Raw genomic sequence first — 72,089 nt, 5'->3', positions numbered from 1 at the left:
TGCCTTGTGCCTATTCAATTCCATAGCCAATTGCCCTATTATTTGTGTCAATCTCGTTCTCTTGAAGTTTTAGACCATCTCCAAAGTTTGGTTCACATTGTATATTAATATATGTGTATATATATATATATATAAATAATGTTCACCCGAATTTTAGTTGATGAAAAAAAAAATGAGTGAAAGGACTTGTAAATTGTAAAATGACAAATTTTATAAAAAGAAAAGCCGAACTCAAGATAGAGTAAGTTTCTACGTGGTTTGGACTAAAGAAAATAACCTACATTCATGAGCACTTTCTTTTTTTAATAACTTAAAATTAAGAATTAGAAAAACTGAGTTCGTACGTTGAGGTTTTTGCTAAGTCAAAATTGTAACAAAAATAACTTTATATATATATATATATGTATCTTCCACTAGCTATCGCACTAACGTTATTATTTGTGGACCAAGGAGAAGCATACACATCATCTAATTATTGGTGTACATGTCATCATCATCATCAAAAAATGGTGATAACAAATAATTCAATATATAAAATTTAGTTTTTTTTCTTTTCAAAAAATAAAGTAAGATTTATATTTTAATATATTTAATTACGATCTAACATTTAGTCGTGTGATATTTAAAGTTATGTGTATGGAGATAGAAAAAAAAGCATAGAAATATATAGTGTAAAAATAATAGTACAAAAATATAGTAATATTAGAGACTGTGTAGGAGATGCCGTTAAAGTATATTTATTGAAAAGTTAAAATTCGTGTAATATTGTTGTAATTTCATTTTTAAATTAATAACAAAGTTACTCAACTAATACAATTATTTTGGTCTTTATTGTTTTACCAATATATATAAAATGGCTGAATTCTAATTCTAGTTTTATCTCTTCAGTTATTGTTGACCATTATTTGAATAAATATAAACGATCATCTCTTTTAATGGAGAGAAAACAAAACAAAACAAAAGATCACTTTATTATTAATCTCAGTAAATAAATTTACTTAAAAAACAATAACGGATTATATATAAATCTCAATTTCAAAATTTGTAGGAGGTCTTATGTAACTACATGATACACTATCATATAAAAAAGAACGGATTATTATTCATGTACCAAAAATTCTAATATTACTTACTAGTAGTAATTAAAAATAATCACTATATACCCAATAATTTTTCAATATATTTATATACATGGCCAAACATACAATTTTTGTTACTACTACTACAGACTTTTGTCATCAAAGACCCTAGAAGTTGAACAATAGCTCGACGTCAAAGTCTTTCTCATGTCTTATTTGGGACTAGGACGTCGAGCAATTTAATGATGTGGAGCATTGATGGCAAATAATGCTTGATATCTTCGCTTAGTAAAACAAAACAAAATAAAAAGCCAATTGGAATAATTACACCAAAAAAACAAACAAACAAACACCAAAACAGTCTTTTCACACCCAAATTTATTAATCTCACCATCAACAAAAACAGAAGCTCGAGATGAAAGTTTACAGGTATTTCTTTCTTGAATAAAATCTTATTAACGCATATTAATAATAAATTAAAAAATTGTACTTTAATCTGTTCTAACATTACTAAACTTTTTAGCTTAATCAAATCTAGCATCAATATAATATTTGTAGTTGAAGATCCAAAAGTAAGCAAAATTAAACCAATATATGAAAGCAGCAAAAGAAGGGAGAAGCTAACTATATACTAATCATGAAAAAACTTAGCATCTTTATCATGAATCATATCACTAAGTACTCATTTCCCATGAGTACCAATTTCATCAAACAACTTCTCAAGCAATGAAAATCACAATTCATTGTCGAACAAAACCAAACAAGGACTCAAATGCCTCATTGTACACATCCTCAATGTTGACACCAACAATGGATTTGGGGTTGCCTCGCCATTGTACACATCCAAGTCCAAGACTGCGTTGTACACTCCACCTGTCTAATGTCGCTAATTTTTTTTAGAGAGAGAAAGAGAAAAAGATGGGGATAAGAGTATTGTTTGAGGAAAAGAGAGATTGCGGGGAGAAAGGTTAGGGTTGATTGTTAATGTTTGAAGGAGAAAGGGAGAGAGAGAAATGGGAGATAGGGTTTTGAGGAGTTAGCTAGGATTAGTCGATATATATATATACATAATAAGTTAAGCATAAAAATGTTGAGTATTTATTGTTCGATGCCTCTTGACAAGAAAAAAAATGACACATATTCACACACAATATCTTTATGCATCATTAAAAATACTCAACGTCCAAGTTGGTCGGAAAAAAGATGACATATTTTATGTGTCATTAAAATCAACAATGTAGTAGTGTTTGAAATGTAATTTTTATAGTACTCCTATAGGACTACAAAAACTCTTATTAATTGTTATATTAAAATTAAATAATTGTTAAACAGGCTTTGAAAGTTGAAGCAAGTCAAAATGAAAGAATAATATTCTTTTGACTTAATATATATTTATTTATGTATGAATAAATTTGTGCGGATTCTCTTACTGGAGAGCTTATTTATTCTCTTGTAATGATTTGTTTAGAATGAATGAGAGAATATACCCATTGCATAACTGCTTAGCATTACTATTTTCACCAAAACTCCATTACTACTAAAAAGTGATATATATATAAATAAAAAAGCAGTGCCAATTTTAAATAGTTAAATACTAAAATATAACTTTGTCTATGACCACAAATAATTAACTGAGAATTAAAAACCAAATGATTCGTCTTTAAGAATAATAAAAAAAAAAAGTAATTGTAATATGTAACGTATATTAATATTGATAAAATTATGAAGAAAGAATATTAGCAAGTCATTGAATCTTAAAAGCTAGTGACTGATGGCTTGTTTGAATTCAATTTGGTTTTTTATAACAAAGAACTATAACTATCTTTGTTCGAAAAAAATTCTTGTCAAATTAGCAAAAGTTTATGTGTATTAAAATCTATTAAAGTGTTTTTTATTATACAAAAATAATATGTTATTATCATATATATATATTTTATCTTTTTAAAAGCTGAAAACTAAACTATTTTTTTTTCATTTTAAATTCATCTAAACAACAAATTTGAAGTGAATATGCACAAGTCCTAAAAGTATGTCTAGTAACTTTTGATACATTACATTAATTTGGTCCAAATATGCCTCTTTCTATATAGTTTAATTAATTAAAACAATAAACAATCTATATAATTTTTTTTTAAAAAAACAGTAAAAAATAAATCATGATGGCCACATGAGTTGGATGGAGGTGTTTTTTCAAGAACAATCAAAATTAAATTTAAAGAATTTTTTATACATATATAAAATTAATTAAATCACATTATTTATAATCAAAGCAAAAGTAACTTTTTTAAAATTTAAAAAATGTTAAGAGTGATGATGTGTCCATGAATCTCGACTGTTGATCAGAGTTTTTTATTTTTTTACCTTAGAGCTTACGTGGGGCCAATTTGAAGAATAATCATTCTTAATTATTTTAATTTATATATAAAAAAATTATTAATAGTACATAAAAATATTAATAAATGTAAGGTAATAGTTGGTGGAAATATGAGAGGACCTAACGTGGTAAACGAGGCAAGCATCTGATGATCACGAATTCGTCCACGTAGCAAAAAACGGGCAGGTCTGCCCGGGAACGATGTTGAGATCTAATTCGTGGCTGGGAAGGAGCGGGCAGAGATTACGGTCAGGACATTAATATCTGGCGAAACACGCACCCAACGCTCTTAGATATTTTTCGGGTCTATCGACCAATAGGAGAGCAGCTCCTGATCTAAAACAGTCAAATCTAGCCTGACAGCCACGTGGCCCAATCACATCCCTGGAATATATCTACGAATATCTTCCCCAAGCCCAGATCCACTCTCATCATACCCATACAACCATGGCCCATGCTCTCTCATGTACCATGCATATATCATCATCATCTTCATCGCCATGCGTTTTTCGAAATTAATGTTCGCACGTGTCAGGAGCTCAGGAATGTTATGGTGACCTTCTGTTTTATTCTAAATGACGATTTTACCCTTCTTATAATATTTTTTTCATCCTAGCTTTTTCTTGGGGGAATTAGGAGAATAAAAAGAATAATTTATTTTATATTTTTATAGGCAAGTTTATTAGGTGAATAAATCAATTGATGTTCTCATTATATAATTTTTAAAAAATATGATGAATGCAAAATTCCATGCATGTATAATTTACATCTGGATCCCATGAATTTCAGTGAATAAAATCATGATTTATAGCTTCTTTATAAGTAGTTTTTAATATTCAAATTCTGATATTTTTTTATATTCTATTCACTTTTTTTTTAAGATATACTATTTCTTTTCTTAAAAGTTAATAGTCTTTTTTACAATTACAAAAAAAAAAAATACAATGCTAATTAGTTTATATTTTCAAATCAATCCTTAACAAGTCGAGCATTAATTATCTATTAAGAGTGGGGACTATATTTATTAATTACCAAGTCAATCAAACCAAAAAAAGTAAATTTCTTTATATCGAAGTTTATTAATAATTAAGGTCACAAATTCACCAATATTAATTTTTGAGGGTTTATTATTTGAAGACTATGGATAAACTAGTCTTCCATTTTTTCTTCGATTTGGACTTTCGTGCTGAAAAATGAAAATATCTAGTTGATTAGTCCTACTCCTCTCTTAATAAGTTTGATTTTATTTACGTAAAAAAAATTATATAAATATTCCTTTTAATAATTTAATTCATGCAAAGAAACATAAAGACATATACGTACCTACCTTTATTATGCTTTTTTTTTTTTTTTGCCAAACAATTGTCCGATATTTGCATGCAAGTGGGTATATATAAATATACGTTAGAAAGGATATAAATCACTAGATATTTTTTGTTGATATCAATAAATAAACCATATATTTCTTTTAAATATATACAATTTATACTATTTTGGGTATATTTGTTTTTTTTTCCTATTTTAGTTTTAAATAATTACTCTTAGCTCAAATTTGAATAAAAATAAAATTAAAAATTAATATGAATTTTTGTTGTTATTCTCGTGTATCACGGACTGAATTCTTAAGAAGAAGAAAAGGTCCAAATTAAAAAGTTAAGGTAATTTTATACTAATTTACAAAACAAATAATCTTACTATAGTAAGTTTTCGAAACCAAATGTTTAAAATAATATTATAAAAACAAAATGGAAAATATCACTTTGGCTCTTGTATTTTCTCTTAATACGTGATCGGTCTTTGTGTTTTGTTAAATAACAATTCAGACTTTGTATTTTACGTATACCAAATTTTGGTAAAAAAAATTTAAATATAGTTTTTCATTCTCAGCTTCTCGAACACTTTCTTCACTTTTTTTGAACTCATTGCATCATTAACGATTTGAGAATTAATCTTATAATTGAAAATATTTTGACCAAAATCGGATCTAGGGTACTATTTTGATTTATTTTGTAAAATACAAAGTCTGAATTGTTATTTAATAAAAAACAGACACTAATCGCATATTCGAAAAAAATACTTGAGCCAAAATAGTATTTTCACAAAACAAAATATCCCAAAATTGTATAAACCTAACTACATTCAAAATGTCAAAATATAGCACGACTCTCAATGTTTATAATATATATTTACAAGCCAATCTTATTTTTGAACTTGTAATTAAGAAGATGTTAAGGTGTCAACAAACTTTAGAAAAGGAAAAAGGATACCCTGGTAAATTTAGCCAAGAGAAATTGACTTACTAGAATACATTTATATAATGGAAAAATCTAGAACTCAAAAAACCATGGGCAACATTTTCTTTTTCTTTTCTTTTTTCTACAAAAAACAAAAACCAAATGGAGTGTTGGGAGATGAGTCTAGGAAACGTTATTGTCGGTGCCTACTCATTATTATACAAAAAAAAAAGAAAAAGATAAAATAAAAACAGTTAATTTAATGAAAAGAAAAAGAGAAAATGATAAAAGTCGGTCCATTAATAGTAAAATATCACCAATTATAGACCACAATAATTGTTATTTTACTCTCTCAAAATCACATGGGGCTACTAAATGGCTACGTGGCCGATTCAGGAACGTCCACGTTATTCTGTCCTCTAATTGGTGGGCCACTCATCAGCCAATCAGAAGCGTTTGACAAATTTTGGACGGCTGAAGATAATTATTACGTGGATGCTGACATTCTCTAGCAAGCTCTACTTAACTTCCTTCCATTAACTTATTATATACAATAATTTATTTTTGTCGTATTAAAAAATTATATATCAAAGGAGGAGTCAAACACAAGTAGGAAAATATATGCATATCATATACCAAGTGATGAGTCGAAACTCTTGTCATTGGAATATGAGGAGAATATATAATATAGTTGGAGAACACAATGTGAGTAGTTGTGTTGTGTTGTTTGGTTCTATTAAGGTAAGGTTTTGTGTGAGCTACATTAGTGTATAACATAGTATTGATATTGCTTGATTGAAAATAAGTTTTTATACCAATTCAAAAAATAGTATATTCCACTCCAATATAGGCAATATATTCTTTTAATAACACTAAAATATCTTCTATTTATGCTATTTTAAAAAAAAAAAAAAAAAAGTTCAGCTGAGTCAAATTCACTATTGTCGTCGCTCAATATTGTTTCGCCACAACTATCTATATATACTTTATTGTTGCTCAACTCCATCTCGTTGTCGTCGTTGCTTAGATCTCTCGCCTCTATTTTCTTGTGCCTTTCACTTCATCGTGTCGCCCCCATTTGATCGAAAAGTCTTAGTCTCGAATAAAAGTGATGTATTGTGTTTGTTTTAGTTTTTCAAATCAATTTAATCTCTTTGATAAAATGTTAATGTTGTTTGGTAATTAAATTACTCTTATTGCACGTGTCCAAATCTTCAATGAATTGTTGTATATAAATATATTACTATATATGTGAAGGTACTTTAATATGGCACACCTTACACTTTTTTTTTTCTTTTTCTTTTGAAGTAGGGTTGAAATGAATCTTCTGTTGTTGCTATACTTGCTACTTGGTCAAAGAATTAAAATGAAGAGTACGATGGGACCATTGTTAGAGAAAATAAAATGTAGTCGACCAAGACTAGTTTCAAAAATATTATCGAACATTATTAGCTAATAGAAAAAAGAAAAAATACACATAAAAAAAATTCATATACGAGGCAAAGATGACATTCGACTATATATATATATATTAAAATTTTAATTATACTTTTCTCAAGAAGTATATACGAATAAGTTGCAGCACTTGTAGTAATACTAAAAAAACTAACTCAAAAAAACAAAAAAGAACAACATAATAATTATAAGTGACGATAGTCATATAATAATATATAATTAATAAATAAATAAATATTTTTTAATAGTAGAGAACGTAGATACGTAATAACTTCATTATCAAGTAAACTATAGTTCATTTATAGTAACTATAACAATGGTCAAAATCAAAACTAAATTCATAAATTGATAGTGGATATAACACATTTATTTTATTGTGTAAACACCAAATATTTTCAAATTTAAATTGTTCATTAATTGCATGGGTAAATAGTATTATATATATACATATATATATATATATATATTTGCCTACATGATGAGTTTTATCTTTTTAAATTTGTAAAATAACCAAGGATTGTAGGAATTGAGCAAAATATCAAGGTAAACGAAACGGTAAAACAACAAGAAGAAATGGAGAACTTCAGTTGGGTTCAATTCCCTCTGTGTGTTTCATCCAATTCTCCGAACCCTTTTTCAAGGTGATACACTCTCTTACATATATCCATACAATTTGTTTAGCATATATTTCACAAAAATAAAATCAAATTAGTTAGAGTATATATACATAGAACAATTTTATAGTGCGGTGTCACTTTTGCTCTTACTGGTAGAGATATCTCTGTTTTTGACACTGAGAAATTATAATCCAATTTTTTTTACATGACGTTGTATATTGTAGTTATAACAGATATCTTACTAGTTTTCAAGAAATTTTGAATGATTTATAACGCTGAAAACAAAATTCAAAATAGTCAGTAGCACACATATAAATAAATAAATATGCACACATGCAACTGACTTTTTTAACGTTATTTTTGGCACCGTAAATTAATCAGAATTATTTTAAAATTGGTAGAATGTCTGCTATAACTATATGAACTCATCATGTAAAAACAAATGGATTATAGTTTATCTACTTGTTGAAAACAAAAATGCCCCTACCAATAATTTTAAAATTCAATTTTAATTAATTTTCAGAATAATATCAATTAATGTTCCAGCTTATTTATTCATTCAAAATTTATTTGAATTAGCCCCTAATATATGAAATTTTCTATTTTCTACTACGGATTTCATCCCTACAAAAATGCATCAGCAGATGAAAAAAATAACTGATGAGATCAAAGTGCTATTAAAAAAATTGATAAATGAAAAGGAGGAATAGATCGAAATGAAACCAATCGCAAATTCTTATTAGAGAGGAGGTTTTACAAATCATTGGGATTAACACTGTAATGCCCCACACTACTATGGTTGCTTCTTAGAATGGCAACTGGCCCTGCAAACCAACACGAGTATTTCTAGCGTATTGTGTCCTCACTCGCACGCTTCCTGGGAAAACTTCCCAGGAAGTCACCCATCATGAGACTACTCCAGGTCAAACACGCTTAACTTTGGAGTTCTCAAATGATGGGCTACCGAAAAAAAGATGCATCTTGTTGGTATAGGTAGTACCCATTAATCCATTTAATTCATCTTCAATTATGTAGTCTCATACCTACACAGTCTTAGAATCATCACACTTGACCTGTTTGTCTTGGGTGTTCTAGAGTTTTGAACTTAAGATTGAGATTCTAAATTGTGCTAAGGTTTTAGCTTAGTTTTAATGGTTATATACTGGTTATAATGTACAGTTATAAGTTTGAGATGTGAATCTGAGTTTGGGGCAAGTTTAGGTAGGAATTTGGTGATGTTAGCTTGAGAAAATGCAGGGGATTTCTGAGTTCGTAGGCTCGAGTCGCAGCCCTGTTATCTTCAAGCATCGTGGCTCGTATGAGCAAAAAGGCTTGGGAGCCTCTGATTTTTCCTAGGCGTCGCGGCGCATGCTGAGGTGCGCCACTGTAACGCCCTAAACTCCAGGGACCGTTACGGTGCACATTGCAAACAGTGCTAAACTCGCTAATCGAGCCATTTGGCCATAAATGTGTAACTAAGTATGATTAGCAGTTTAGGGATTAAAAATTTCGGTTAAGATGTAACGTTTCACTAGAACGTTTACTGTATACATTGGGATCCCAAAAATATAATTTAAGGGTCTATTACAAGAAAATATTTACAACCAGCCGATCTAAGCGGCAAAACAGGGTTAAACCCTAGTTCCTCTTCAAACCTCGGCCGTAGTAGTCGAGCAGCTGCATATGTACACATCGTCACCTAAGCTCTCCAACTCAAGGATGGTCCAGCTTTCTTTTGCCTTTACTTGCACCACATAGCACCAATGAGCCGAAGCCGAGCAAGAAAACCCAATATGCTCATGAACAATCATGACATGATATCAAATCATATCTGGCATGCCTAGCAAACATAGCTTAATTCAAGCATGCAAATAAATTCAAACAATGCTGGGGAATCGATGATAAGAAATCCTGCCCTCCTGATTGGATGACTATCAAGTCAATCCTAATCAGATGAGTGATTTAACACTAGAGGTTCTGGTAAACCATACTGAGTGACTGGAAAGCAAGTCACTACGGGACTTAGTACCCAAAGCCATGCAAATGATGATCAGAATGCTCATACAGAGCTTATAGCCCTGAACAGATGAGTGAATATCACTTTGAGGTTCTGTTAACCATACTGAGTGACTGACAAGCAAGTCACTATGGGGCTCGGTGCCCATAGCTGTGTAACAAAACTGTTACCTGGGCTTTCCTGCAATGGCTCTAATCAGATGAGTGACTGATGGGTAGTCACTAGCTTAAACAGATGAGTGACTGCTGGGTAAGTCACTAGCTTAAACAGATGAGTGACTGATGGGTAAGTCACACAAGCGCTTTTAATTTTCATCAAACTTGAGGTCGGTCCGGCATTAATGCTCTTGTTGAGTCCTCTAATGAAGAATATTGATTAGATCTAATCTTTTATCGGCCCTGCGTTCATGACGCTTATGCCGTTATTGGCTCCCAGGTCGGTAACACACGACCAATGCCAAATCTGAGTGATCAGGGCCATGCACAAGTAAGCAATGCTACCAAACATATATCATATGTCTAATATCCAAATACAGGGCATTCAACATGCTTACTTAACAATTACTAGCACAATTAAGATCATGCATACACACAAAGGCTCAAGCTCTGATATTCATGGCATGCCATAATCACATGTTTCTCGTGCACCACATGCATCATATTTAAACATCCAACATGCATCAAGAATAACCATGCATGTCACATATGGGGTGCAATTTTCTTACCTCAGGTTTGAGCAAGAACTAGTAAAAGAACGACCCTTGAGAACGATCAATCCTTTGATCCTTTAGCGGTCACCTAGTCATAAACAAATATGGGATCCCATCAATAAAATAAATCATAAAAAGGTTTATAATCTAAAACCTCACTCCCGGGATCCATCCTGCACTCTCGGGACTCCCAATCTACTCAAAAGGGGTAAAGGAACCAACCCCCGAGCCCTAAAATAGGCTTGCTGGAAAATTCACTAGCGCTGGGGCGCCAGGAATGGCGCTGGGGCGCCATCAGCAGACCAGAGAAAATTCTGGTCTTCTCCCCTGCGATTTCCCTCTGAAACCAAGTCTCAAAACCAATCCCAAACATCATCAAAACATCAAATTCAGCCCCCAAACCTCATCTACATCACACCCTCATCAAAACCCAAGCAACCAAACTCAAGAACTTCCATTAATTCCAAACTATCACTTCAAAATCCTCAACTAAACTTATTAGAAAAATAGAATATAAACCAAAGGTTTTCATGGATGAATTTCTTACCTCAAGCTTGACTGGAATCCCCTTCAATGATTAAACCAAAGTCCTAAGCCCTCAAGCCTTGCTCTCCTAGCTTGGTTCTTCAATTTGAGGTCAAAAATCAGAAAAGGAAAAAAAGAGAAGGAGAGGTACGGGAGAGAAAGAGATGAGGATGATGCTCTGTTTTCTTATAATTCCACAGCCTTCTAAACTCAAAGGGCTTATATATATCTTAGGGGTGAAAAGACCATTTTGCCCCTAGGTCAAATAAAGGCTTCTAAAGACTCCCAAGGGTAAAATCGTCCTTTCCCGCCTATCTCGTTAATTATAATTAACACCCTCCAATTCTCGTTATTCTCAATATTCTCAAGTACCAAAAATTCATATCCCGTTACCCTCTAATTCCCGGGAATTTTCTAATCACCAAATTACCCCGAGACTCACTCCGAGCCCCGAACTTAATCCCTTTATGACTAGACCGAAAACTTGCATTCCATGATCGTCTCATGTCGAATGGCTCGAAACAATCCACACATAATGTGGTAGTATTCATAATCCATCCACATGCATGAAAATACGCAATCACGCCCTCAACGGGCCAAATTACCAAAATGCCCTTATAATTAAATGTGGACCCATATGCATGCATTTATCATCATATAATAATATAATTCACATAAACATACATATAATCATTAAATATTTTAATAAATCAATTATGGCCCTCCCGACTTTCTAATCAAGGTCCTAAACCTTATTAGAAAATTTGGGGCATTACAGCCGCGACTTGTGTCCCCTTGGCGAGAGCCCAAGGCTCTATAACTTGAGCGCCCCACGACCCTTAAGGGCTGGGCCGCAACTAAAATGGGCAATGTTGGCCAAATGAGGGTTTTAAGCTTGGGAACCTAAATGTTAGGGCTCGGGAAGGACTTTACTACCCTGTTTAGTAGAATCCAAGGTCCCGAAAGCTAATATTTTAACTTGAAGTTCTTAATTGGTTAGAAATTGATGGATGTCCATTATTTAATGCGTTGTGACTAGGTTTACCGCTCAGGCTCAGGATTAGGAATCGTGCTCGGGATCGTTTTGGGTTGTCAGCTCGGGATACCAGGTAAGAGAACTGTTTGTGCTCGTAGAGCTATGTGGTGTATAGTTCTATATGTGTTGTTTATAGTTGTTATGTCATACACGTGATTGTGATTGATCGGCAAGAGCCGGAAGCGACAAGAGCTGGGAGCGACAAAGGGCCGTGATCGGCATTAAGCATGCTGAATGCAGGCCACCAGGGCGAGACCCTCTAAGGGTGTTGTACACACCCGTTTGGTTAAGACCGCAGATTTGGTGCCTGGTAACACACCCCGATCGGCGAAGGTCGCTGCTGTGTTACGGTACTGCTATGTTACTGTATTGTTGTGTTACTGTACTATTGTGCCACTGTACTATTAGGTTGTTATGTCATTGTGCTATTGTATTGTTATACTGCTGTGTTGTTGTGCAATCCAATAGCAACTTGTAACTATTTGTTGTTTCGATTAAGTATGTATTTGTTGAAATCAATTATTATATGTTGTGCTTTGAAGTTCTCTTGCTGGGCCTCGGCTCACGGGTGCTTTGTGGTGCAGGTAAGGGCAAGGAAAAATGTCGAACAACCATGAGTTGGAGGGCATGGAGCGGTGTGTACATGTTTGGCTTACCTGGTCGCCACGGCTGGGGTTGTTTTGAGGAACACATGGTAAACATTTGATTTTGTCGCTTAGGTCGACTGTACCATATCTTTGGATTGTAAATATATTTCAAAATAGTATTTTGGGATCCCAATGTAACATTTTTACGAATTTTAATGAATGACCAACTCTTTATACTTAATGTTCATTAAATGAGTCTTTATATTTTGATTTAATCACACTTTTTAACCTAAAACCTCGATTAGGGAGCTAGTGATACATTTATAAATCACATGGTAATGACTCTAAGGTAGTAGGGCGTTACAGACACCAAGAGCTGTAAATATGGGTCGAGCTTTATAACACTGCACGAAGGCACGATCCCGAAAGGCATGAGCACGACACATCGCGACGAAATATGGGCTTGGGCTTAGGACGATGTGAAGTTGTAAATTGGCACAACACGATATGGGCTTAAGCACGATATGACATGACAAACTCGAAGGCACGACACGAAAGCACGAATAGACTAGCCCGAAAGCACGACATGATAAGAGCCCGATATTTTGATGATAATAATGATAATAAATTTTTATTTGTCAATTATATATACATTAAAATGATAATAAAAGTATTTTAATTTTTTGAATGTTTATAATTTTATAATTATAATTAAAATAATTATAAAATATAAAATATAAAATTAAAACTATATTAATTTGTTTTAAGATTTGTGAGTTAAAAATTTGAGCATTTATTAGTAAATATTCAAATTCTAATAATTATCTTTGATATAATTTTGTGTAAAATATTATTGAAAAATATATAAAAAATATCTCAAACTATAATTTAAATAAAGAAATGTATATAGATTGGTGGTTAGCCCATTGATTGTTAAAGAGGAGGTGAGGGGTTTAATTCATCATCCACACATTTTTATATCAATAATAATATGGGCCTAAAAGTGGGCTCGAATAAAGAAAATGGTTTGGCCTGATTTGGGCCCGACACGACACGAGCATGACACGACATGGATCGTGCTGGGCTTACTCCTTCAAATATAGGCCAGCCTGGCACGACACGAATTTGTATACAAGCTCAGCCCGGCACGACCCAAATTATTCGGAGATACGAAAATATGGGCCGTGTTGGGCTGACCCACACTTACAACTCTAGTGACATCCATTCTTTGATGGACTAAACCACCTCAAAGTTGTAAGTATTACAAATATATTTGATTTAAGTATTCTATGTTAGTTTTATATAATATTCATAATTCTTGTGAAACTAAATTATTAATATTTAAATTAATTTATATTAAAATTGTAATATTTATCACTTCCATTACAACACAAAATACAAGATAATATTAAGTTTATCTTATTCTTATTCAATACATTCTAACCCAATGCAATAATTCTATCTAATCATGCATATAAACAAGTCCATAAAAGATAAGGAGGGTTAGGGCTAGTCGTCCTAAGAAAAACTAGGATCATTGTTTTATAAGGCATGGTCGGCCTAATAAGGGTTAGGGCTGGTTATCCTTATAAGGATTAGAATATAGGTTTCATATCTAGATATGCAATTTCCAAAGTAGCATTTGGGAGTAGAGGTGATCAGGATTCAAACTAATTTAATTATCCTGAACCAATATAAACCAATCAAATTACAAAAAATTGGATTGAATTTGATTTGATAAGTTGGATATTAATTGGATTAGATCGGATGGCGGATGAGACTGTGAAAATCTAATTAGGAACCGATCCAATTCAATTACAATTAAAATATATATTATATTATAAATAAATATATTTAATTGGATTGTTGTTGTGTTCATGTTATATTACTATCTAAGTACTCTAGTTATTGATTTTGAGATATTAGTTTTAAACTTGAATAGTTGTGTTGTAAACTTAATATTTTAACTTAATGTGGTAATTGTAAAAACTTAATAGAATATTATTAAATAGTGTTTAGTTTTTTTGTATAATTTATTTTGTATGTTTTTTTTATTTGTTAATATCTTTAATATTAAAATTTAGGTTTAAAGATAAAATAATCGATCAAATCCAATTACAATTGGAATTGATTGGATTTTGATGTCAAAATGGATTGGATTTGATGATGATTTACAACATCCAACATTTAATTAGATTTTATTGGTTTTGGGTAAAAATGTTGGATCGGATCGAATGAGCACTCGTATTTGGGAGAAATCACGACGTTGGAAGAATGATTTTTGAGCTACAAAAGAATGGAGATATAATCAACTGTCTACAAATTATTTATTTATTTACCTCTCAGTCGTAATTTCTATTTTATATTGTTATGAGCACTCACAATCTAAATATAATTAGAATGAAAATTTACATTAACGCTCCAAAATAATATCTATTAATGCTTTATATTATTTATAAATTATTTTATTTTTTTTTGAAAATTTATATGTTAGTTAGCCCTGTAAATGTGTTTATTTTTATTTTGTCTTGTTGATTTGTCCCCGTAAAATTGCATTGGCTGATTGAAAAAACAAATCACAAGCTAAAAGTGCTAATAGAAAAGTTGATAAAATGAGATTGGGTATGCTAAGTGGTCAAAGCATTAAGCAACAATGAGATTGTGGAAGACTGCAAGTTGTTTTTTCAATGTTGGCCAGTAGACAACGTCATCACTACTTGTTTGGGTGATGGTAATCCTTATTAGTGAAAATCCAAAATGGAAAGTTCTTGCTAAGGAGGAGGTTTTGAAATTTTTTGGGACCGATAGTCCATTATTTGATGGATTGAAACAAACTCCAAGGTATGAGTATTTAGTATATTTATTTTTCAATATTTTGACAAATATAATTTTATTCTTTAATTCTTATTGCACAAAACTATAAATTTATTATATATATTACACAAGTGACGATGGTATTATATGAAGTTAGAGCCTAGTTGTCCTAAGAAGGACTAAGATCTAGGTTTTGTAAGGCCAAGTCGGCCTAATAAAGGTTAAGGACTAGTCGTTCAACAAATCATGACGTTGGTGTAAAAAAGATGTATTAAGTATGATGAAAATTGTACTCTATTTAATGTCACATGTTCGATTTGTTGGATAAAATTTACTTCTTATATCAAATATATATAGCTTAATTTTCCTACTATGCAAAAAACTATATAGTTTTTCCAACAACAAAAGAGAAACCTTCATTGTTTTCTTTTTTTGCTCCTCAGTTCTTTGCCTTCAATCAGTCCTGGTGGTTTGGAGATGTATGAATTCTTCATTTTTTTTATCTTCTAATAAACATCTTTCTTGATAGGTCTCTACGATTGAAAAGAATGTATTAATATATAAACATTTATCTTTTTAAAGTGAAATATATACATATTTTACTTAAGGACATGAAGAAAAAAAACTCAAACATACCGAAGATGTATTTATATATAAAAAAATATTTTTTATTGGATTAAGGCTTCAAAATAATAAACATATACATATATCCAACTTTGCATGCATACTAGGAGGATGCAAGTACCTTCAATTTTGCTGGGTTGACGCTACTTCTTTGCATCACCCATTTCTCCCCAGTGTAGCTCATCAGCGCAATAGCTATGTATCGAACTATGACATCAAAGTGTAGCTTCTTGAAGAGTTCATGCTTTGTAAATGATCTCCCTCAGATTTTCTGGCCTGCTGAACACTACTGGTAGAGGACCCATCCACATAAAATAATTCTTACATGCATATTAGAAAACTACTATAATAATGTGGAGTACAATCTTTATAATACACGAAACAAAATATTACCAATATATAATTAAGTTTACTACGACTTTTGACACTTTTGTAGATTAAAGAAAAAAATCTTAAGCGGAACATCTTCAGATACTTGAATCAATATAGAATGTGATTCTTCTCTATTGCATAATAGAGCAAGTATTCACCGTAAAGAGACATATAAAAGTTTTCAATAAGGCTCTGTTGTCTCAAGAACATCTTTGTGTTTTTTTTGTTTGATCCGTAAAAGGTGAACAAATCTTCGTGCACAACAATTGAGTAATACTATGACTAGAATTGTAACTGACATTGTCCAAGCAAAAAACACCTACAAAAACATAATATATAATTATTTTCAATACATCAAAGAGAAAAATTTAGTTTTGATAGCAAGTGAAATTGGATTTCATGAACACAACATAGGTTTTATAAGGCCTAGTTGGCCTAATAAGGGTTAGGGATTGGCTGTTCTTATAAGGACTAGGATATAGGTTTCATGCCTAGAGATGCAATTTCCAAAGTAGCATTTGGAACAAACCACAACATGTGTGTAAGAAGGATGTATTTTGTATGACAAAAATTGTAATTTGTTTAATGTCACATGTTTGATTTGTTGGTTATAATTGTAGTACTTTTATTATATCAAATATATATATAGCTTAATTGTCCTACTCTACAAAAAACTATATAGCTTTTCCAGCAACAAATGAGAAACCTTCATTTCGCTTTTGTTTTCTTTTTCCGCTCCTTAGTTCCTTGCTTTCAATTAGTCCTGGTGATTTGGAGAGGTATGAATTCTTCCTATTTTTCCATCTTCTAATAAATATGTTTCTTGATATGTCTCTATGAGTAAAGATGTATTTATATATAAGTATATATCTTTTAAAAGTGATATATATACATATTTTATTAAAGGACTTGGCAAAAAAAAAACTCAAACATACCGTAGATGTCTTTATATATATAAAAATCTTAATTTTTATTGTATTAACGTTTCAAAATAATTACATATACATACATCCAACTTTGCATGCATGCTTGGAGGATGCACGTACTTTCAATTTTGCCCGATGAAAGGCTAGGTTGATGCTCCTTCTTTGCATCACCCATTTCTTTCCGGTGTAGTTCATTAGCGTAACAAATATGTACCGGACTAGGACATCAAATTTTATCTTCTTGAAGAGTTCATGCTTTTTAAAGATCTCCTTCAGATCTTCTGGTCTGTTGATCATTACTGGTATAGGACCCATCTACATAAAATAATTCTTCATGCATTATTAGAAAACTACTATAACAATGTGGAGCACAATGTCTATGATACTCGAAACAAAATATTACCAATATATATAATTTAGTTTACCGTGATTTTTGACACTTTTGTAGATGAACGAAAAGATCTTAAGCATAACATCTTCGGATACTTGAATCAACATAGAATATGTTTAATCTCCATTGCATAATAGAGCAAGTATTCACCGTAAAGGGACGTATAAAAATTATCAATAAGACTCTATTATCTCAAGAACCTCTCTGTTTTTTTTGTTTGATCCGTAAAAGGTAAACGAATCTCCATGCACAAAAATTGAGCAATACTATGACTAGAATTATAACTGACATTGTCAAAGTAAAAAACACCTACAAAAATATAATATATAATTATTTTCAATTCATCAAAGTGTAAAATTTAGTTTTGATAGCAATCAAAATTGGATATCATGAACACAACATAGGTTCTGTAAGGCCTAGTTGGCCCAATAAGGGTTAGGGATTGGTCGTTCTAATAAGGACTAGGATATAGGTTTCATGTCTAGAGATGCAATTTCCAAAGTAGTATTTGAAACAAACCACAACGTTGGTGTAAGAAGGATGAATTATGTATGATGAAAATTTTACTTTGTTTAATGTCACATGTTTGATTTATTGGGTAAAATTGTTGTACTTTTCTTATATCAAATATAGCTTAATTTTCCTACTCTGCAAAAAACTATATAGCTTTTCCAGCAGCAAAAGAGAAACCTTCATGCCACTTTTGTTTTCTTTTTCTTCTCCTTAGTTCTTTTCCTTCAATAATTCCTGGTGGTTTGGAGAGGTATGGATTCTTCCTTTTTTTTCATCTTCTAATAAACATGTTTCTTGATATGTCTCTATGAGTTTGAAGAATGTATATATATATCTAAATATATATATAAAGTGATATATATATTTTATTAAAAGACTTGGCGAAAAAAAACTCAAACATATCAAAGATGTCTTTATATATAAAAAAACTTAATTTTTATTGGATTAACGCTTCAAAATAATATACATATACATATATCCAACTTTGCATGCATGCTTGGAGGGTGCACATACTTTCAATTTTGCCCAATGAAAGGCTGGGTTGATGCTCCTTCTTTGCATCACCCATTTCTCCCCGGTGTAGCTCATCAACGCAACAACTATGTATCGGACTAGGACATCAAAGTGTATCTTCTTGAAGAGTTCATGCTTTTTAAAGAACTCCTTCAGATCTTCTGGTCTGTTGATTATTACTGGTATAGGACCCATCCACATAAAATAATTCTTCATGCATTATTAGAAAACTACTATAATAATGTGGAGCACAATGTCTATGATACTCGAAACAAAATATTACCAATATATAATTTAGTTTACCGTGACCTTTGACACTTTTGTAGATGAACGAAAAGATCTTAAGCAGAACATATTCGGATACTTGAGTCAACATAGAATATAATTAATCTCCATTGCATAATAGAGCAAGTATTCACCATAAAGGGACGTATAAAAGTTTTCAATAAGGCTCTGTTATCTCAAGAACCTCTCTGTTTTTTTTTTTTTTTATTCGTAAAAGGTGAACGAATATCCTTGCACAATAATTGAGCAATACTATGACTAGAATTGTAACTGACATTGTCAAAGTAAAAAATACCTACAAAAACATAATATATAATTATTTTCAATTCATCTAAGGGTAAAATTTAGTTTTGATAGCAAGCAAAATTAGATATCATGAACACAACATAGGTTTTGTAAGGCCTAGTTGGCCCAATAAGGGTTAGGGATTGGTCATTCTAATAAGGACTAGGATATAGGTTTCATGTCTAGAGAAGCAATTTCCAAAGCGTATTTGGAACAAACCACAACGTTGGTGTAAGAAGGATTTATTATGTATGACGAAAATTCTACTTTGTTTAATGTCACATGTTTGATTTATTTGGTAAAATTGTTGTACTTTTCTTATATCAAATATATATAGCTTAATTTTCCTACTCTACAAAAAAACCATATAGCGTTTCCAGTAGCAAAAGAGAAACCTTCATTTCGCTTTTGTTTTCTTTTTCTTCTCCTTAGTTCTTTTCCTTCAATAATTCCTGGTGGTTTGGAGAGGTATTAATTCTTCCTTTTTTTTCATCTTCTAATAAACAAGTTTCTTGATATGTCTCTATGAGTAAGAAGAATGTATATATATATATATATAAATATATATATTTAAAGTGATATATGTATACATGTTTTATTAAAGGACTTGGCAAAAAAAAAATTCAAACATACCGAAGATGTCTTTATATATAAAAAAAAAACTTAATTTTTATTGGATTAACGCTAAAAAATAATATACATATACATGTATCCAATTTTTCATGCATGCTTGGAGGATCCACGTACTTTCAATTTTTCCCAATGAAAGACTGGGTTGATGCTCTTTCTTTGCATCACCCATTTCTCCCCAGTGTAGCTCATCAATGCAACAGCTATGTATCGAATTAGGACATCAAAGTGTATCTTCTTGAAGAGTTCATGCTTTTTAAAGATCTCCTTCAGATCTTTTGGTCTGCTGATCATTACTGGTATAGGACTCATCCACATAAAATAATTCTTCATGTATTATTAGAAAACTACTATAATAATGTGGAGCACAATGTCTATGATACTTGAAACAAAAAATTACCAATATATAATTTTGTTTACTGTGACTTTTGACACTTTTGTAGATGAACGAAAAGATCTTAAGCAGAACATCTTCGGATACTTGAATCAACATAGAATATGATTAATCTCCATTTCATAATATAGCTAGTATTCACCGTAAAGGGACGTATAAAAGTTTTCAATAAGGCTCTGTTATCTCACGAACCTCTTTGTTTTTTTTTTATCCGTAAAAGGTGAACAAATCTCCATGCACAACCATTGAGCAATACTATGACTAGAATTGTAACTAACATTGTCAACGTAAAAAACACCTACAAATACATAATAAATAATTATTTTCAATTCATCAAAGAGTAAAATTTTGTTTTGATAGCAAGCAAAATTGGATATCATGAACACAACATAGGTTTTTTAAGACCTAGTTGGCCAAATAAGGGTTAGGGATTGGTCGTTCTAATAAGGACTAGGATATAGGTTTCATGTTTAGAGATGCAATTTCCAAAGCAGTATTTGGAACAAACCACAACGTTGGTGTAAGAAGGATGTATTATGTATGACGAAAATTATACTTTGTTTAATGTCACATGTTTAATTTATTGGGCACAATAGTAGTACTTTTCTTATATCAAATATATATAGCTTAATTTTCCTACTGTGTAAAAAACTATTTATCTTTTCCTGCTGCAAAAGAGAAACCTTCATTTCACTTTTGTTTTCTTTTTATGTTCCTTAGTTATTTTCCTTCAATCATTCATGGTTGTTTGGAGAGGTATGAATTCTTTCTTTTTTCCATCTTCTAATAAATATGTTTCTTGATATGTCTCTATGAGTAAGAAGAATGTATTTATATATAAAAAATATATCTTTTTAAAGTGAAATATATATATGTACATATTTTATTAAAGGACTTGGCGAAAAAACTCAAACATACCGAAGATGTATTTATATATAAAAAACTAAATTTTTATTGGATTAACGCTTCAAAATAATATTCATATACATATATCCAACTTTGCATGCATACTAAGATGATGCACATACTTTCTATTTTACCCGATGAAAGGTTGGGTTGATGCTCCTTATTTGCATCACCCATTTCTCCCCGGTGTAGCTCATTAGCGCAACAACTATTTACGTGGCTAGGACATCAAAGTGTAGCATTTCGAAGAGTTCATACTTTATAAATATCTCCCTCAGATCTTCTGGTCTGCTAATCATTACTGGTATAGGACCCATCCACATAAAATAATTCTTACATGCATTATTAAAAAACCACTATAATAATGTGGAGTACAATCATTATAATACTTAAAACAAAATATTACCAATATATATATAATTAAGTTTACCGTGACTTTTGACACTTTTGAAGATGAACGAAAGGATCTTAAGCAGAACATCTTCAGATACTTGAATCAACATAGAATGTGATTCTTCTCCATTGCATAATAAAGCAAGTATTCACCTTAAAAGGACGTATAAAAGTTTTTAATAAGGCTCTGTTGTTTCAAGAACCACTATTTTTTTTATTGGTAAAAGGTGGACGAATCTCCATGCACAACAATTGAGTAATGCTATGACTAGAATTGTAGCTAACATGGTCAAAGCAAAAAACACCTACAAAAACATAATATATAATTATTTTCAATACATCAAAGGGTAAAGATTTCTTTTGATAGCAAGCAAAATTGGATATCATGAACACAACGTAGGTTTCGTAAGTTCTAGTTGGCCATTTCTCTCCGGTGTAGCTGAGTAGACCACCAGCGATGTATCGAACCAAGACATCAAAGTTTAGCTTCTCGAAGAGTTCATGCTTCTTAAAAATCTCCCTCAGATCATCTGGTTTGCCGATCACTACCACTGGTAGAGGGCCCATCCACATAAAACAATTTTTACCTGCATTATTACAAAGCCATGTAGAGTACAATGTCTGAAATACTCAAAACAAAAACTTAACCAATATATATAATAAAGTTTACCGTGAGTTTTGACACTTTTGTGGATGAACGAAAAGATCTTGGACATAAGATCTTCAGATACTTGAGTCGGCATAGAATGCGATTCTTTCTCCATTGCGTAATATAGCAAGTAGTCACCATAAAGTGACTTGTAAGAATTTCCAGAGAGGCCTTGTTGTCTCAAGAACCTCTCTGTTTTTTTTTTTTTTAATCCATAAAATATGAACCAGTTTCCAGTCACAATAATTGAGTAATAGTATAACTAGGATTGTAAGTAGCATTGTAAAAGCAAAAAGAGACCTACAAAAACATAATATATATAATATGAAAAATGACTGAGAAAAGAATAATAAGTACAATAATTAAGATAAAATAGTTCTGTGATATATATATAGGACAATTCTTCTATAGGGGCTTCACTTTAAGCCTTACCGGTAGAGCTCTCAGTGTTTCTCGACCCGTGAACAGTTTTCGGTGCGATATTTTTTTATGACCGTGTATATTGTAGCTATTTAGAGCATCCTGTAAATTTTCAAAAAATTTCGAATAATTTACAGTACCGAAAACTAGGTTCAAACATTTTGTTTTCCACGCGCATAAAAAAAATTAGTCACGCGTGCAACAAAATGTTTGAACCTAGTTTTCGATACTGTAAACTATTCGGAATTTTCTGAAAATTTGCAGGATGCTCTAAATAGCTACAATATACACGGTCATAAAAAAAATCGCGCCGAAAACTGTTCACGGGTTATGAACACTGAGAGCCCTACTGGTATGGCTTAAAATGAATCTCATATAGGAGAATTCCCATATATATATATATAACTTATCAGTCTGGTAATATAATTATAAAAAAATCTGAAAGACACTTAAAGCTCATGAACCAAACCAGAAACTCAAAAGCACTAGAAAAATAATCAATTAAACGTCCTTAAATCCCCACTTGGAAAGCTATATATATAGTTTTTTTTTTCTTTTGCTACTGGAAAAGAAAAGAAAAGAAAGAGACGAAGAAAAGAATTCATACCCCTCCAAAAGATGTGACTGAAGGCGAAGAGCTGTGAAGAAAACAGAGTGACTTTTTCTTTTGGTACTCTTATATTATGCATGCTATATTGGAACGGTAGTGTGAGGAAGAATACATTTTCTTATTACACTACTACTACAAAAAAGGTTTTTTTAGGACTCGCACCCCTATTTGAGAGCCTTAAAAAATTGGGGTTTTTTAGGACTCGCGTTACGAATCCTAAAAGAATATTGTTAGGACTCGCATTGCGAGTCCTAAAAAGTTTTATATTTTATTTTAAAAAAATTAATTGGTGGGTTTTGAATCCGGCGGCGGGGCTCCGGCGACAGTGGCGGCGCCACCATTAAAAGGTGGTGGTTCGGAAAATAAACTATTGAGTTTTAAAGCCCAAGAAGCAAGGAGTATGGTGGTGGTGGTGGTTCAGCTCGTGGTGGCTCGAGGTGGCCGGAATATGCTCAGAAAGTTTGGGAGAAACCCATGAACGACCGAACTTCAAGAGCCCCGTTGAGGACCTTAGGCCGCGCGTGAGGTCGCCATCTCCGGGGGTCGGGGGTTTCGGGGGACGACGCTTACACTGGTCCGGCGCGTGGCGGTGGCCGGAGATGGGACGGCGGCGTTCGGCGTTGGCACTTCGGGAGAGAGGGAGAGAGAGAAGGAACTTTGGGAGAGAGAAAGGGAACCGAGGAAAGAGAGTGAAAATGGGCTGTGTGATTTTTTTTGTTTTTTTTAATATATAATAATAAAACTTTTGTTAAAAAAAAAATTGGAGGGAATTCGAAATTTTTTAAAATTCAAAATTTTATGATACACATAAGTTTTTAGGACTCACAATGCGAGTCCTAAAAACATTTTTCGCAAGTCCTAAAAAGTTCAGGAGTTGTTTGTTTAAAAAAAAACTCAAACTTTTAGGACACACATAGTTTTTAGGACTCGCAACACGAGTCCTAAAAAACCCCAGTTTTTTAAAATTCAAAATTTTATGATACACATAAGATTTTACGCGAGTCCTAAAAAGTCCAGGAGGTGTTTGTTTAAAAAAAAAAACTCAAACTTTTAGGACACACATAGTTTTTAGGACTCGCTCCGCAAGTTCTAAAACAAATTCTTTAAAGACTCGCAACGCGAGTCCTAAAAGGTCCATGAGACTTTTTTAGGACTCGTATTTATGTGAGTGTCCTAAAATTGTGTTTGTAGTAGTATTAGAAACCAACCCATTTACATAAACGTGTTATTAATAATAATATGATACAAAAAAACATTTTAAATTTAAATTTATATATATTAATAAAGGGTACCACTATATTATTATATATAAAAAAACCTAATAAGAGTATTATTATTGTGAGCACATATTATAAATACTTAAGAGTTTAAACATATCTAATTACGATGTAATACATATAAAGCAATTTTTTTTTAAAAAACTGTAAATAATAATTTGGTTTAATTTTATATATATACATATGTTCATGTCATACATCGTAGTGTGAGGAAGAATACATGCTATATTGGAACGGTAGTGTGAGGAAGAATACATGCTATATTGGAACGGTAGTCTGAGGAAGAATACATTTTATTTTACTACTCTTGTATTATGCATGCTATATTGGAATGGTAGTGTGAGGAAGAATACATCTTGTATTATGCATGCTATATTGGAACGGTAGTGTGAGGAAGAATACATTTTCTTATTAGAAACCAACCCATTTACATAAACGTGTTATTAATAATAATATGGTACAAAAAAACAATTTAAATTTATATTTTTATATATATATATTAATAAAGGGTACCACTATATTATTATATATAAAAAAACCTAATAAGAGTATTATTATTATGAGCACATATTTTAAATACTTAAGAGTTTAAACATATCTAATTACGACGTAATACATATAAATAGAGCTGTAAATACGGGTTGAGTTTTCTAGCACGGCACGAAACCGATACGAGCACGACATGACACGAATTGAAAATTGGCACGACACGACACGGCATGATATGAGCCTGAGCACGACATGGCACGACAAGCCCGAAGGCACGACACGAAAGCACGAACAAATTAGCCCGAAAGCACGACACGATTAAAAGCCCGATATTTTGACATTAATAATGATAATAAATTTATATTTGCCAATTATCTATAAATTAAAATTATAATAAAAGTCTATTATTTTTCTCAATTTTATATTTTTATAATTATATTAATTTATTTTAAGATTTATGAGTTAAAATGTTTAGTATTTATTATTAGGTATTCAAATTTTAATAATTATCTTTGATATAATTTTGTGCAAAGTATTGTGAAAAAGTATATAAAAATATCTAAAACTATAATTTAAACAAAGAAATGTATTTGGATTGGTAGTGAGTCCATTGATTGTTAAAGAAGAGGTGGAGGGTTCAATTCATCATCTTCACATTTTTCGCGAGTCCTAAAAAGTCTAGGAGTTGTTTGTTTAAAAAAAACTCAAACTTTTAGGACACACATAGTTTTTAGGACTCGCTCTGCGAGTCCTAAAACAAATTCTTTAAGAACTCGCAACGCGAGTCCTAAAAGGTCCAGGAGACTTTTTTAGGACTCGCATTTATGTGAATGTCCTAAAAATGTGTCCTAAAAAGACATTTTTGTAGTAGTGATATTCTGTTAAATATAAGAATATTCTGTTAAAGTTAACAGATAAAAATTAAAAAATCATTAAAATCAAGAGTTCCCGTTATCCACACACTTTTTATATAGAAGAGATATAATAAAGATGTGAAACCAACAACTTATGAACTAGTATTTTTCGTATGAAGTGCGGCCAAGGAGGCATAAAAGCCATTCTCAATGTTAATGAGAGTGTTGTGACTGCCCTTCTCAACTATGACTCCGCTCTTAATAACCACAATAACATCGGCATTCTTGATGGTTGAAAGTCTGTGGGCTACCACGACAACAACCATGACATTGTCAAGTGCATGTTGGACCATTAACTCTGACTCTGCATCAAGGGCACTAGTCGCCTCATCTAAAAGCAATATCTTTGGCCTTTTCACAACTGCCCTTGCAATGGCCACTCTCTGCCTTTGCCCTCCAGACAACTGCACTCCTCTTTCTCCCACCACCGTTTGGTAACCCTGTCCTCATCAAGTTTCTTTATACTCAATCCTCCAACCAATTTAAACTAATCAATTACATAACATACATGCCAAATGAATAGAGAGTAAAACACACCTGGTCTAAACTACTGATGAAGATGTGGGCATAGGCTAACTCTGATGCAGCCATAATCTCTGTCTCTGATGCACCTTCTTTCCCAAATGCAATGTTGGCACGAGTAGTGTCGTTGAACAAAGCCGGCTCTTGGCTCACCAGTCCCATCTGTTGCCTTAACCATTTCAAATTTAGCCTTCCAAGTTCAACTCCATCAAGAGTTATGTCTCCTGAATCAGGATCATAAAATCTTTGTAATAAAGCTATCACCATTGATTTTCTGCACCCACTTTTGCCAACCAATGCAACACAAATTTTAGATAAATAGTTTACAACTCAACATACTAGTTCTCTTTGTATTATTACATTGTATTAAAAGTATCACATACATTTATTTACCTTGTTAGAGTGGATAGTTAGACTGAGGTCTCTTAAAATTTGTATATTTGGCCTCGATGGATACTTAAAACTCACATGCCTCAGTTGAATCTCACCATTCACATTGTCTATTGTCTCTCTAGATTCATTACTAGAATCAATTTTTGAGGCTCGGTCCATTATAGCGAATGTCGAAGCTGCAATCGTCTTGGCTTTGCTAGAATCAGGAGCAAATGAACTATATTGAGAAATACCAGCAGCTGACATTGCAAAGCAAAAAACACCTACAAAAACATAATATATCATTATTTTTATTATATGACTTATCAAGAATAAAAAAAACAAAATAATTGTTGTTGAAAATTTAGAATATAAAATTCTAAATTTTATATCGCAAAGAATAAATTCACAGGGAAGTAGAGATACACCACAAAACTTTATTTAATTGAGACTACAACAAGATAACTCTTAATAACAAGACTACAACATATATAAGACTAATTGTCTTATTTCATTTACTTTCTCGATATCAATTTAAGATGTAAAGAAATGAATATTTATAATAACCCAAATGAAATACAAACCACATCTTAATTTAGTTAATTAATTATATCCATACATTATATATAAAATTAACTTATATATACTGAATATAGATTTAGTTTGTTTAGGAGCTAATATTGATTTTAACACTCCCCTTCAATGTTAGCTCCCATTCTTTGAACTATTCCAAGTTGATGGCAAAAGTTTTCAAACTTTCCAATACTCAAGCTTTTTGTGAACAAGTTTGCAACTTGCTCATCTGTCTTCACTTGTTTCATTAAAATTTCGTCTTGTAGAACTTTCTCTCGAAGAAAATGATAGTGCACTTCCACGTGTTTAGTCCTTGCATGAAAGACTGGATTTTCTGCCAGACGAATTGCTGATTGATTATCACAGTACAACGACATCGCATAATCTATTGGTTGGTGCAAATCTTTCATTAGCAGTATCAACCAAGTACTCTCTTGAGCTGCCATTGCTGCTACTCGGTATTCTGCTTCGGTTGTTGACAAAGACATTGTCGGTTGTCTCTTACTACATCAAGAAATCATTCCAGATCCAAGCATAAACATATACCCCGTAGTTGATCTATGAGTATCGTGATCCCCTGCATAGTCAGCGTCACAATAACCAACTAGTTTGCAACTTTCACCCTTCTTGTACATAAGATCATAGTCTATTGTACCTTTTATATATCTGAGTATCCGCCGAACTATTTCTAAATGAGACTTCTTTGGATTTTGCATGTATCGACTCATGACTCCAACTGAATAAGAGATATCAGGACGAGTTAAGGTCAAATAGATTAGACTACCTACTATTTGCTGATACATGAATGCATCCTCCAAATCTTTTCCTTCGTGCGCACACAATTTTCCATTTGATTCCATCGGTGTTGAGATTGGTTTACAATCCATCATCCCAAACTTCTTTAGCAGGTCTATCGTATACTTTTGTTGACAAAGAAGCAACCCTTCTTTTGTACGATCGACCTCTAATCCCAAAAAGTGTTTGAGCTCTCTAAGCTCTTTCATTTAGAAGCGGACTGATAAATTCTCTCTCGTTTGACGAATTTCTCCTTCATCATATCCAGTGATGATTAGATCATCTACGTATACCAACACCACTGCCAACTTTCCTTCTCTAGCTTTAACAAATAAGCTAGAGTCTGCATGTGCCATCATGTAACCACTGTGGCTTAGGAATTCAGCTATTTTACCATACCATGCTCGTGGTGCTTGCTTCAATCCATAAAGAGCTTTTCTCAGCTTGCAGACAAAGCTAGGATAAGCTTCACTTTCAAAACCTCTTGGTTGAATCATGTAAATCTCACGATCCAACTCTCCATGCAAGAGTGCATTCTTCACATCCATCTGCCACAAGTTCCAATTTTTGTTGGCCGAAATTGCAAGTAGAACTCGTATAGTTGTAAGTGTTGCCACTGGACTAAACATTTCATCATAGTCTAGTCCATATTCTTGAGAGAAGCCGCGGGCTACCAATCGAGCCTTATATCTCTCGATTGACCCATCTGGACGACGCTTTATTTTATAAACCCATTTACAAGATATGGGTTTTACATCTCTTAGTTTTGGCACTAGATCCCAAGTCTCGTTTTGCTCAAGTGCTTCAATCTCTTCTTTCATCGCTGTCATCCACTCAACACTTTGTGATGCTTCTTCAAATGTCCCGGGCTCTTTCATAGATCTTTCTTCAACTATGGATGCATTGTCATATTTTGGATTTGGTTTTCTTGTTCTTGTTGACCTTCGAAGTTGAGATTGCGAGTTTGAATCTTCTATTTCACTAGGTCTACCTTCTTCTCTTGGTTGTTGATATATACCAGTTTGCCAAGGGTTCTCTGTCACTGTTCGATCAACTTCACTTCCATTTGAATCTTCTGATTCATCTGAACCTGGTTGAAGCTGAGCAATATGCTCCCCCATCTTCTATTCTAACTTGTCTTCAAAATCTCTCGAGTTAGGTAACACCTTCTTCTCTGAGGACCACCAAGATGATGCTTCATCAAATACCACATTTCGTGAAGTGTAGCATTTATTACTTGTTGGATCACAGCATTTCCATCCCTTTCTTTGGCTATCATATCCCACAAAGATACATCTTATAGCTTTCTTGTCAAACTTATTTCGTAAATGGTTAGGAACAAATACATAGCATACACAGCCAAATACTCGAAAGTAACGAACTATAGGTTTCGTGTTCCACAGTTTCTCAAAGGGTGAAATAAATTCTAACCTCTGTTGAGGAAGTCTGTTGATCACAACAACTACAGTTCTCATTGCTTCTGCCCAAAACCTTCCCAATACATTCTTTCCATGTAGCATACTACGACAAATTTCTGCAAGATGCCTATTCTTTCTTTCAGCTACATCATTTTGTTGTGGTGTAGTGGCACAAGTATATTGATGACGTATTTGACACTCCTTCAGGTATCGAGATAACTCATTTGAACTATATTTTCCCCCATTATCTGTGCGCAAGCAACGAATCTTCTTCCGCACTTCTCCTTCAACTATTTCTTTGAATTCTTTAAACTTTGAGAATGTGTCAGATTTAGAATTGGAAATGTTGAAGAAAATTCTAAATCTAGTTCAAAAGAGTTCAAAACTAAGAGATGTAAAACCCATATCAGATAATTTAGAATTTGCTTTGATACCAAATGAAACAAGTGAAGACAGATGAGCAAGTTGCAGACTTGTTCACAAAAAGCTCGAGTATCGGAAAGTTTGAAAAATTTCGCCATCAACTTGGAATAGTTCAAGGAATGGGAGCTAACATTGAAGGGGAGTGTTAAAATCAATATTAGCTCCTAAACAAACTAAATCTATATTCAGTATATATAAGTTAAGTTTATATATAATGTATGGATATAATTAATGAACTAAATTAAGATATGTGGTTTGTATATCATTTGGGTTATTATAAATACCCATTTCTTTACATCTTAAATTGATATCGAGAAAGTAAATGAAATAAGACAATTATTCTATGTTGTAGTCTTGTTATTGAGAGTTATCTTGTTGTAGTCTTGTTATTGAGAGTTATCTTGTTGTAGTCTCAATTAAATAAAGTTTTGTAGTGTGTCTCCACTTTTCTGTGAATTTATTCTTTGCGATATAAAATTTAGAATTTTATATTCTAAATTTTCTTCAACATTTGGTATCAAAGTCATGGTGTCAGATTTGTTAAAGTAAGCTTGTTTCATATAGTTGAACTCTTGTCAACATAATGGGTGATCTTCAAGTAGTTGGAGGAATCAAAAAGCTTAACAGTACAAATTACACCACATGGGTAACATGTATGGAGTCTTACCTACAAGGACAAGATCTTTGGGAGATTGTCGGTGGTGGTGAAGTTACCCAACCGACAGCAGAAGATACCAATGGCATCTTGCGAAAGTGGAAAATTAAAGCAGGCAAAGCAATGTTTGCTTTAAAGACCACAATTGAAGAAGAAATGTTGGAGCACATACGCGATGCTAAAACACTGAAGGAAGCATTGGACACTTTAGTTACACTCTTTTCAAAGAAGAATGATACGAGACTACAAATTCTCGAGAATGAGTTGATATCAATGGCGCAACGAGACATGACGATTCCCCAATATTTTCATAAGATGAAATCGATATGTCGTGAAATATCTGTTTTAGATCCAACAACATCTATAGGCGATGCTAGGATAAAGAGATTAATTATCCATGGTTTGAAACCCGAATACCAAGGGTTTGTTGCCACTATACAAGGATGGCCGACACAACCATCACTTGTTGAGTTCGAAAATTTGCTTGCTGGTCAAGAAGCTATGGCTAAGAAAATGGGAGGAGTTGCATTGAAGAGTGAAGAGGAAGCGTTCTACACCAACAAAAGCAACAAAAAGCGGCACAATAATGGTGGATCTAAAAAGGATGGTGATAGGAAGCATCACCAAGGAAAGGAAGACTCTCATCGATGGGGAGCTTCGAAGAATCGTGCTCATGGTAAAAAGTTTGATGGCAAGTGTTACAATTGTGGGAAAATAGGCCACATGGCAAAAGACTGTTGGTTCAAGAAAAAGTCCGTTGAAAGTAATACTGCGACCTCTACTTCTAAAGAGCATGAAGATGATTGGGATGCTGAAGTGTTTCTTGCTATGGAGGAAGAAGAATTAGCTTTCATGGCAACGACATCAGAAAAGATGGACTACAAAAATGATTGGATTGTAGATTCAGGGTGCTCAAATCATATGACAGGTGATAAAAAAAAATGTTGCAAAATTTGTCTGAGTATAAAGGAAGTCGTGTAGTGGTGACAGCTGATAACTTAAGATTACCGATAGCCCATATTGGTAAGACTACAATTACGCCTCGATATAATTCTATCCAGGTGCCACTTCAAGATGTTTATTATGTTCCAGGAATGAAGAACAATTTGTTATCTGTAGCTCAATTAACATCATTAGGCCACTATGTTATGTTTGGTCCCCGAGATGTAAAGGTGTATCGTGACATCAAAATCTCAAAAAAACCAGCAATGGAAGGGCGACGAGTGGAGTCAATCTATGTGTTGTCAGCAGAGTCCACATATATGTGGACAAAGCAAGGAAAAATGAGACAGCAAATCTATGGCACATGCGTTTAGGTCACGTTAGCTATTCGAAGTTAAATGTGATGGTAAAGAAGTTGATGTTGAGGGGGCTACCTCAGCTTGATGTGCGAACAGACACGATATGTGCTGGATGTCAGTATGGTAAAGCACACCAACTGCCATATGTGGAATCAAAATTTAAAGCAACAGAACCATTAGAATTAGTTCATTCTAAAGTGTTTGGACCAGTTAAGCAATCATCAATTGGTGGTATGCGTTATATGATGAATTTCATTGATGACTTCTCTAGATATGTGTGGGTCTTCTTTATGAAAGAAAAATCTGACACATTCTCAAAGTTTAAAGAATTCAAAGAAATAGTTGAAGGAGAAGTGCAGAAGAAGATTCGTTGCCTGCGCACAGATAATGGGGGAGAATATAGTTCAAATGAGTTCTCTCGATTCCTGAAGGAGTGTCAAATACTTCATCAATATATTTGTGTCAATACACCACAACAAAACGGTGTAGCTGAAAGAAAGAATAGGCATCTTGCAGAAATTTGTCGTAGTATGCTACATGGAAAGAATGTACCGGGAAGGTTTTGGGTAGAAGCGATGAGAACTGCAGCTATTGTGATCAACAGACTTCCTCAACAGAGGTTAGAATTTATTTCACCCTTTGAGAAACTATGGAACACGAAACCTACAGTTAGTTACTTTCGAGTATTTGGTTATGTATGCTATGTATTTGTTCCTGACCATTTACGAAATAAGTTTGACAAGAAAGCTATAGAATGTATCTTTGTGGGGTACGGTTGCCAAAGAAAGGGATGGAAATGTTGTGATCCAACAAGTAATAAATGCTACACTTTACGAAATGTGGTATTTGATGAAGCATCATCTTGGTGGTCCTCAGAGAAGAAGGTGTTACCTGACTCGAGAGATTTTGAAGACAAGTTAGAACAGAAGATGGGGGAGCATATTGCTCAGCTTCAACCAGGTTCAGGTGAATCAGAAGATTCAAATGGAAGTGAAGTTGATCGAACAGTGACAAAGAACCCTTGGCAAACTGATATATATCAACAACCAAGAGAAGAAGGTAGACTTAGTGAAATAGAAGATTCAAACTTGCAATCTCAACTTTGAAGGTCAACAAGAACAAGAAAACCAAATCCAAAATATGCTAATGCAGCCATAGTAGAAGAAAGATCTATAAAAGAGCCCGAGACATTTGAAGAAGCATCACAGTGGATGACAGCGATGAAAGAAGAGATTGAAGCACTTGAGCAAAACGAGACTTGGGATCTAGTGCCAAAACTAAGAGATGTAAAGCCCATAACTTGTAAATGGGTTTATAAAATTTAGAATATAAAATTCTAAATTTTATATCGGAAAGAAGAAATTTACAGAGAAGTGGAGACACACCACAAAACTTTATTTAATTGAGACTACAACAAGATAACTCTCAATAACAAGACTACATCATATATATAAGACTAACTAATTGTCTTATTTCATTTACTTTCTCGATATCAATTTAAGATGTAAAGAAATGGGTATTTATAATAACCTAAATGAAATACAAACCACATATCTTAATTTAGTTAATTAATTATATCCATACATTATATATAAACTTAACTTATATGTACTTAATTTATATATACTGAATATAGATTTAGGTTGTTTAGGAGCTAATATTGATTTTAACAATAATTACCTTAAAAACGTCAGAAAACGAAGCTTTGCCATCCTTAACAAGTCTAGCTCCAGCGTAGAAACTTGTTGCATAGACACAAAAAAGTAAAAGAAAGGACATCCCAAGTCCTATCCCACTGATAATGCCATGCCATATCCCAGTCTTCATAGGGCCTTCACATTTCTTTCCGTATAGCTGGATAACTTTCTCTTCTGCACAAAATGAAGCAATGGTTCTTATACTCCCTACTGCGTCATTAGCTACTTGGCTCGCATCCTCATACATCATCTGCAACACCCAATTATAATTCATATCATCATGAAACCCTTAACTCTTTTTAGGCATGGCAAAATGGGGCGGTGAGGCAGGGCGGGGCGGGGCCCCGTCGGGCATCTTTGCCCCGGTTAAAACGGGGCAGAGTTTGGGGCGGGGCTCCGCCCCGCCCCTCCCCGCCCCGCTAGGAATTCAAGCAGGGTGGAGCAGCCCCTCCCCGCTTCGATTTTTTTTCTTTTCTATACTCTAACCCAATTCTCTCATGCTACTTATATACATAGTATGTAAAATTGACATTTTATATGTGGTTTAGAATATTTTTAATTCTATATGTTAGGAAAAATAATATTGCCTCAATGGAAAATGTAAGATAATATTACAACTCTAGAAAATATATTACAAATAAATATTGATTGATTAAAAGTGTTACAACTCTATGACAAAAGGTACATGTAAATATAGAGAAAGAGGTAGAAGATGATAGAAATAGAAAATACAACTCTAAGACAAAATATACAAATAAACTAGAAGTAGTATAATGAAAAGATATAGATGAGATTACAACTCTAAAACAAAAGATACATGTAAAAGAGTGAATAATAGAAGAAAAGAAAAGCAATATAATAAAAGAACAAGAATAAGAACAATGAACAAAGAACTCTCACTCACACAACCAAAGTGAAGAGTATTGGGGATCACCAACTTGAACAAGGTTTGAAACCTTTGTCCAAAAGCTTATTTCCCCCTAACTCAAGCACTAAGGGATCTCTCACAGATTTTGGAAATGCTTTCTGGAATAATCAAGCCTCAAGGTGTTTCTAGCCAAGTGCTCTAGTGGATAGAAAATGGTGTGTCTTACAAGTGAGCATTAGGCTCCTATTTATAGAGTTTAGAGACACCCTTTGAATTTCAAATTCCACCAACCCCCATGGCTGTTACCAATGATAAATTGGGTGTTTTATGGAATTAAAATAGAGATTTGGGAGTTACTTGGTTGTTGGAAACGTTCAAAATTGGATAAAAACCGACTTAGTATGAATCTGTCAGCCACTAGCGCCGCGGCGCTAGTTTCAAGCGCCGCGGCGCTAGTTTCAAGCGCCGCGGCCCTTGGTCAGTTTCAGCAACCAATTTTTTGAGTTTTTTCCAAAACGTTCCAATTTATTCCCACTTGATTTTGTAACTTCCATACACAATATGGGAGTTAAAATCACATCTCTATCAGCCATTTCTCATATGGCTTTATGAAATCCAATCTCAAATGTGTAACATATAATATACACATTATTGGGTAATATTTGGGAGTTACAAATTTGTGATGAATTTGTAACACCAAATATGTTACATGTTTGGATTTTTCACATATATCCAAATAATGTAACTCTCTATTATATGTTACAATATGTGACACTCTATGTCACATTTATTTAATCTAAAACATTATATTATAAAATAATATAATATTACATTATATTATAAAATAATATAACATCTATATAGACTAGAAAGAATTATAAATATTGAAAAATATGTTTTATATAATTCATCCTTATTCTTATATTTATTTTGTAAATTTTAAAATAAAAAAACAAAATATAATATTTGATGATGTAGTTGATACCAAGTGTAAAATATAAAGATTACAATAAAAAATAATATTTAGGCTTAGGAAAAATTCTAAAATTATAATTTAATATTTATAAAAAAAAAAAAGTTAAATGAGGCGGGACAGACCCGCCCCGATTAAGCCGGGGCGGGGCGACCCGCCCCGCTCCAAGAAACTAATCGGGGCGGGGCGGGGCGGGGCAAACCCGCCCCATTTACATGCCTAACTCTTTTTCCAATGTGTTTCTTTAACACTGTGACTAGTAACCGAAAAAAAAATCTAGCTACTTATATATTGTATTGGTTCTAGAGCACACCTTTACACTTGCACTGAACCCTTTCATGAACTTCACTTCAACGTATCCATTGATTCCAAGTAGTGGAAGCAAGAGAACGACGATGAATGCCAACTGCCAGCTTGCAAGAAAGGCAATGAGCAAAGCAGCAACTGCTGATCCAATATTCTGAACAAGCAGACCAAGTGCATCTCCAACTAAGCCACGAATAGTGGCTGCATCTGCAGAAAGCCTTGCCCCAATGGCACCACTCGAGTGCCCTGGCTCATCGAACCATCCCACTTCCATGTGAACTAGTTTCTCAAAACACATCAATCGTATGCGTTGTCTTAACTTACAGCCAGCTACAGCAAAGAAGTAATCTTGTGCTAAGATCACTAGGAAAGACACAATACCAAGAACCAGAAACATTATTTCCCAAAACACAGAATGCTCTTGCTGCTCATGAGGAGGTTCATAAAATATCTTTATCATTCTAGAAATAAGCAGACCAAAAATTGGAAGTACAGTGCCATTTACAGAAGCCGCTATAGCTCCGACAGACAAGAAGATAAGGTATCTCTGGCTTGTTAAGAGCAGCAAGGCGACTTAGTGGCACACTTGGATGGGGTTGCACCACTTGCACAGCAACCTCCGGATCTACATTAAGAGGTAACTCGAGTGCATGACAACTTCTATTTTCAAAATAAGATGCCCCACTAAGAGATTGCATTATCGACCCTCTTTGACTTGATTGTCTAAGTATTTCTTCATTAGCTTCAGTTTCTAATTGATTGTCAGCAACTTGCTCAGACTCTTTGTCCACTTGTTGCAATCGTATAAGCTCAGCATAAGCACCACAAGTGGCCTTGACTAGATTTGAGTGAGAGCCTGATCGTCAATTCAAACTTCATGTTTAAAAACAGTTTGAAATTGTAAATCACTATACACTAAAGGTGTGTTGGTAATTGAAATTAGAAGTAATTAGCGAGAATTATCATATGTTAGACTTGTTTGTTTAACTAAATAATTACATTGTATCTATGCAATTGAAGGTCATCCAGGAATCTCAATCACGTTGTAATTATCTTGATTGATAAGCGCAGAAGCATCATTTTATTTTAAATATATTAAATTTACAATTATATATATTGGACAATTTTTCTATTGGGGCTTCACTTTAAGTCCTACCGGTAAGGCTCTTAGTGTTTCTCGACCCGTGAACAGTTTTCGGTACGACGTTTTTTTATGACCGTGTATATTATAGCTATTTAGAGCACATCCTGCAAATTTTCAGAAAATTTCGAATAGTTTACAGTACCGAAAACTAGGTTCAAACATGTTTTCCATGTGCGTAAAAAAAATTAGTCATGCGTGCAACAACATGTTTGAACCTAGTTTTCGGTACTGTAAACTATTCAAAATTTTCTGAAAATTTGCAGGATATTCTAAATAGCTACAATATACACGGTCATAAAAAAAATCGCACAGGAAACTGTTCACGGGTTGTAAACACTGAGAGCCCTACCGGTAAATCAACACTACTACAAAAAAAGACTTTTTAGGACTAGCATTGCGAGTCCTAAAAAAGTTTTTAGGACTTGCGGACTCAGGTTTTTTAGGACTCGCAAAAGATTGTTTTTAGGACTCCCATTGCGTGTCCTAAAAGATCTAGTTGGGTGCTTTTAAAAAAACCGAAATTTATTATTTAATATTTATAATATAGTAATTAATTAAATTACATTCAATTAATATATTTAATGATTTGGTTATTCTATTTTTCCTAATATATATTATAAATAATTAATCAATTGCTTTAATGCATTTTTAATTTGAGAAATTAATCATAAATGCATTATCTCTTTACAACACAAATTGTTCACAGTAATGTAAAATTCATCATCAATTCCAAAATAAATTAGAATAACAATAAAAAATAGAAAAAGAAACCTCACACAGGTTATTCTACAACAAAATAAGGATTTTAAACAAAATAAATTTATACAACACAAGAACACTTGAACAAAATAAAAACAGGCAGAAGGAGAAGCATTTCCTCCCAAAACATCCAAAAAGTAAGCAGCAATAATCTTCATTCTGTCAAAAAAAAATCTATGTGAGATAGAATGAAAGAATAGAAACTCCGAACCCCTTGACCACATAGCCACAACCCCAAATCCCCGACCCTACTGCTTATAGCCTCAACCCGACCTTCAAAAACATAGGGAAAGAGAGAGAAACTTACTCCGAGGGCTGATCCCCACCGTTCGTCCGAAGCCACTGTCATCGCCGTTTGTCCCACGCCACTGTCTTCACGTTGTGGTCGTTCCACACCACCGTCGGTCGTCCCGAGGCCCCTCCGTTCAGCCAAAGTCATGGCCGCTCCAAGCCCCTCCGTTCGGCCTAAGCTGCAACCACTCCGAGCCCACCGTTGGTCCTGAGCTGTCGCCGTTCCGAGCCCTCCATGCTGCCATGGAGATTGATAGATGTGTAGTGTGAGAGAGGGAAATACATGCAGAAAGAGGGAAGGAGAAAGATACGGCAGCTGTGGAAAAAATTTAGGGAGAAAAAGGAAAAGTAATTTAGGGTTATGAGAGGAAAGTGGGCTGATCGGCCCATGTTAATTTTTTTTTTTAAATACACTTTTGTTTTTTTTTAATTATTAATAAAACTTTAATTTTTTTTCTTTTCTGATTTAATATATATAATAAAAATTTTGTTAAAAAAATTTATTTAAATTTTTTAAGGACTCTCAATGAGTGTCCTAAAAAGTCCAGGAATTTTTGTTAAAAAAAATCAAACTTTTAGGACACACACAAGTTTTTAGGACTTGCATTGCGTGTCCTAAAAAAAATCTTTAAGGACTCACAATGAGTGTCCTAAAAAGTTCAGGAGGTGTTTGTTATTAAAAAAAAAATCAAACTTTTAGGACACACATAGTTGCGAGTCCTAAAAAGTCCAGGAGTTGTTTTTAGGACTCGCATCTAGGTGAGTGCCCTAAAAAAGTGTCCTAAAAGAGTGTTTTTGTAGCAGTGCAAGAGTCATAATTAAAAACCTGAGGTAATTTATCAATGAAATTAGCAACATTTGCAAGTTCAGCAGCTACTCTTATCTCTTCAACGGTTGCACCTTCCTTTCCATAAGCAATATTGTCCTTAATGCTAGAAGCAAATTGTAGTTGTTTTGGGATTAATTCTTCTAATCTAATTTTATTGAAGAATAGAAAGGCCAATATATAGGCAAATTACAATGTACAAGATAGCTAAAAAAGGAAAGAAATAAATATTACAACCTATGCTTAGCTGTCTAATATTACATCCTATGCTTAGCTGTACAAGACACCCTAAATCTATCACTATTTCTACACTCCCCCTCAAGCTGTGTTGTATATGTTATACAAACCCAGCTTGGAATTAAATTCTTCAAAACTCGTTCTTGGTAGGGCCTTTGTTAGGATGTCTGCAATCTGTTTCTTTGTGGGAATGTAGTTGAGCTCAATAACCTTTGAATTTACTTTCTCAAAAATTAAGTGTTGTTCGATTTCAATATGTTTAGTTTTATCATAGTGAACTGGATTCTTAGCAATGTTGATTGTAGCTTGACTTTCACTGTACATCTTAAATGACTTAGGAGAGTCAATTCTCAACTCATTCATTAGCCTTTTGAGCCACATTCCTTCACATATACCTAAGGCCAAAGCACGATATTCTGACTCTACACTACTCCTTGAGACCATAGACTGTTTTTTGCTTCTCCAAATGACTAAATTACCCCATACATAGGTGCAATAACCACTGGTTGATCATCTGTCGGTCAGCTCTCCAGCCCAACTAGAATCTGTGTAGACTTCCCAGTCTCGATTGCTGTGTTTTCTGAAGTGCAAACCAAGACCTGGTGTCATTTTTAAATATCTTAGAATACGACGAACTGATTCCAAATGCTCCTTGAAAGGATTGTGCATATGTTGGCTTACCACGCTGACAGAGAAAGCGATATCAGGTCTAGTATGAGAAAGATAGATTAGTTTCCCCACTAATCTCTGATAACTCCCCCTTTCTACTGGAGTTGAATCCTCACTTCGAATTGCTTTCAAGTTTGGATCCATTGGAGTGTCAACAGGCTTACTCCCAATCATTCCAGTTTCTTTTAAAAGGTCTAGAATATACTTTCATTGAGATATGACAATTCCATCTTTGGATCGGGCTACTTCCATTCCAAGAAAGTATTTGAGGGGTCCTAAATCTTTTATTTCAAACTCTGAGGCAAGAAGTCTTTTGAGATCTGAAATTTCGCATGAATCGTCTCCTGTTAGGATTATGTCATCCACATAGACAATGAGAATTGCCAGCTTTCCTGTTGAAGAGAACTTAACAAACAGGGTATGATCAGCCTGGCTTTGAGTATATCCATGTTTAATAATTGTTTTTGCAAATCTATCAAACCATGCCCAAGGTGACTGTTTCAAGCCATAAAGAGATTTGAGAAGTTTGCACACTACTCGACCACTGGAGTATTTTTTCATCCCTGGTGGAATATCCATATAGACTTCTTCTTCGAGTTCCCCATTCAAGAAGGCATTTTTTACATCCAACTGATATAAGGGCCAATCACAATTTACAGCAAGTGATAACAAAACTCTTACTGTATTAAGCTTGGTGACGGGAGCAAAGGTCTCATGATAGTCAACACCATATGATTGAGTGAACCCTTTCGCAACCAACCGAGCCTAGAATCTATTGATACTTCCATCTGAGTTATACTTGACGGTAAAAATCCACTTACAACCAACTGTCCGCTTTCCTTGAGGTAACTCAGTGAGAACCCAAGTACCATTTTTCTCAAAAGCATTGATTTCTTCATCGACTGCAATCTTCCATTTAGGATCTTTCAAGGCCTCATAAATGTCTGTAGGAATCTGAATAAGATCAAGGGAAGAGACAAAGGCTCGGTACATAGGTGTTAGTTTCCCATAGGCAACATATTTCTTGATTGGGTGATTAGTACAAGTTCTGACACCCTTTCGAAGAGCAATAGGCAGGTCAATGTCATAAATAGTAGGAGAAACTAACTCATGAGTCATAGAATCCATACCTTCATAATTTTCAAGGTCGTGAGAGCTCGGTTGAGTGTTTGAACAGTCCTTGTCTTGCATGTTGACCTCTATATTCCCAGCTTTTCTCCTGCTATAAACACGAAGTTCTTTGTTACCTATATCAAATTGTGCTTGAGTTTGAAGTGGCGGTACATTTGAGAGAGTATTAGGATTTTCATCGGCGGAAAATGAGGTCGGAATGACTATAGGAAGTGAGGAGGACGGGCTGGATGTATTTTCTGGACTAAGATTTGGTGGGATAGGCAAATAAGAAGGCAAGGGAGAACCAGTTGACTGTGACAACACAGGTAAGGGTTGAGCAGTTTGATGATGTTCATGTGTGAAGACATTGGGTTGAAGAAATGCAGCCTGATGATCATGAAGAGTTTCCCAAATCTGATATTCCTTTGAATGCTCCCCCTGAATACCAGGTTTGGGAAAGAAAGATTGGTGTTAAAAAAAGGTGACATCCACAGTGTTATAAACCCTCTTTGTAACTGGGGAGTAACATTTGTATCCCTTTTGAGTGCTGGAATAGCCGATGAAGAGACATTTGTGAGACTTTGGATCAAGCTTTGTTCTTTTGTGATCATAAATATGGACAAAGGCAGTACAGCCGAAGACTTTGAGTGGAAGATTTGAGGAGAAAGTTGAGATATGAGGGAATGTCGCGAGTAACAGATTTCTTGGGGTTTTGAATTGTAGTACTCGGCTAGGCATACGATTTATGAGATAGGTGGCTGTGAGTACGACTTCCCCCCAAAACTGTTTCGAAACATTATTTGAAACCATGATTGACCTAGAAACTTCAAGAAGATGTCTATTTTTTCTCTCAGCCACCCCATTTTGCTGTGGAGTATCAACACATGAACTAATATGAACAATCCCTTGCTCTAACAAGTATGGACCAAGAATGGAGTTAAAATATTCTTTCTCATTGTCAGTTTTTAGAATTTGGATTTTTTGGTTGAATTGATTTTGAATCATGGAATGGAAATTTTGAAAGATAGAAGTAGTTTCTGATTTTTCTTTCATGAGAAAGGTCCATGTTGTCCTAGTGTGATCATCAATAAAGGATACGAACCATCTAGATCCATTGATATTTGTTACCCGTGAGGGTCCCCAAATATCACTGTGTATCAGTAAAAAAGGTTTTGAAGGTTTGTAAGAAAAATTGGGATAAGAGTTTCGAGTGTGTTTAGCAAGTTGACAGGCTTCACAGTGAAAGAATTTTGGTTGTTTATGGATAAATAACTGAGGAAAGAGTTTTTTAAGATAATCGAAATTTGGATGTCCAAGTCGAAAATGTCACAACATGATAAGATTGTCATTCGAAACAGACACTGAATGAGAAATATAATTTAAATGGTTACCACAACTTGATTTGTGAACTTGTTTACTTTTAGGAGAATCCTTGAGAATGTATAGTCCATCATTCATTTCAGCACTGCCAATCACCTTTGCCGAGCCCACAACCTGAAATTCACAAAAATTTGGATAGAATTTAGTCACACAATTTAAGTCTCTTGTGAGTTTGCTTATTGAGAGAAGATTGCAACTTAATTTAGGGACAAATAGAACAGATGAAAGGAGAAGATCATCTGATAATTTTACAGAACCACTCCCCATCACTTTTGAGAGGGATCCATCGACAATTCTGACTATGGGGCAATGAGCACATTGTTTGAAGGTGGTGAAGACTTGTAAATCACCTGTCATGTGGTCGGAAGCCCCTAAATCTACTATCCAAAGACCTTTGTTGGCGGATGCAGTAAATGTGTGAGATGAAGAACCTTGATGACACATTATAGTGACGTTTGCCTCAATTGTATGTGGTTGTAGCGGCTGCAAAAAATGTCGAAGAGGGTTCGGAGGTGTTTTGAGAGGTGGCAAACTTTGTTCCTGTGAGATGTGGCTGACTTTGTGACAGTTGGTTGGTAGAGGGCTCTCATGAAGTTGAAAAAAAATTATGAGATTAATTGGCTGAGATGGAGGAGCCATGAAATTTGGAGATTGAACTTTCATGATGAATGGGCAGCAGATAAAAACAATGGGCAGCAGAAAAAAAAGATGTTTATGAACTCAAGATAGTTGAAAAACTTATCACACCTGAGATGAAGAGTCACAGCCACAATAGGAAGTGCCGAGGAGGAAGACGCTGGAGAAAGACGCCGGCGAGTGAGGTGGCGCGTGTGACTCACGTGCCACTCTTCTAAACCACGAGATTTGGGGTTTTGCCGATCGGAGGTGGGGCAAGCTTTCTGGGCAGGAGGTGAGATTAGAAGACAACTCTAAAATTGATTTCTAAGTTTGAGCCTCAAAGAATGAAACCCTAATTTTTTTTAAGAAATGGCAGAGAAAAAAATTGCAAAGATTTCCCAATTTTTGGACTACAAATTCTCTGATACCATGTAGTTGTTTTGGGATTAATTCTTCTAATATAATTTTATTGAAGAATAGAAAGGCCAATATATAGGCAAATTACAATGTACAAGATAGCTAGAAAAAGAAAGAAATAAATATTACAACCTATGCTTAGCTGTCTAATATTACAACCTATGTCTAATATTACAACCTATGCTTAGCTGTACAAGACACCCTAAATCTATCACTATTTCTACACAAATAATACAGGTTCTTGGCTAACAAGACCAATTTTCCCCCGAATCCATTTAAGTTGCAGCTCTTTCAAGTTGATGCCATCTATCAATACTTCACCAGCTTGGGGATCATAAAATCATTCAATAAGACTAATGACTGTTGACTTGCCACTCCCACTTGGCCCAACCAGAGCTGTAGTAGTACCACTAGGAAAATCAAGTGAAAATCCGTTGAATATTTGCTCATTTGGTCTAGCTGGATAGCTAATGTAAACATCCCTCAACTCAATATATCCACGCACATCATCCAATATCTTTCCTTTGGTGTCGTACACGTCAATCTCTGGCTTCCTTTTGATGATCTCAAACATCTTAAATGCTGCAGCTTGACCAGTAGCAAATGCACTCAAACAAGGAGATGCCTGCCTCAAGGACCTGATTCACCCATACGTTTACAACAGGGAAAAAAACAACAACAAATAATTATAAGTTTATAAACTTTGACCATTGAAGCAACGTAACACATAGCAATTGCCTATCTAAGAATGTAAAATAGGACTTCCTCACATTGATCCAGTCAGTACATCAAATATCACATTTAAAACGTCACCCCCGTTATAATTTTTCTCCCGTATCAACTTTGCACCGAACCACGCAACTAATGCGTAGCTACTAAACATCACAAACATGACGATGCCAACACTCAATCCAGAGGCTATGCCTTGATGAACACCAGACTTGTAAGCACTAATAAGAAATCCGTTATAATTTGTTATTGCTTGTTTCTCCCTAGTAAATGATGCAACCTAAATAGACAAAATAAAAGTCAATAAAACATAATGTTAATGATAGATTTAGGCATCGGGTAGCCATTTTAATTTGCTCTTCAATTTTAAGGAATTCAAAGGTGTTCCATTCTCTGACTTGTGTAGAGAAAGGCAATATTTTATGTAAATCATGTTTATCTTTGTGTTCTCTGTGCTTGTACATTTCCATTGTCAATACAAGTTGAGGTTGAGTTTTATCCTCAACAGGAGTTTAATGATCAGAAATATCTATTATGGAAGAAAAGTGGAGTAACAATATTTTGGTACAAAAATAAAACATTGTGACTTACTGTTTTGATTGAGCCAATTGTCTCTTCAACCACATTAGCTGCCTTTGCATAAGAAGATTGCCCACTAGATGCCATCTTGCTTATGGTGAAGGACAAAGTTGCCCCAGCTACAATCATCAAAGGAATAGTGCTCATCATAGCATCTACTCGTATGTTTGAACTTCACCACTGATAATGGTAACTTGATATCAATTTGTCTTTAAAAATGGTTGAATATAGCAGTTGTATTCTATATAAAAAAATATTAATTATTTATTGCATTTAAATTTTGTAATTGAATCTTATTTTAGTTAATAACTAGATATTTTAGGAAGGATGTCATGGTAAATGATTTAAGGAAATTGAATTATTTAATTTAATTATCTTATATATATGTGTTATACATGATAATAATTTATTAGATTTGGTTATATTATTGTTTCAATAACAATATTGTAATTAAGTTACCCTTATAAGTATAGATGTGTAAACTCCCAAGATTAAATATGTAAAGGGATTTTTTTATATTCATGGATTTTTTAATAGAAATTTTTCTAAATATGGATTTTTCCAAAAATTAAGTAAAAAATGGATTTGAGCATTAAACTTTCAAAGTTTGGATTTTTACAGCCGTAAGCCACCAAGGATGTCGCTCCATACCCAACCTTTGCCATCAATGATGCTGCCCAAGACTCAGTTGTGGGAGAAGACGCCGACTACCGAAGTCGATCGAAGGAGACGATAAGATTTTGTTGAAGAAAGATGTCACTAATCTTTGGTTCTGCTTTCTCTTCCTCTTTTCTCCTTGTCTCTCCTTCTCTTTACTTTCTTTCGGCGATGATATTTTGGCGAGACTGTGAGTAGGCGGTTCGCTGCAGTATACTCGCACACGTCAGGGGTAGAGCTACCTTTAGATCAAGAAGAGAGTCAATGACCAAGTGAAGCTTGAGACCAGAAGTGATTCGACGTGTTTTTTTTTTGGCTTCTACAATATATATATATATATATATATATACATTATTGTGCATGTATTATATAAACTTGACCTAGTTATCATATATAACCATCAATGACTTTTAGTTTAGGAATTGGCAAGAAGTCGATGTTGAAGATGATGATAGTTGGAATGATTTTTAAAAATAAAAAACTAATTAACATTTTTACTAAGAAAGTAATTGACTTTGGGAACCATTAAATTTAGTATCTGAAAAATGATTATATGAATTGGTAGAATATCCTTGAGTTCTCTTAAATTAGTAGAAAGAAAGACTTTTCTCTGCGGTTGTATTGAAAAAACCGCAGAGGAAAGTATTGTAATTTTTTGAAAACTTTGACCAAGTATAACTTTGTGCTCGGTTGTTCGTTTGTGGTGTTTTTTTTTTAAATTTGATATTTTTTTGAGATCTATCTAGCTGCATACAAAGAAAATCTGAAAACCTGAAAAAAAAAAAAACCATTTTTCAGGTTTGGTCACTGAAAAATTTGAAGAAAAAAAATTCAGCAACCAAATTAGTGATTTATAAAAAACCTCTCAAAAATTTGATTTCTATTTGTCTGTTCCACACAAAATAAACTCTAAAAATAATGATGAAAAAAACAAAAAACTATGCAAACAAAGATATATAGATCATTACCTAATTTGAAGCTCAAGAATACAATGTATGGCAAAAAATACAGTGCAAATGGACAATTTTTCGACCAAATCCTAACTATTTTTATTACCAAAAACTAGAGGTATACACGGTTTGGTTTGGTGCGGTTTAGAAGAATTTTTAAACCAAACCGCTCATCCAGTTTTTTCAAAATGAAAAACCAAACCATTAAAATTAAAAAACAAAACCAAACCAAACCATAAATAAAGGGGTTGATGCGGTTTGGTTTGGTTTTAACCATATAACCAAATTATTAAAATTTAAAACTTTTTTTATTATAAAATTATTAACTAAATAATTGTATTTAAATAATAATAATTTTAGCTTTATTTTTAAGACCATAAAAGTCTACAAGAAGCTTATTGTCTTTGTTGTTGTAAGTTTAAGTATTTTGAATCGTTTTATAGAAGTGAGAAAAATAAATGTTTACTTTCTAAACAATGTAGGTACTTACCTTTTTTTTTTCTTTTTTGTTTTAGAAACTTGTGCATGTATTAAATACTATTAAAAACATATCATAAACAATTAAATTGTTTGGCTTGGATGATTTGGTAGACTTTATATTAACTTAAGTGTAGGGGTTCAAACCTTTGAACCATCATTTCTAAAAATTATTTTTTTAGAAAAAATCACGGTCCGGTCCGGTTTAATTGGTTTTAAAAAATTAGAAACCGTGACCAAACCATTAAATTTGAACGGTCCGGTTAAACCGAACCATCGAAAAACGGTTTCATTGGTTACGGTTTTTTGCGGTTTGGTGTGGTGCGGTTTGGTTCCAACCGCGGTTTGCGGTTTATATGAACACCCCTACCAAAAACCTGAAAATAGACAAATATCAAGCCTCTACTTCAGTTTTTAACTAGGATTTAGCCAAAAATTATGAAAAAAATACTAAGATTAAGATTGAAAGACATATCGCCGTCGTTGAAGAAGTTTTTCGCGAAATGAACTAAGTTTGTGAACCTTATGGGAAAGAATGAGTTTATATATAGGTCTGGAACCTTTCCTCTGCGGTTTTATTGAAAAAATCGTACAAAAAAGTATTGTAATTTTTCAAAACTTTTACCAAGCATAACTTTGTGCTAGGTTGTCCATTTTGAGTGTTTTTTTTAACTTTGATATTTTTTTGAGATCTATCCAAAGAAAAACGGACAACCGAGCACAAAGTTATGCTTGGTAAATTTTTTGAAAAATTACAATACTTTTCTTTGCAGTTATTTTAATAAAACCACAGATAAAAGTCTTTCTTTCTCTACAGTTTTCTTAAAAAACAAACTGCACAACTTTTCTCTGCGCTTTTTTAAGAAAACCGCAGAGAAAAAGTTTCCAATTTCCACATTTCCTACTTTACATTGCGCTTTTTAAAAAAACTGCAGTAACATAGTTCCTAAAAGTCCTTCAATTATTTTCTCTGCGCTTTTTATTTTAGATTGAAAAAAAGCGCAGAGAAACCCTATATTTGTAGTAGTGAAATAATAATTGTTAGGTTTGTTATAAACAAATGAAAAGTTGTAAGTGTTATCCCCATTTCCTGCATGGGCTCGGGGCCTTCTTCCAGGCCCATTATCAGGGGCCATGTAGGCACGCAGGCCCGGCCCAAGGCCTCTTGGTATGGAGAGTGTCCAAGGGGAAGGGTATGGACCGGGGATTCATGTCTGGGCCCGTTGGAGGGGTCCGGAATGTCCCTCCGGGTCTGTCCTCCACGACGATAGTCCGGGCGGTGTATAGAGCGTTCGGACCACCGCGGCCTACGCGTCCCGATCCCGGACCCTGATACGGTCCGGGCATGTGGTAAACGAAGCGGGACGAAGGTAAACGGACCCGGATCACCTCACCCCCAGTTGAAGGGGCCAAGCGTCCAGGACCTTGAAGCCGCCTCACTCCACGTGGGCGTTGTCCCCACTTTTCACCTGCAGAAAAGGCCACCTCGGGATTGCACGCCAATGTGTCAGGTCTGCGCAGCCAAGTACTCTGACTGGTCTTGTCTCCTGAATCAGCCTCGTGACTCGAAGTGATCAGACCAAAAGTGCCGTTTTTTCGGGCGAGGCGTAGCTCTAAGGTCAACCTGTTGGGCCTTAGATGGCTTGGAATTCATGTATTTTGTACCTTTTGTATTGGGCCTCCACTAGAAAGGCCACATATATCCATTTCTCCAATGGGCCTGGGTCGGACCCGGCCCAGACCCGGTGTTCCGACAAGCCTATAAATATAAGCTACAGAACACTGTAAAAGGGGTCTCTCCTTTCACCAAAAAGACAGGAACTCTGTCAAAATATAGAGGGAAAACTCCATTGTAAAAGGTTCTTCAAGCTCTAATAATATAGACTCGTGGACTAAGGCTAATTAACGCCCTAACCACGTAAAAGCCCCGTGTTAATATTCCGCTTTCATTATACTTACTAGTAAATATTAGTTATTAATAGAGTTGCCGAAAATCTCGGTTAACAGTAAGAATTACTCCACATCTTCCTCTAAATTTGATTTGAGTTTTAAATCTATTAATCAGAGTTTTATACTAATTCATGTTTTTAAAGCATAAGTAAATTGTGCTTTTTTTAGAACCATTGATGAACCTTTTTCCTAGCTTTAATTCTTTTTAGTGAATTTACTCATTTGGTACCCTATGTTTTAGCAAAGTATTATTTTTGTACCATTTGTTTTCAATAATGCTCATATGGTACCATGTATTTTTAAATCATACATATTTGATACCCTAGACTTTAATTTGATAGATAAAATTTTGTCAATATGATAAACTGTCATCAGTTATATGTAATTAAGTAATTAAATATAAATTTGGAACTCATATAATTGAGAACATTTTGATTAAAGTTGTAAAATTTTATTAATTAAATTTGAGTTTAGGGTATCAAATATGTACGATTTTATAATACAAGGTACCAATATATGTATGATTTCAAAATACAGGGTATCAAATGAGCATTATTGTAAATATAAAGTACAAAAATAATACTTTGCAAAAATACATGGTACCAAATGGTTACCTACCCTTCTTTTTATCTAAGTTTTTATATTGGTTCAAGTTTCTTTCATCAGATAGGAATGGTACACCCAGATAAAAATTATGTAGAATTACATGTAATAGAATGTTACAATACTAACAAGAAACCTCCAAAGTCTTTTCATATATTTGTTGCTTATGAAGTTTTGGAAGGTTCAAAGATCAATTCAAGGAAATCAAAGTTTCATGAATTTCAGTATTCTTGATGCTTGAAGATATAAGAAGATAATATTATAAACACTATTCAAAAAGCTTGACAATATAATCAAGGGCATGAATCACAAAGTACTAGGTTACTTTTTATTATTGTCTTTTGTTATGTTTTAAACATTCCAGGTTACTATTATATTATAAAAAAATACTAGGTTAATTTGATTGCAAAGTACCAGATTACATTTTATGTTTGTCTTTGTTATTATATCAATTTCAAAGTACTGGCTTAATTTTAGTCCTTTGTCTTTGTTGTTTGTTTTAATATGGGTTTTAAGGTACCATGTTACTTTTAGTAATCTATCTTTGTTATGAAATGTATTCGATTACTTTTAGTTCTTTGTATGTAAAAAGTTACCTTCTTTGTTGTTAGTTTTTGTATGGTTTCCAAAGTACTAGGCTATTTTTTTTTTTATCTAAAAGAGTAACTTGGTACACCAAGTTATCTATAGTCATCTGTCTTTATTGTGGGTTTTAATATGGGTTTCAAGGTACTAGGTTACTTTTCGTCATCTGTCTTTGTTATAAAATATATTACGTTGCTTTTTGTCACCAATATGTAACGTATTACATTCTTTGTTGTTAGTTTTGATATAGTTTTTAAAATACTGGTTACCTTCATTTTATCTAAAAGAGTAACCTGGTGTATTAGGTTACTTTTAGCCACCTATCTTTGTTATTGGTTTTAATATGTGTTTCAAGATACTAAGTTACTTTTTGATTTCTATCTTTGTTATAAAATGTATTAGGTTTCTTTTAATTCTCTGTATGAAACATGTTTTCAGTTCTCTCTTTTAATTCTCTGTATGTAACATGTTTTTAGTTCTCTGTATATAAGATATTACATTCTGTTGTTAGTTTTGATATGGCTTTTAAAGTATCAGTTTTCTTTCTATTTATCTCATAGAGTAACTGGTACACATGATTGTTGAAATTTCGTTTTTAGTAATTACCAAATTAATTAAACCATAAATTAATTAAAATGCGGAATGGTAATTAATTGTTTACACAGATACCAGTTCTGTCGGAACAGAATCCGAACTTGTTACGACAGAACTGAACACAATATAGACAGTGCAAAAATTAAACAACACAGCGAATTTTTACAAGGTTCAGAAAACCTTTCGGATAACCTACTTCTTGGGGCCACGCCCAGAGAATAAACCAATTAGTAAAGAAATAAAGTGTACAAAAGCATTGACTTAAACAATGTAAGACTCCCTCTTAAACTATTGCCGCAATCTTGTTGTACTTTTCTCTACGAATCTGGTTTGATGAAACGCTGATTCTCTTGAACTCCCTTCAAAGAATAGCGAGTGCACACTTCCTCCCGAAGTGAGACTTAGATAGAATCCTCTCCCGAAGATCCTTATGAACACGTTCAAAATAGACACTATCTGATTACAATGGACTAGATAGACATCTACAAGTACACTCAGCACTCTCACAAAGATTAAGGTGAACAAACTTAATCTCTACAAATAAAGACACTCTTCAAAATAATGTTTACAAATATTGAAAACGAAAGAGGTGAAAAATCCAAAGGTCTTGGCAAGGTATTTATAGGAAGGGAAATCGTCCAAGGCCATGATTTTCTAGTATCTTTGAAATCAATTTGCGAATTCCTTTGATTTAGGAAAACAGCCAGCCAGATGGATTCTGTGTCGACAGAAAAGGAAACTGATGAGTCAGCAACGTGATCCGTTTGATCTGGCAGAACGAACATGGTCATTTCTCTTGACCATGTTCATTTTCGACACCTTTTTTATTTCCAGGATAACCATAATCCCATATAATCCCTGAAAATAATCTCAAGATATTTGCACAATATATTTTTACCAAAAAAATGATTATTTGAGATAAATAAGGCAACAAGTATATTCACATTTAGAGATCTTTTCACATTACAAAACCAGCTGAAAATATTGCCAAATAAAACCGAAAATCAATATGGAGATACTACTGATTTTCCTTAATAACTTTAAAATATTTTGTCTAAAATAAAATTACCAAAAAATGACTTTACAATTGTAACCTAGTACCAAGTTACTTTTGATATGATTTTCATCGTAACAAATTACTTTTATGTTATCTAAATGAGTAACCAGTACCTCATATAGTAACCTAAGAAACAAGGTAATAGTCTCCTTATGATAACCTAATCTAGAAAAACAAAACATATACTAAAAAAAACTATTCGTTTAGTAAAAGAAAGACAAAAGCAAATAAAAAATATATAAAATTGCACAAATATCTTTTAAAAATTGGATGTAATGATAAAAATACCTAAAATATTATGTGGTTTATCTATTAAGAATCCAAATGTATTTATATTTTCTTTTTAATCTGTATATTTTGTTAAATTTATTTAAAAAAAATTAATTTTCATTAAAAATTCAGGTATTAATAGCATAAAATATTAAATATTGTAATAATAAGATTACATATCATTGTACTAAATTAAAATAAAAGGAGATAAAAAAAATATATGATAGGAATGAGTAAATAAAAAAAACAAATTTATAAACTCTCTCTAAAAAAAAATTAAAATACTTCGAAAAAGAAAAAAAAAACCAAAAGTAATATAAATCTCTAAACCTCCCGACAAAACAAAAAGTTTCTAAACACAAAGCAATTAATTAAAAAAAATATGACTTTATTTCAATAAAACATAAAAATATATAAATATTTTTTCATACAATAAGCTTAAGTTAGAAAAAATTCATAATTTATACAAAAATCTAAAAAAAGTACATATTTATGAAAACAAATAAACAAAATCCATATCCCAAGTAATTTCCCCATATGTAAATGTGAAAATTACATTTATATGGGTTTTTCAATAAAATTTTCAAAAAAATGGCTTTTTTTTACAAGTATTATTTTATGGTTTTTTAAAACTTGTATTCCCTTTTATGGGATTTTTTTCCCATAATTTTGTAAAAAAATCATTATTATGCCATATTTTTGTAAAAATTCATTATTATGCCATATATTTTTTTCTCATAATCTGATTTTTTTTTTAATTAAATTTATCCATACAAACTAAGAAAAATTTAATTACCATATTTTTGCATATTAATGGCTAAAAAATCATATTTATGAAAAAACCCCTATGTAAATTTCATAATGGCCCCTTGTATAGCCCAATTGTAGTGAGTTTGGGTTGGGCTTCATCACACTGAGATCTGTACCGCCACACCCATTTCTTTCTTTCTTCTTCTTCTTCTTCTTCCCAGGAACTAAAAACGACTGAAAATCTGATCGCAGAAGCTCGATGCAAGCGATTCATGACCCATCACATGGAGCTTAATCTATCTGTATCAATATTCCTTTCTCTCAGTTTATGCTATTTTCTTCACTCTGCTTTCGCCAGAGGCGGCCTTCAAAGCCATGACTCAATTTTTCCTCCTGGTCAGCTTATCTTTCTTCGTTCTATTCTATATTTATATACTTATCTTGATAATGAGTTAAAGTTTTCTTTTTAGCTGAGAAAAGTCTTTATCTTACTTGAGAAGAAGAAGAAGAACGAGAAGTAACACTAAATTTCATCATTTTTCTTTTTAAAATTTGGAAACAAATGATTGTTATTCTACATTTCGTGATCATAATACAAACTATTATGTTTTTTTTATTTGTTTATATCTATTTATGTACACTTGCGAATATTAGGACTAAATAGAAAAATTCAAGAATTACTTATGTGCTTTAGAGTTCTGTTCTGGATTACAATGAATTGTAATATTTTGTTTGATTACAGAATTTTTTGGAAATACCACTTATAATGGCCATGCAAGGCGATTGTTTGAGAAAAACCAGTCTAATAAAAGGTATTATTTGAAATAAATAAAGAAAAAACTTCATTGTAAAGCATCTTATATTGAATTTATACTAATATGTATATATATTGCTATATATTGGTTTTATAGTGTTGATGTAGCTGAAGGGTACATGACTAATTCTGAGCTTGAGGCTGCAATTAAGGCGTTTGGGAAAAGATGTAGCAACATTTCTAGAATTTACAGGTGATCTATGAGTTGAATTTGTATGTGAAGAAATAAACAATGTGGCTATTTGATATAGATGGAGATGGAGTCTTCTTGTTTCAAGTCTAATTCGTTATATAGGCTTTTCATGACAATGGTGCTGATATTTTCTTTTTTCTCTCGTTGAGGGATTTTTGGAATGGATAATCAGTATTGGGAAGAGTGTGAATGGGGTACCACTGGTAATCGTTTCACTGAAGTTAGTTCCTTTTTTTTCATATTAATATTATTATTTTCTTGCCTTGAAGTTTATTTGAATGATAATCGTTAGCATTATTTTAAACAGTAAGAGTATTGTTTGTTACTTCCTGTAGTGGGTCATAGAAATTTCCGACAAGCCTGGGGAGGAAGAGGCTGAACCTGCATTTAAGGTGAATGATGTGCTATTTAAACAAGAATGTAAACTTTTCACACTTTGAGCTGTTATTGTTTGAATTTTTCACCCTTCTACTTTGATAGTGAAACTTTAATTCCAACATTGGATGGTGAAACTCAGTCTGAGTCGTCTTCTTCTAGTTGATTTTTTCTTCTTGAAACTATAAATTTTTTCGTCATTCATGATTATAATATATTTGAGAAAGAGCTATTTCGTAGTTTTTGCTGGAGAAACTCTTATTTCTTTTCTAACAACTTGTTAATGATTTTGTTGGTTGTTGCAGTACATAGGAAATGTGCATGGAGATGAACCCGTAGGGCGTGAGCTGCTAATGTTACTTGCCAATTGGATTTGTGATAACTATTTGAAAGATCAGTTGGTACACTTCTTTAGTTTTTTAAGTTGTGCAACTCTAACTTTTATCGTAAATAAATGATGCTGTAGATATCAAGTTTCTTGGCTTTTTTTTTACCTCCCCTTTTAGAGCAACTTGGCTTTAGCATAAATTAGATCACATTTTTTTGCACTATAATTGATCAAAGAACTTTTTGTCTGTTTTGTTCTTGCATCACTCCGGAGTCACTTACCCAAATTCATTGATTAACTTTCTTTGCCGGATTAAATGTTTCACCAAAGTTTGCCTAGTGATATAGTGAGGGGGAAAAATGTTCCAGAATTTATATTTTCACATGTCACTTAATTTTTGAACTATTCTTTTTGTCTTGTGCTCTGCATATTTTATTGAACTTTGCTTCTTTTTTCTGTTCGGTTCACCTTCCTTTAGTGTATAAATTTTCAATAATATTTTGATAGAATTACTCAACCTAAGTCTTTTATACCCTTTTTTTATTTAGTTTATTTTACTTCTTTTTAATAGACACTTGTTATTTTGAATGATCTTAAGTATTAATATCACAGTATCCATCTTACTTGGTCCATTGTTTCTACAGGCTACTTTGATTGTAGAACGTACTCATCTTCATATACTTCCGTCAATGAATCCTGATGGATATTCCCTACGGCAGCGTGGCAATGCGAATAATGTTGATTTAAATCGAAACTTTCCAGATCAGGTATCCAAATCGAAACAATGCGAATAGTGTCATTGGTATCATTTTTCCATTATATGCCTAAGTTTTTTAATCTAAAATGAACAATTGGGAAAGGGATAAATCAATTGTTAATTTCTTACGTAAAAAAATGTTTATTTCTTAAAATTGCTCTCCAAATTATTTACCTTTACAACCATTTTCATTATGGATTATTTGACATGCCAAAATACTTTGTTTAAGGCTATTGATTTGTGATTGAGAAAGTAAATTCTAAAATTTGTAATCCATCATCTCAATGTGCAAGATATTCAATCCAAATTTGTATTTTTGATTTCTATTAATGAAGGACGTTGACATGATATGACAGTTTTTCTCTATGAATGAGGATGCATCTGCAAGAGAACCTGAAACAAGAGCAATAATGGAGTGGTCAAGCCAGATACATTTTACAGCTTCTGCCAGCTTGCACGGGGTAGCATTTTATTTTTTGCCATCATCTTTGTAAAAGAAATAATTTTTGCTATTATGACCAGTTGTTAGTAGATGAAAAAGTTTAATAGTAGTTGTTAGTATAGGAATGAGAATCAAAATGGGATAGGAATAGGAATAGGATGAAATAAAATTTAATATGAGTAAAAAATATTTGATAAAAAATTAATAACAATAATTGTTGTACATTACATTGAAATGGTATTTCCTCTCTTTTTTTTTTTTGGAGGAATAGCTATTCCACCAAAAATGATGGAAAAACTATTTCATTGGAATGATATTTTAATATCTTAAAATAACCAAACAAAGGAATAAAAAGGAAATTGATTCTTTCCATTCCATTCCATTCCCCCAACTGATTGTCTATACCTAATTTTTATAAACATGCTCTAACTTATAAGAAACTAATATTGGTGTACACCCTTATTTTTTATGTTTGTTTATTTTTTTCCTCTCTGGAACAACACAGACATGTTTGTAGCCTATGCGATTGTCACCATGGTAGGGCTATAACATTGCCACTGTGATTGGAAAAATTAATTCAAAAAAATTCACCATGGAACAAGTTTCCACTGCATGTACCCAGGAGTCTTGATTCCTTGAAGACTTTGAAGAGTTTTTGAAAAGAAATGAAACTTTTATTAATGATCAAACACTGAAATACAAAGGAGAAAAGAGTATTCTCATGGGAGAAAATAAAAAACACAGTAACAATCGAAAGCATGAAAAAAAAGGTAAACACCACCATTTTCTGATTAAGATTGATTAAAGCAGAGTTCCATACTGTTTCTTTAAAACCAGATGACATAGAAGTTTTTCTTTATCCTTCATCTGTGGTTAGGGTTACATGTGCTTTCACTAATTGGCTTATTCCTCCAAACTTACAGTCCAACATTAGAGATGCAAAGTTATTACGCACATTTTGTGGAATTTGTCTTTTCTAACATGAAGTATGATTAAAATTACAGTGCATAGAAAAAGAATAATGCCTTACTTTTTCACAGGGTGCACTTGTTGCAAATTATCCATGGGATGGAAGTCAGGATAAAAGGTAACACTATGTCAACTTTTTCATTTTTTTTGTAGCTTGTATATAAGAGCAAGCTCTCCATACTTACTGTGGGTCGGGTTTGGCTAATTAGTTATTGTCTTCCATTTCCTTGCACCAATTATCTCATGCTGGTCTGATTATGTTTCATGTTTTTACGACCATTTAATAAAGGGCTTTCCTTTCAATGTCTTTCTGATTTACAGACCAGAAAATTTTCGTGGGTTTGGAATTCTCTTACAAAATTTCAATTTGGTTTTGTCTCAAAACTTATTATTTCGTGTATCCTGAAGACATTTTTTTATATTCTCTTATGCTTGGCTTTGCCTTTAATGTGAATTACTTTCAGACAAATCTATTATGCGTGTCCTGATGATGAAACATTTCGGTTCTTGGCGAGTGTGTACAGTCGCTTTCACCATAACATGTCCTTGAGTAATGAATTTCCTGGTGGAATCACAAATGGTGCATTTTGGTAGGGTTGCCATTTTATTTTCTTTGGATAAGAAATCAAACCTCATTAATGAAGAAAAAATTACAGACTATATCCTCTTTATTATTTTTGGTATATATAATTTCTTTTTCAGGAATTGTTTCACAATAAACATTTGTCCAGGTATCCTATTTATGGAGGTATGCAAGACTGGAACTACATACATGGGGATTGTTTTGAATTGACTCTAGAGATTAGTGACAACAAATGGCCTCCTGCTCACGAGGTATAATATCTGCTTAAATCATATTCTTTTATTGTGTAATCGATCTTGTTTTTGTTCTTCTCATTACTATTAGTCCCAAAATTGCAATATTGTGCGAGTACTTAGATTGGCCTTGGTAGCTCATGAGTAATCATTATATTGACGGCATGTATACTTCTCTTTTCCTCTTTCTGCTTTATGCTCTTTAATTTTTATTGTTATTTTTAACAAGCTTGTCTCTTAATTGTGTGCCAACATGCAGCTTGCTACCCTTTGGAAATACAACAAAATGAGTATGCTCAATCTTGTTGTGAGCCTCGTACAGGTATTAGTAGTGCTATCAATTTGTCTTATTATATAGTACTCTTTGTTTCTCAAGCTAGTCTAAGATAATTTACATCATTTGAGAAATTTACTTTTAATATTTTTTTCTCAGGTTACTAGGTATAGTATTTTATATGCTTCTACTCTGTAAAATCAATGTGTGAAATGTTGTTTTCATGTCTCAAATTCTTTTAGACAGGAGTGCATGGAAGGATTTTTTCATCAGATAGTGGGAGGCCATTACCTGGTACTATTACCATTGAGGGAGTAAATCACACGGTATGTTTACAGTTATGAACACATGATTTATTCTGTGCTAAAAATCATTTGCTTTTGCTTGTACTCTATTGTTTTCCTTTTTAAGTGTGCTTTCTGTAAAATCATGGTGCTTAACTACTTATTATGGTTTGTGGTGTTGCTGATAATTACTGATTTGTGCATGCATTATATTATCAGCCTTTTTAGGCTTAAACTATATAAAGTTGATCCAACTCTGATTTTATGTTTTAACACATGCTCTGGTGTTGGCTAACATTGGGTTTTACATTGCCAATAAGGACCTTGTTCAATGTTCTCAATGACTGTCGTTGTAAATTCTAGTGATCAAATTGTTATACTACTTACAATATCATTGACTTTTATTTTATCTGATTAAAACTTCCTACATGTTTTTTGACATGACAAGCTGATGGAACTGATTTGTTGCTTCTTTCCATGACATGTACTTGTTATGTTTGACAGGTTAAAACAAATAGAGTATTTGCTGATTACCATCGATTGCTTACCCCTGGTGGGAGGTACAAAGGTACTTGTACTACTTAGATTACCTTGAAGTTCATCTTTATTAATTAAATTGATAATCTTTAGATGCATAAAATTCCTAAAGTATGAGGACTTCGAACTGAGAACGATGATATACTATGTGGAATAATGCTAAGAGGCACAAGTAGTGTTCATGTTCAGCACCACACTAATATAAATGGTCTTATGTGATAACTTAATGTTGTGAGGCCCACCTTGTATTGGTGTATGGTGCTGAACACCACCAGTTGTTCATAGTATTACTCTACTATTAGATGTATCAATGGGATTTGTGTTCATTGTTCATAGTGTTAAACTGTTTTCCATACATTATTCTGTTGATAATATTTCTTTATGCTGCTAAAGTTGTTTTCAAGTAATAGTTGATGCTGCCACCATATATTCTTAAATAGTGAATCCAATATATATCACTTATAGCTCAAATGGTTGGACATGTGTTTGCTCCCTCAAAGTCTGCGATTTGAGTCCCTTCTGTAAATCTAACATAGTAATTGTTAATAGTTTTCTACTCCCCAACTATTGTGGGGTTAGCTATAACTCAAGTACTACTGAAAAAAATGTAATTACCTTACTTTTTTTACCGTTGTTCTTCTAGACTATGTACTTATGTGATTCGATTATAATAACGATGCAGTTATGGCCACTGTGCCTGGGTACAAATCAAAGACAACAAATATTTGGTTGGAAAAATCTGCCATGACAGTTGATTTTGTTCTGGATCCAGAAGTTACCCCCAACGGGAATCTTCTTCGTAGTGCATGTGAATGCAACTGTGGTAGGTTGAACAGGTATGAATTTGAGAGCTTTTTTCGAGGTGCCCACTTTGAAGTGTACGCCATTTTGATTCTAGTGTTAGGATTCCTTTGCTTCTTGTTTCAAAGGAGAATTAAATACAACCTTTCAAAACAGAGACAGTTAGGGCCAAAAAGGCCTGTTGCCCTCTGAGGTTCTAATTTATACCAACATGAATTGTATATTTATTTGAAAGGATAATTTATTGTAAAAAAAACTTTTCTTGTCTCAAGACTAAGATATTTGGCTCCATTGTTGCTGCAATTCACCACCTGATTGAGATAGCCTCAAGAATTGCCTTGCCGGCAATATATATTTTGTTTTGTATGCTGTGGGCACCATGTACAACTCTCTCTCTCTCTATCTGTGTAAATATATATATATATATATATACCTCTCTGTATAAGTATGTATATATATATATATCTCAATCGAGGGAGCTTAATTTCTATCAACAATCTTGCTTTATAGCCTGTTAGTTATTGACATTGATCCTATTTACCTTAACACAACCACAAGGAAATTCCTTGTGATTTTACTGGATAGAAGTTTTGGCAGGATATTGCAAAACCATATTTTGATCATATGATTGCAAATGATGTGAGATAAATTCTTGAAGGATCCAAGAGTGCTTTGTTTGATAGTAAACACTATTGTAACTTTTGTAGCTGAGAATGTAATAAAGCAGTTGTCATGGCTGGACATAGGGACAGCAAACTGTTGTAGTTTTCAAAGTTCGTTTAACTTGTCCTATAATTATGTATGATGAAATTCTTAAATCACTTTTGAACACCTTGCACACGTTTCAATTTAACATTGACAATAAACTTGTACTTGGTTTAGGACTTTATAGTCAGTGGTTAGTACTTTGATTTTAACATGGTTTACAAATTTGGTCAAATTGTGAAAGCAATTAAAAGACTTGGATGATGAATACAAGTTCAATTCTTTTCTTCTGACAAATTTTGAATTTTGAAATGTTAAAGTGGTTCATTAAGTATGAGCCCTTTTATAAATGAAAATATCACAAGGTATGATCTTTTTTATTCTCTCCCTGGATTGATATACTGTTTGTGATACTCAATGTTGGCTTCTTTTAAGATAAATAGAAGAGTCAAATAGATTTGGCACTGCCTTCTTCTGATATTAAAATCTTCAAGTGGTGGACTAGTTGATCAAAATCATCTTGGGTCCTTATGAGGCTAAGTCGTACGTACTGATCTTCAGCGCCGTAAGCGCTACCTGTACGACCAATTATATTTGCTGCTGTGAGAACTGCATAGCAGTCTTTTTCTTCTTTTCTCAGACACTTCAACCACGCATAAGCTGCCATGGAAAGTTCACTGTTAGTGTCTGTGCTCTGAAATTTTTAACATCTGTCTCAAATTCCATTATGTCTATACCACCATACAATGAAAAAAAAGTTTTACCTGTAGGAGGAAGAAGGGTGAAAGTAGAGCACTACAATCCAAATTAGTATATAGAGCGCGTTTCTTAAACTAGTAGAACTCAAAAACCCCATAAAGACTCTCTTAATTTTAGGGGTGAATATTTGACCTGCAACTCGAAAACCTGATTTTTTTGCAAAACCTGTCGAATTCGGGTAAAATCCAGTCCGAACCCAACATATTTTGGGTCAGGTTCGGATTTTGAAATTAAGTACACACAGGTTCAGGTGTAACCCGAACTCGAACATAATTAAAAAAAAATTATTAATGCCCAATTTGTAAAAAATTAACATTGACAAACTAACAACAAAGTTAAAAAAAATATGTGAAAAGTAAAACAAAAATTTAAAAAGTGTAAAAAAAAATAGTATTTTTGAAATTTTTTTAACAAGGCCCATTTTCAACCCAAAATCTATTTTTTTACCAATCCCACCTGAAATCCGACTAAACCTATTTAATTGTGTGGCACTAGCCTATTTTTTGAAATAGGCTTATCCAAACTAAGTTTAATTCAACATATGTAGAAGGATGAGAAGGCATGGTAAGAATGAATGCTAGACTACAACCACTCGTTTTCCATTTTGATGAGGAAACAAACAATGATGCATGTCAATGCTTGTAATGCCATTTATTCCCTTGAGATATTTCATGTATATATGATGTAGGATTGAACTCAATTGAATGGAAGTCTTAAAATGATTGAAAGAGATTTCATGGCACAGTGAAAGTGTAACATCTTACCTGGTGAAGGTCTCTTAATTTTGTTGAAGAAGTTACATGATTGAGATTCTATTTTCTGGAGGGAAAATCGTTTCGAGACTGATATGATCTCATTCAAAATTTTCCAACGATGGTTCAACGTTTTATATCCAAAGTCAAATAATGTCTCCCCTTCTTTTCCTTCTATAACTATCTTTATAAGCTTTATAGCTCTTAGCTGAGACTCCTGTGAAACTCCCATGGTATTCATAGATAAGTATCTATCCATTTTTGTGAACACAGTCTTATCCTTTACCACTGCCCATCTACACAATGCACAAAGAATTTTGCTATAGTTTGAAATCAAAATAATCTTTAATCCTAACTCAAATTCGATACTCAACCAAATGGCCTACTTTTAAGTTTGTTACCCCATGAAAATGTATCTATAAACATAAATAGATAAAAAAAACAAACAAACAAAAAAGAAGGTTGGTTTACCCAAATCTACTGCATGCATGACCAGTTAGCTTGGAAAGTGAAAATAGCATGATATCATCATCAGCCGGAGCTGAAATTGCAGTGAAATGTGGCCAATAATAGACTCGATCGTATATGGCTTTGGCATTTGGGTGTTGAAGACGAGCACGATTGAGTTGCCCATCAGGATTGTTCGGTGAGGTGACTATTTCAATTAGATTGGTATTGTTATCATTGGAGTAGTTGTTCATCCTGTTCATCCACAAAGATGCATCATCTTCAAACTTGTAATCCACCTCTTGGAAAAACTCTGTTTGTTGTTTGTAAAGCTGCCAAAATTAATTCAAACCAAAAGTAAATTTTTTTGTATTTAAAATATTTATGACACTTCCCAAACATGAGGGAAACTATCACTAGAAACGAGTTTGCTTAAAAATGCTTACTAAATCTTTAAAATTTTTTATTATTGAACATCTTTTGGGCTAGTGCCACATAATTACACGCAACTACTATTTTCCATTAGTTCAAGAATCTATTTCAGAAAATCTTGATCAAACTAGTCAGGGCCGGGGCCAATGAAAAATGTGGTACTATTACAAAATATTACATATAAAATGGTATTTTTAAAAATTTGAGGTCTTTTTTTTATATAGAAAAAAATTATTATTAAAAAAATGGGCCTATCTTAATTGGGTGTCCTAGGTATAAGCCTGAGTCATGTTTAATATATTTAAAAAAATTGTATAACTATTATTTTTAAATGTTTAATTGGTATACTTTATCAAATTGTTTTGGTCAACCAGCAACTTGATCCACTACCATGAATAAATATTGAGTGTTGCCTATTTATAAACACTAATGGGTAATATGGTGAGTAAAGGTATCCCCTCCATATTGGGTCAAGATTTATTGTGGAAGCTCTGTGGTAGTGTTGGTGGTCCATTCTTTTATAAATGTAGATGAGAACTCACAATTCAACATATATAAGAGTGGAATTCATTCACCACATGATTGTATATATTATGTACTAAGAGATACTCACAGGGAAAAAAGGGATTGAAGCTACAATTTTAGAAGGAGAAGAGGAATTATGATGAGTTGAAAGAGCATGAATAGCAGCATTGATAAGTTGTGTTGAGCCAGAGCCAAAAATGATGTACTTTCCCTCAGTCACTGCATTTCCAACAATGGCATGCAAATGGCGAATGCGAGCTTCGAGTTGTTTGGACATGAAACTTGAATGGTTGAAGGTATAGCTCATTCGGTGCCAACCAGCCACCAAGATTGCACTGCTACCTGCATTTTTCATCCAAAATGGCTCCAAGAATAATGGATCTCCACTGCAATTATACATAACATGATTTTAATATTAGCACGTAAAATTTTATATATATATATATATATATATTTAGATAGAGAGTGAGAGAGAGAGTGACCGATCGGCATCAGCAGGGCAAGAAGGAAGAAAGTTCTGACAGTGAGAGCCAGCATAGCAAGAATTGCACTCACAAACAGGTCCTTCTTCTTGATCAACAACAACCAAGCTGCTATCAATGTAGGCTCTTCCATGCCCAGAGCATGAGATGGTTGCCACTCCTTCAGCTTCCTTTGCAGCTCTTATACTCCAACTCAGCTCACTTTCATCATCAAAAACTCTCTTAAATATAAACACCACATTTAGAGTTAACGAACATACCAATAACAACAACAATATTAATAGTAAGCTTTTCGTAGCATTTTCCATCTCAATTTGATTGTGTTATTGTATGTATCTCTCTTCTTATCAAAGCTAGCTATACCTCACTACACACGCACATATATATATATATATATATTTATATGATAATTCTTTTATTGCTATTCATTTTAAGCTGTACCGGTGAGACTCTCAGTGTTATCGATTCGTGAACAGTTTTCGGCGCGATTTTTTATGACCGCGTATACTGCAGCTATTTAGAACATTTTGCAAATTTTTAGAAAATTCTGAATAGTTTACAGTACCGAAAACTAGGTTCAAACATGTTGCTTTCCGCGCGCATAAAAAAATTAATCACGTGTGCAACAACATATTTGAACTTAATTTTCGGTACTGTAAACTATTCAGAATTTTTAACTCTAAATAATTACAATATACACAATTATAAAAAAAATTGCACAAAAAATTATTTATGGGTCGAGAATACCGAGAGCTCCCCATTAAAGCTAAAAGTGAACTAAAGTAGAATTTTCCAATATATATTGTTATATATATTCTTGCTAAAGAGTAAACGACGAGAAAATATGCTGGACAGACCATCGGTTTTAATATTATATTGTACTCACACACACAAATATAAATATATATATATAATTTATACAACGGAGCAAGAATCAAGTGTTAGAATATTGACGTGCGATGACAGGCCATTCATATGGTGTTGCTTTTCTGGGAATAGATTATTATTCTCTTATTATAATATAAAGATTACATATGATGTATAATATAAAGATTACAAAAGAACCAAAACAAAAATAAAATGGGTAATGCATAACATGTGATTCCTGAGGTCTCCAAAGTCTTTACTTGTGTAACCTAATATAAAAATTATTGAAACGTGATACACATTTCTACATTATTTATCCAAAAAAATTCTTACACTAGCCTCATCATACTTTAGCAACTACTACTACTATCTATTGTCATCTATTTCCCAAACCAAACTAATACAAAATATAACTATTTTCTCAATTCCAAATACATAAACCAAGGTATGTATTCTACTATTCTTTATTTTCTATATATTATTTCAATTTTATTACATGAACTCAAACTTGGTTTAGAACTTGATTATTGTTACTGGTTTGGTAACCAACTCTAATATTGGCTGATATAAACAGCAAACATGGTTTAAATTTAATTTATTTCCAAATTCTAAAAACAATTAAAAGAGTTTGATGATAAATACAACTGTGGACAAGTTCAACTGAGACCGAGATTCTTGGTCCTTTTGACAAATTTTGAATATTGAAATACCAACAGTTCATAAACTATGAACCTTAATTTTAATAACGAAGAAAAGATCACAAGGTATGATCTTTCTTGATTTGTGAATATACTAAAGATAAACAGAAGAGTCAAATAGATTTGGCACTGTCTTCTTCTGAGATTAAAATCTTGAGTCGGCTGAGTAGATTATCAAAGTCATCCTGGGTCCGTACGAGGCTAAGTCGTACATACTTGTCTTCATCGCCATAAGTGCTTCCACTGCGGCCATTTATATTTGCTGCAGTGAGAACTGCAGAGCAGTCTTTTTCTTCTTCTTTTCTTAGGCACTTCAACCATGCATAAGCTGCCATGGACAGTCCACTGTTAGCATTTATGCAAGCAAAAAAGAAGTTTCACATGGTTGAAACTACCTAGCTAGGAGTGTTTCATGAATATATATATTAAAGATGTATGATTGAACTTTCATGGATGGAAGTCCTAAAATAACCAAAAGAGATTTCATGGCATATATAGTGAAAATGTCTTGTGTCTTACCTGGTGAAGGTGCTCTAATTTTGTGGAAGAAATTACAGTATTGAGATTCTAATTTCTGAAGGGAAAAGCGTTTAGAGACAGATATGATCTCGTTCAATTTTTCCCAACGATTTCTCATTGTTTTATATCCAAAATCAAATACTGTCTCCCCTTCTTTCCCTTCAATAATTACTTCCATAAGATGTAGAGCTCGTAACTGAGACTCATGTGAAGCTCCCATGGTGTTCACACTCAAGTGTTTACTCATTCTTGTGAACACAGTCTCATCCTTCACCACTGCCCATCTACACAATGCACAACAATCTCACTATTATAGTATCAATTCATCTATATATAAATATAAATATGAGATAATGAAGAAGGTTGGTTTGGTTTACCCAAATCTACTGCCTGCATGGCCAGTCAGCTTGGAAAGTGAAAAGAGCATAATATCATCATCAACTGGAGTAGAAATTGCAGTGAAATGTGGCCAATAATAGACTCGATCGTAAATAGCTTTGGCCATTGGGTGTTGAAGACGAGCACGATTGAGTTGCCCATCAGGATTGTTTGGTGAGGTTACTATTTCAATTAGATTGATAGTATTAGTATTGTTATCATTAGAGTAGTTGTTCATCTTGTTCATCCACAAAGTTGAATCATCTTCAAATTTGTAATTGACCTCTTGAAAATACTCTGTTTGCAATTTGTAAAGCTGCCAAAATTCCAAACCAAAATTAAAGCTTTTTGTACTCGTAATATATGATCATATATTTTACTTAATCCAACGGTTTTGGGTCAAATAAAATTCGTCCTATCACGAGGCAATATATAGATATTTATACAGAAAAAGATACTAACCGGGTAATAAGGGATTATAGGTACAACTATAGAAGGAGAATTAGAAGAATTATTATGAGGTGAAAGGGCATGAACAGCAGCATTGATAAGCTGTGCTGAGCCAGTTCCAAAAATAATGTATTTTCCCTCAGTCACTGCATTTCCAACAATGGCATGCATTTGGCGAATTCGAGCCTCAAGCTGTTTGGACATGAAACCTGATTGGTTGAAGGTGTAACTCATTCTGTGCCAACCAGCCACCAACATTGCACTGCTGCCTGCATTTTCCATCCAAAATGGCTCCAAGAATAATGGATCTCCGCTGCAATTATATACATATTATGATAATTAGAGTATTGTTATATGAGGTGTCCAATACCACATGAGATGTCACCCTATGATTGGTTAGATGTCACCCTATGATTGATTAGCGATACCCCCATAATACTTACCCCATAATACTTATTAAATTCAAATAAGTGAGATCCGATATTAGATTACACTAATAACAGTTTGTCAACTCCTTGTGTATTAGACATGAGTGGTGCCATTTAGCAATTCTATTATGATTATGCCATAATAACACTCCTAAAATAAGGAAATTATTGTACCTACCAATTTGACTTTTGTTTAATTGATTATGTATTTTGGTTATTATATAACCAATGTACTGTAATTTTATGATATATATATATATATGGGTGTACTTGAATAGTTACTACCCATGGATGATTATTTTAATATTAATTATTTGATTAAGATTAATGATCCATATTTATAGTTATTAATTAATATTTTTAAAAATAAATTTTAATTTTTTCAAATTTTTGGAAATTTTACTTGATGAAAAATGTATATTTATTATGAAAATATAATATTGTAAACTTTTTATTTTTCAAATGTATATTAATTTATAAATATAGATAGTGTCTTTTCATTGGTTGGAAACAACATTAATTATGATAAAAAAAACTAAATTCAAAATTAATATAGAAAAAAAATATTTACTGTATTCTGACATCATTATAATTCCATATATATATAGGCAATTTCTTATGTGGAGACGGTAAAAACGTCTGTACCGGTGGAGACGTTTTTTTTCTTCACCATTTGATCAAATTAATGGCTGTGATCTATCCTTGTTCTAACTCTCTCTCATTCCCTCACAATTCCGAATCCATTGACACAACCCATTCAGATAACTATTCTCTCACAATTACAAACAGAGAACTATTCTCTCTCTCTCTTCCGAAACTCTCTTCCGAAACAGAGTTCTCTGTTTGTAATCCATCTCAGTTTGTTCTCAAATTAAAAAAGTCTTGTATCATCGAGTCCAATCGAGGTATGTTCTAAAATTCCGAGAGTGTCATCGAGGCCCTTTATCGAGTCATATCGATGCCTATCGAGGTATTCCCTAAACTACCCAAAAAGACGGACCATCGAGGCCCATCAATCTCTATCGATGCCTATTGAGGTATTCCCTAAACTACCCCAAAAGACGAACCATCGAGGCCCATCGATCTCTATCGATGCCTATCAGATTAGAACTTGTCTTGTGACTTCTTCAAACTCTATTTTCTTGATACAATGAAAACATAAGCTCCCTTTGTATGTGTTGCAAAATCATCATGGTATAGAGACAGGTTGTTGAATATCCTCAATTTGATCTGATCGGACCATGTGTGAGCTCTTTGATCCCAAATGCATCCGATCGGACCCTTGGATTGCTAAAAAAAAAAAAAGACGGACCATCGAGGCCCATCGATCTATATCGATGCCTATCGAGGTATTCCCTAAGCTACCCAGAAAGACGGACCATCGAGGCCCATCGATCTCTATCGATGCCTATCGAGGTATTCCCCGAACTACCCAAAAAGACGGACCATCGATCTCTATCGATGCCTATCGAGGTATTCCCTAAGCTACCCAAAAAGACGGACCATCGAGGCCCATCGATCTCTATCGATGCCTATCGAGGTATTCCCTAAGCTACCCAAAAGCCTGTGCCATCGAGGCGCCATCGATCTAAATCGATTCCTATCGAGGTAATTCCTTAAGCTACCCAGAAGCCTGTGCCATCGAGGCCCCATCGATCTCTATCGATGCCTATCGAGGTATGCTATAAAAGTCCCAAAGTCTGTATCATCGAGTCCCCATCGATCTCTATCGATACCTATCGATAACAAAGTAAAATATTTATCTAACTCCAAGTACAGCAGATGGATTACAAGCGGATGGATTACTTGGATTCCAGGTACAGCAGAGATTAATGGCCGGACTAGTTTGAAGTAAATAGATTCGTCTTACTAGCCTAACAAGAGCAGGAAACAGATTCGGAAGAGAGAGAGAATAGTTGTGAATGTGAATGGGTTCGATTGTGAGGGAAAGAGAGAGAGAATAGTTATGAGAGAGATAGACCAAATATTAGGAAAATCACACTCCTTTATTTGATCAAAGGGTGCAAAATAAACGTCCCCACCGGTGGAGACGTTTTTACAGTCTCCACTTGAGCAATGCCCTATATATATATATATAAAGTTATAACTGTGAGGTCAAAAAAACTATTAAGGCTTTAATGGGCAAGATGGTATTTTACCAAAGGAATAGAAACTCTATTAATGTCACTCCCACCTAACTTAAATTTATTAATTATTTCAAATATAAGATAGATATAAATCTTTTCATTATATTGAGTAAGAAAACTCTATTAACACGCTACTCTCTAGAAAAGTAGTTTTTTTTTTTTTTTTTTGGGTATACGTTCATTTTGATTATTAGTGAGTTTTTCTAAGTAACTTTAAATATTTCTTTGTTCTTATTTTGTGATTAAAAGAATAAACAAAATTGCAATTGAGTTTTTTACTATATAAAAATAAAATTCTTCGTTTTTATAGTTAGATTTAATTTTTTTTCTTCTTCATTTAGTAAAATAAAAACACAAAGGGAAAGGAGTTTTTATAACTATTACTTGGTGAAAAATAAAATACATTTTATGATTTGAGGGAAAAAAAGGGATTTGACAAACAACAACATGTGTAAAAAAAAGATTAAAGTCAAACTCAAATAATTTTATTATATAGATTACAAAATACCCCAACTTAAAAAAAATATCCAGGAGTGAAATCCTACCAAAAAAGGGAAACAAATGAAAACTACAATATATTGTATGTATTTGTATATTTATAGAGAGAAAGAGAGAGAGAGAGAGAGAGAGAGAGAGACCTTTGGGCATTTGCAGGACAAGAAGGAAGGAAGTTTTCACAGTGAAAGCCCCAATAGCAAGAATTGCACTCACAAACAGGTCCTTCTTCTTCTTCAACGACCAAGCTGCTATCGATGTAAGCTCTTCCATGGCCGGAGCATGAGATGGCTGCCACTCTCTCAGCTTCCCTTGCCGCCCTTCTACTCCAACTCAGCTCATCACCACTACTTTTTTCATCATCAAAAACTACTCTCACTCTCTTAAACATAAACAAAACATTTAGAGTTAAAGAACATACCAATAAAAACAATATTGGTAAGTTCTTTGTAGCCTTATTATTATTTTCCATATGATCTCTTATCAAAAGCTCTTTCTCTCTCTTGTTATTATTATTATTATTATGGCCCAACATATGGGAAAAAAAAGAATTTGCGTTTGATAAAGTAAATGACAGGAATCTGTGTGTTGAGATAGACTGTCGGCTAATTTATCCCACATATATAAATTTTTGGTTTATTGGCAACTATGACAACCATTCATTTTGTGGAACTTAATTAAGAACAAATTAAATAAACAAATTATTGACGTTGTATACACTGTATATATTGACGTATATATATATGTTATATTGATAATAGGAAAACTATCCAAATATATATACTTTATTTATAAAAAAATAAAATAAAGATAAAGATAAGAGATAAGTTATTTTATTTATACAGTCCTATAATTTTTTTCTTTCTTTAGTTTTTTTTTGGTATTAATTTTAGTTTCCTTTCCTACATCTTTATATTTCTCTTAAAGATAATATATATCCTATTACTAAGGCACTATAAATTGGTCAAACCTTTCAAAATATTTCTAAATGTATTTTTTATTTTATTTTGTCTTTTAGTGACATTTTTGTTCCATGCCAATCTCTCTTTGTTCCTGGAAATTGGCAACATTATACACATGAATAATAATAACAATAATAATAATAATAATAATAATAATAATAATAATAATAATAATATACTATCAATACTATTTATAATAAAACAATATAATATCTAATAATAGTCTTTTTTAAAATAATATAATTTTATATGAAATAAAGATAAATAAAAAAAAGTACTCATTCTTTACATTAGAAGCCAGCACCATTTTTGAGAAGCATAATTCCATTTTCTTCTTGAATTTCAACTTTATCTATATACATATATATATATATATAGATATGTATATATATATATGGCAATTATGCTATATGGACTTCGTTTTAAGCCTTACCGGTAGAGCTTTTAGTGTTCTCAATCCGTGAACAATTTTCGACGCGATTTTTTTTTATGACCGTGTATATAGTAGCTATTTAGAGTATCCTGCAAATTTTCAGAAAATTCTGAATAGTTTACAATACTGAAAACTAGGTTCAAACATGTTGTTGCACCCGTGACTAATTTTTTTTATACGCGTGGAAAACAACATGTTTGAACCTAGTTTTCGGTACTGTAAACTATTCGGAATTTTCTGAAAATTTGCAGGATGCTCTAAATAGCTACAATATACACGGTCATAAAAAAAAGTCGCACCGAAAACTGTTCACGGGTTGAGAAACACTGAGAGTCATACCAATAGGGCTTAAAGTGGAGCCCCTATAGAAGAATTGTACTATATATATACATTAATTTCTAAATGAATTTTTTTTTTTTTTACAGGTTGAAGACTTGAAGTTAATTTTTTTTTACTTTGGACATAAAATTCTTTAATTATTCCATAGTTTTTTTTTCTTTAATATCAACTATCAAGAGTGACATAATTATATATATAAATACATATGTGAGTTAAAAAAATTAAATAAAATTAATGCATATGTTATAAGAACATAATTATCCAGCAGGGGCATATAATTTTAATTAGAATAAATATGATCGTTTCCCTCTGAATTATTAACATTTTCAATTCATGTCACTTGAATTTTTTGCGTTATTAAAAATTTCTTCCGACCTATTTCCGCTACTGATTTGTGGGACATCCGTTAATTTCTATCCTACATGGCTAACAGATGACTGAAGTGGATATTTGGGTGATGATGTGGCAATGCCACGTGTCTAAAATAATGTCATTTGTATAAAATAAAATAATTAATTAATTTGAAATTAACAAAATCTATTTTCTTATTAAAAATTAATAAATTAAAAAATAAAATAAGGTTTTTTTTAATGATTTAAGTTATTTTTTAAAACTAAAAAATAATTAAAAAAATTCAATCATTTTAAATAATTAAGATAATGTAGAGTCCAAGAACTTTACTTAGCTAAGATAGATAGTAGTATGATAGTATTTATAGCATTATCTTTGTTACTATGGATTTTTGGTTCAGACCGGGAATTATTTGGACACTCATATTAGTACTTATAGATTTTCTAAGTTTAACCTATAGTTTAAGAATATTAAGTATAACCTAAGGTTTGATTATATGACTGATATTAAGGATAATATTTGTTATATTATAAGGTTTAGATATCAACCAATAGGATTTTAAGCACATGTTATGATTGGTAATTAAGGATTAAGTATTTTTGAGGATTAAATTAAATAAGGGTAAAGTTTGAATGTTATAGGGTCAGTCAGCAGCTTTGAGTACGTTGAGGGCTTAGTCAAGGCTGTTTACTCCATTCAAACTCAGCTAAAAATGTGTAAATTCGTGTTTAAAT

General features: G+C 33.0%; 3 protein-coding genes and 1 pseudogene across 4 annotated transcripts; 1 reads left to right on the top strand and 3 right to left on the bottom strand.

Moving 5' to 3' along the window:
• Positions 1-26,130: 26,130 nt before the first annotated feature.
• LOC133805482 (ABC transporter B family member 21-like) lies at positions 26,131-44,853 on the bottom strand (annotated as a pseudogene).
• Positions 44,854-52,780: 7,927 nt separating this feature from the next.
• On the top strand, positions 52,781-59,552 carry LOC133803502 (carboxypeptidase SOL1). 2 transcript variants are annotated; one of them, XM_062241567.1, is made up of 15 exons: positions 52,781-52,992; positions 53,339-53,408; positions 53,508-53,603; positions 53,776-53,806; positions 53,939-53,995; positions 54,284-54,379; positions 54,951-55,073; positions 55,420-55,524; positions 56,546-56,592; positions 56,939-57,064; positions 57,206-57,308; positions 57,550-57,612; positions 57,807-57,890; positions 58,353-58,416; positions 59,068-59,552. In XM_062241567.1, exons 1-15 carry the CDS (start codon positions 52,869-52,871, stop codon positions 59,376-59,378), a joined length of 1,500 nt encoding a protein of 499 aa, XP_062097551.1. In that variant the 5' UTR covers positions 52,781-52,868; the 3' UTR covers positions 59,379-59,552. The 2 variants fall into 2 exon arrangements, with proteins under 2 accessions (XP_062097551.1, XP_062097552.1); XM_062241568.1 differs by lacking the exons at positions 52,781-52,992; positions 53,339-53,408 and having other exon boundaries at positions 53,753-53,823.
• A 787-nt stretch (positions 59,553-60,339) lies between these two features.
• Positions 60,340-63,596, bottom strand: LOC133805481 (tryptophan aminotransferase-related protein 3-like). The gene is made up of 5 exons (XM_062243670.1): positions 63,289-63,596; positions 62,895-63,192; positions 61,874-62,181; positions 61,415-61,698; positions 60,340-60,551 (listed from the first exon to the last, which is right to left on the bottom strand). The coding sequence occupies exons 1-5, from the start codon at positions 63,594-63,596 to the stop codon at positions 60,340-60,342; spliced, it is 1,410 nt and encodes a 469-aa protein (XP_062099654.1).
• Positions 63,597-64,735: 1,139 nt separating this feature from the next.
• On the bottom strand, positions 64,736-69,834 carry LOC133803632 (tryptophan aminotransferase-related protein 4-like). The gene is made up of 5 exons (XM_062241733.1): positions 69,414-69,834; positions 66,213-66,513; positions 65,750-66,066; positions 65,373-65,656; positions 64,736-65,181 (listed from the first exon to the last, which is right to left on the bottom strand). Exons 1-5 carry the CDS (start codon positions 69,803-69,805, stop codon positions 64,967-64,969), a joined length of 1,509 nt encoding a protein of 502 aa, XP_062097717.1. The 5' UTR covers positions 69,806-69,834; the 3' UTR covers positions 64,736-64,966.
• Positions 69,835-72,089: the final 2,255 nt, after the last annotated feature.

Source organism: Humulus lupulus, chromosome X (genome assembly GCF_963169125.1).
Source record: "Humulus lupulus chromosome X, drHumLupu1.1, whole genome shotgun sequence".
NCBI classification, from domain to species: Eukaryota; Viridiplantae; Streptophyta; class Magnoliopsida; order Rosales; family Cannabaceae; genus Humulus; species Humulus lupulus.
Note: the sequence above shows the minus strand (reverse complement) of the source record. Positions and strands in the feature narration are given on the sequence as shown.

Excerpts from the sequence above, each read along its gene's own strand:
- LOC133803502 (XM_062241567.1), top strand. The coding sequence starts at position 52,869 with ATGACCCATCACATGGAGCTTAATCTATCTGTATCAATATTCCTTTCT. Across the intron at positions 55,074-55,419 it reads ATCGAAACTTTCCAGATCAG|TTTTTCTCTATGAATGAGGA; the intron begins GTATCCAAATCG and ends ATGATATGACAG. Across the intron at positions 58,417-59,067 it reads CCCTGGTGGGAGGTACAAAG|TTATGGCCACTGTGCCTGGG; the intron begins GTACTTGTACTA and ends ATAACGATGCAG.
- LOC133805481 (XM_062243670.1), bottom strand. The coding sequence starts at position 63,596 with ATGGAAAATGCTACGAAAAGCTTACTATTAATATTGTTGTTGTTATTG. Across the intron at positions 63,193-63,288 it reads TGCCCTGCTGATGCCGATCG|TGGAGATCCATTATTCTTGG; the intron begins GTCACTCTCTCT and ends GTATAATTGCAG. Across the intron at positions 61,699-61,873 it reads CATGCATGCAGTAGATTTGG|ATGGGCAGTGGTAAAGGATA; the intron begins GTAAACCAACCT and ends TGCATTGTGTAG.
- LOC133803632 (XM_062241733.1), bottom strand. The coding sequence starts at position 69,805 with ATGTTGGGCCATAATAATAATAATAATAACAAGAGAGAGAAAGAGCTT. Across the intron at positions 66,067-66,212 it reads CTATAATCCCTTATTACCCG|CTTTACAAATTGCAAACAGA; the intron begins GTTAGTATCTTT and ends GAATTTTGGCAG. Across the intron at positions 65,657-65,749 it reads CATGCAGGCAGTAGATTTGG|ATGGGCAGTGGTGAAGGATG; the intron begins GTAAACCAAACC and ends TGCATTGTGTAG.